Source organism: Natator depressus, chromosome 24 (genome assembly GCF_965152275.1).
Source record: "Natator depressus isolate rNatDep1 chromosome 24, rNatDep2.hap1, whole genome shotgun sequence".
NCBI classification, from domain to species: Eukaryota; Metazoa; Chordata; order Testudines; family Cheloniidae; genus Natator; species Natator depressus.
The window spans coordinates 3,592,329-3,661,344 of record NC_134257.1 but is presented as its reverse complement, the minus strand read 5'-3'; the positions used below and the strand labels follow the sequence as shown (position 1 = coordinate 3,661,344).

The 69,016-nt window shown below is 50.4% G+C and overlaps 5 protein-coding genes across 5 annotated transcripts in view; 1 reads left to right on the top strand and 4 right to left on the bottom strand.

Moving 5' to 3' along the window:
- Window positions 1-5,227, bottom strand: part of LOC141977180 (SLAM family member 9-like) — an 8,735-nt gene extending 3,508 nt beyond the window's left edge. Inside the window, exons 1-4 of the mRNA XM_074938539.1 lie at window positions 5,131-5,227; window positions 4,407-4,591; window positions 1,935-2,261; window positions 708-971 (exon numbers count right to left, since the gene is read on the bottom strand). Of these exons, the coding sequence (XP_074794640.1) occupies window positions 708-971; window positions 1,935-2,261; window positions 4,407-4,467 (652 nt within the window). The 5' untranslated portion in view covers window positions 4,468-4,591; window positions 5,131-5,227. The remainder of the gene's footprint in view (window positions 1-707; window positions 972-1,934; window positions 2,262-4,406; window positions 4,592-5,130) is intronic.
- Window positions 5,228-13,424: 8,197 nt separating this feature from the next.
- On the bottom strand, window positions 13,425-19,467 carry LOC141977308 (SLAM family member 5-like). The gene is made up of 4 exons (XM_074938719.1): window positions 19,284-19,467; window positions 16,228-16,551; window positions 15,335-15,601; window positions 13,425-14,479 (listed from the first exon to the last, which is right to left on the bottom strand). Exons 1-4 carry the CDS (start codon window positions 19,339-19,341, stop codon window positions 14,343-14,345), a joined length of 786 nt encoding a protein of 261 aa, XP_074794820.1. The 5' UTR covers window positions 19,342-19,467; the 3' UTR covers window positions 13,425-14,342.
- Window positions 19,468-20,085: 618 nt separating this feature from the next.
- LOC141977482 (SLAM family member 5-like) lies at window positions 20,086-21,868 on the bottom strand. The gene is given in 4 exon segments (XM_074939002.1): window positions 20,086-20,093; window positions 20,177-20,351; window positions 20,353-20,444; window positions 21,514-21,868. Coding segments are annotated over 4 exon segments (630 nt in total).
- A 1,008-nt stretch (window positions 21,869-22,876) lies between these two features.
- LOC141977256 (natural killer cell receptor 2B4-like) lies at window positions 22,877-36,802 on the bottom strand. The gene is made up of 4 exons (XM_074938647.1): window positions 36,584-36,802; window positions 32,916-33,236; window positions 32,530-32,826; window positions 22,877-23,741 (listed from the first exon to the last, which is right to left on the bottom strand). Exons 1-4 carry the CDS (start codon window positions 36,639-36,641, stop codon window positions 23,590-23,592), a joined length of 828 nt encoding a protein of 275 aa, XP_074794748.1. The 5' UTR covers window positions 36,642-36,802; the 3' UTR covers window positions 22,877-23,589.
- Window positions 36,803-42,600: 5,798 nt separating this feature from the next.
- On the top strand, window positions 42,601-68,422 carry LOC141977159 (natural killer cell receptor 2B4-like). Its single transcript, XM_074938491.1, is given in 10 exon segments — window positions 42,601-42,687; window positions 54,892-55,212; window positions 55,302-55,598; window positions 58,243-58,269; window positions 58,641-58,751; window positions 59,294-59,367; window positions 63,124-63,193; window positions 64,707-64,738; window positions 66,217-66,276; window positions 67,253-68,422. Coding segments are annotated over 10 exon segments (1,122 nt in total). The 5' UTR covers window positions 42,601-42,638; the 3' UTR covers window positions 67,334-68,422.
- The last annotated feature ends 594 nt before the right edge of the window (window positions 68,423-69,016 follow it).

The window sequence follows — 69,016 nt, the reverse complement described above, 5'->3', positions numbered from 1 at the left end:
ACGTAGGGACACTGAGAGCCGCCGCGCCTAACTCGGAGGGGCCTGGGACGCCACTGAGATTCACAAGCCTGAGTCTGGCGCCCGGGCGTCCCGTGCAACCAGTGGGGACCGATAGGTACAAAGGGATTCACGCTGGGCAGGGAGCCCTCCCCCTCTCATGGCCTTTGCCGCCTGTCTCTGCTGGGGACTCTCAGCTGGGAACCCTCTCTTGGGCGTGGGCTGCCGAGGCCTCCCCTTGTACTGTGTAGCCCCGTGTGAGGGCCCTCCCCCGGGTGGGAGAAGGGGTTTGAACAGGGAGCTGCCACCTCGCGAGTGAGCGATATAACTGCTGGGCTCTGGGATAGCCTGATGGGGGGCGGGGGGCTCTTTGGATCTCTGATTAATGAGTGGCTGGAGCAGGGGATCGGATCCTGGGGCTCCCTGCTGGTTCTCTTTGCGGCCCCATGACTCTGCACTGGCCCAGCCACAGGGGCGCTCCAGCCCCTTCCCTTGATATCTCCCCGGGGGGAAGGAGGGGCCGCAGCTTTCTCAGAGGGGGAGGTGGGGCAGGGGATTGCTGGGGTGACAGGGCCCCTTTAAGTGCAAAAAAGTGTTGGAGACCAGAGTGGTTTCATTGAAATAGTCGTGGGGTCAGGGCGGAGGCGGGGACCCGATGCCAGCTCTCTCCAGGACAGCCCCGGGCAGCGTTTCCCTGCGGAGGGCATTACCTGCGCAGAAGTCCTTCGGGGAGATGGTCCTGGAGCTGTTCCCGTCGGGGAGACGGGCCGTGCAGGTGACGTCCTTGTGAGCAGCCTGGTGCCGCTGAGGGATGTGCACGGTGGGGTCCGTGGACAGAACGCTGCTGGGTGCGTTATTCCAGCTGTAGGTCACGTTCTCCCTTCCGTCCCTGACGGTGCAGCGCAGGGTGTAGCTACAGGAGTCCTCCTCACAGGCCACTGAGTCACAGGTGATGGTGGGTGGCAGTTGTCCCTCTGTGGGGGGGGAGAGAAACATGGAACAGGCTGAAATCCCTGCAGCAACTTACTAGCCGCTGCCTGGATCTGCTGGGGGAGCAGCACGCAAGGAGCCCTCTGCATCTTCGCAGTGCTCTTGGGGCAGGGGCAGGGGGACATGAAGGTAATGGGACAGCTGGGAGGGGGCGGACGAAGGAGGGATCATTTGGGGGGCCCAGCTTGGGGATCGGTTGGGGGTTGGAGCTGGTTGAGATTTTCCAATGAACATCTTTTCCATCTGAAAATTTGGTTTTGTCAAAACTGCCATTTTCGGCGGGGGAAAAGTTGATGCCAAGAAAAATGAACACCTGCTTCGGAAACCTGAACAAGCAAAACCCCAACCGTTGCATTCGAACGGTCTTTCCCCTCCACCCTTTGGAGTCCACCCTCAGTGGCAAAGTCGCTGTGCAAACCGATCAGTATTTCGACACCTAGTGTTTCAGAGGGAGTGAAAATGTCGAAATCTTTAATCTCCTGATTGGGATCTTTTGCAACTTTTCATGCCACTATTTTATTCTTCACATCCCGATTGGGGACAAAAGCAGATGTCGAAATGGCCCTGTGCAATGGAAACGTTGTTCCTGACTAACTCTCTTGGGGTGACCAGCGCTGGAGTTGTGGGATGGGGAAAGCAGACCAGGAAGTGGAGCCCTGGGTTGGGTGGGGGAAACCTTGATTCCAAGAGGAGTTTGGGTTTTGGATGGGCCAGGACCGTGTGGGGCAGAGACCAGAATGGGGGAAGGAAGCTGCAGCAGAGCACAAGTGGGAAAGGGCTTCAGAAGATGGAGGAGCAGGGAGACAGGGCTAGCGAGCAGTGGAAGAGACAAGCGCGAGGCGGAGGATGAGAAGAAGCAGCCACACTAATGTTTGCAAGCGGCTGTGAGTTTCCTGAGCAAGGTGGGTTCCAGGCTCCATCAGGGTTCCCCCTGCCCCAGCACTTACTGGACACGCGCAGCGTGAATTCCCTGTAGGCGAATTGCTCTTTGTCTGTGCTGAATTCCACGGTGTAGCTGCCCATGTCCTCCATCCTCAGGTTGGTGATCTGAAGTGAGTAGCTCGCATCAGGGAATCGCAGGCGTCCCTTGTAGGATAGGTCAAACACCAGGACATGGGGAGGTTTCCCTGCGGTGACGGTGGCTAGACTGCTTGTGTTTACTGCCCAGGCCCCGTGTTTAAATTTCTGTGCTGCTGGGATCCTCAGGGGGAAAGTGACCGATCCTCCCAGAATCCCGGTCAGCTCCGACTCGTCTGCGGCTGCTCTGGAGTACTCTGGTGCATGGGAGGGAAGAACAGGGAATAGATGGACCATGGACACACCAGGCCAGTTCCCTCCGCGGTCTCTGTGCATGCTACACAGGAACCAGGGGGAGTCACAGATTACAGGAGTGGGAGGGGGAAAAATTGTTTCCCCTGGATCTGGGCTCAAACCCCAGAGATTGCAGATCTGGATGTCAAACGTCCCATGGCCGGGCAGCCTTCCCACCTGGGGTGTTGGTTTGGATATTACAGAGCGAGGGGCCATTTGTGAGGTTGAGAGCCGGATCTGGCTTTGGAACACATCCGCTCTTGGGGGACAGAGATCTGGTAGCAGTAGGGGGGTCTTACCCTTGCATGGGGTGCAGACTCTAGACAAAAGACCCTCAAAAGGGACAAAACCCCTCACTGTGCTAGAGTGGGATACAGCTTTTCCAGGGGTTTTATCCGCGTAGCCAAGGGAAGCTGGTGATCCTATTACAGCCCATTGAACGGCTGAACGAATCGGTCTGTCTCTCTCCATGCCCACCCATCTCTCTCCCCCCGCCCCTGGGTGCTGGCGAATGGTGGGTCATGCCATAACCAGCATAGCAGAGGGAATAGCTGCTGCCACAGAAATAGTCTTGCCAGCATCTCCACCTCGCAAATTATCTTCCAGATGCTTTAGCAGCCGGGCTCTGCTGGTGCCAGGGGGGAACCTCAAAGCCCTTAGAGCAGCAGGTCTCCTGGGAGAGGCAAGTTCCACCCCTTTGCAGGGCTGGTAGCTGCCTCTCAGGCCAGAAGTAGCCAACGTGACATTTCTGTTGGTATTTCTACATCCCCACTAGCGGTTCGGGGCTGGGAAGCAGACGAGCAAGGAAATGTAGGTCGAGATCCTGGGCCTGATTCTCCACCGCTCTGCATCTTGCGTAACCACCTCCCCCAGGGCAAAGCCAGGGTGAAATGCTCCTGGTGCGATCCGGGAGCATTTCACACGCAGGGCCGCGGAGGATCAGGCCCGACTGGGGGGTCCTGGAAAAGTCGTCTTGGTGTGAATGAGACGGATCAACCCAACGGGTCAGGTTGGTCCCACCCCCCCCGTGGCTCACGCTGGGCCGGGCCCAGCTGTTGTGCAGGTGCAAGGAGGGGCCGTTTCATCTCGGCCTCGTGACTGTCCTCCGGGAATCGCCCCCCCCCACACTCCCAAGCCCCTCTCTTCTCCTGAGCTGGGCTCTCGTTTGCTCCCTCTCCAGGGGCCTGTGTAGTTTGGTGGCCCTGCTGCGACTCTGTGTGCAGGTCATGCTCGCAGTGTGACTGGCCGACGGCAGGCCCTGGGCAGGGGGTGGGGAGCAGGGAGTGGGAAGCACGAATCCGTGCGGACCCCCCCCCCCCCGAGCAGCCGCTGGGAGCTGCCAGGGAAACAGTAATAACCCTGCCCTGCCCACCGCCCTGCTACCCCTAGGGACAGGAGCTCAGGGCATCCCCTGCTGCACCACGGCCACCTCGCAGGAGTCCCCCCTCCCTCCCTCCCTCCTCTCAGCCTCCAGACCCACAACCTGACCCCTCCTTCTCCCTCCCCCAAGTCCTCCCGTCTCCCTTCCCCAGGCCCCTCCTGGCAACGCTCTATGCTTTGCCCTGCCATTATGCAGGACATCCCTCCCAGCATCGTCCCTCTGCTGTGGGGAGATGGTCCCCCAAGAGCACAGGAGCGCTCTCGGGCCTGCCCAGACCCTTCCCTTGGCCACCCCAGGCTCTTCAGGGTCTGTGTAGCTTCCCACGGGTCTTGCCCCCAGCTGTTACAGAGGAGGGGACCCTGCAGGGTGAGGTGAGCTGGGAGTGCAGGGCTATTCCAGCCCCAGGTTCTACCTCTGTTCAGCTCTGCTGATGCCCCTCAATCCTGACATGCAGCCCGCCCCCCCCCCCCCCGCATTCCAGCCCTGGACTCCCCTTCCCTCCTTCAGCTCTGCTGATAACCCTCAATCCCAACATTCAGCCCCCGCCCCCCTCCCTGGTTATTCCAACCCTGGCTGAGTAGCTGTTTGCAGGGCTGCATTAACTCTACGTGGAAAAGAAGGCAAATGGATTGAATCAAACCCTAGACTCCCAGTTGCCCCAGGTGTGGGGTTTGTGGGTGACCCATGTGTCACCATTTCCTGCACCCAATTCAGACAGATCACTCACCGCCAGGCTGCAAGAGCAGAAGCAGCAAAAGAAAAGAAGGTCGAAGAAGAGCCCCTTCCATCCTGACAGCGTGGGGCAGCGGGTGTCGGAGAGCCTCACCAAATCGAGCCGGAGCCTGGAGTGGTTCGGATGGGGACGTGTGGCTGGCAGGGCGATCCTGGCTACCCTCTGTGGCTGAGGATGGACTGCAAAGAAATGAATTGCCCTGTGGCTCTGCAATTTCTCCACCGGGAGATGGGATTTGGCAAGACCACACCCCACTGGCAGTGATGTGACTCAACTCTTGGGGTGAGTCACCCAATGAGCTCAAAGCAGCCGAGATCCCTAACCCCACAGGGTGTGTCACGCTGAGCGCGAGGCTCCACTCAGCTGGGCTCAAGCCCAGGGGGCTGGGTTGGGGAAGGGTCCTCTAATTGCTCAGGGCTGAAAGGGGCGGCGGGTGGGACTGAAAGGGGCATGGTTCCTGTGATATTGGATGGTTCTATTGCATCGGAGAGCCTGCCAGAAACTGTTTAGTAAGCACATGGTAAAAAAATATAAAGGCAGGTTAAGAAAGAAACATTTAAACTATTAAATACAAGGCTAGGTTAAGAAAAGAGCATTTAAAAAGAGTTAAGTTAAAAGAGAGAACTGGACAAGAAAAGTGAAAAGAAAGCCCCTTTGCAAAGGGCAAAGATAGACAGCATGTGGTTGAGGCAGAGAGAGAGATGGAGAGAGATCTTACCCTTCCAAGTGTTTCTGTGGAAAGAGGCAACTTCCCAGGTTCACAGCCCCTCAGGCTTGTTATCACCGCCTTTGGGTTGGCCCAATCAGATCTTGTTCTACAGCAGTGTCATACGATTCATTTTCCGGAACCAATCCTATAGTCCCAAGGTTTTTAAACAAGAGCCACCCCCCCTCCCTTTAACAGCATTAATCTTATCTAAAAAAAAGACCCCAAGCATTTTTCCCACCATGTAGCCCTTTTACAGAGGGACTTTAATAAAAGTTAAAACCATAAGCCCTTAGTAACAAACAATTTTAAAAATTTCCCCCCTATGTTTTAGACTAACATTAGTTATTTTTTAATAAGGATAATTTGAATTTGCAGCAAAACCCCTGTTAGCAAAAACAGCATCTGTGAGCCAGGGGATCAGAGATAAGAAGGCTGCTTCTTCCCCAAACTTTTTAACAAATGCAAGTAAAAGTTATATTAAGTCTTGTAAAGGGATAAACACTTTAAAAGACAAACCTATATTGTCAAGGTTCCTTCCCCACTCTGAACTCTAGGGTACAGATGTGGGGACCTGCATGAAAACCCTCTAAGCTTATTTTTACCAGCTTAGGTTAAAACTTCCCCAAGGTACAAACTATTTTACCCTTTGCCCTTGGACTTTATTGCTGCCACCACCAAGCGTCTAGCAAATATATAACAGGGAAAGAGCCCTCTTGGAAATGTCTTTCCCCCCAAAATCCTCCCGAAACCTTACACCCCCTTTCCTGGGGAAGGCTTGATAAAAATCCTCACCAATTTGCATAGGTGAACACAGACCCAAACCCTTGGATCTTAAGAACAATGAAAAAGCAATCAGGTTCTTAAAAGAAAAATTTTAATAGAAGAAAAGGTAAAAAGAATCACCTGTGTAAAATCAGGATGGTAAATACCTTACAGGGTAATCAGATTCAAAACATAGAGAATCCCTCTAGGCAAAACCTTAAGTTACAAAAAGACACAAAAACAGGAATATCCATTCCATTCAGCACAGCTTATTTTATCAGCCATTTAAACAAAACAGAATCTAACGCATCTCTAGCTAGATTACTTCCTAAGTTCTAAGACTCCATTCCTTTCTGTTCCCGGCAAAAGTATCACACAGACAGAGAGAACCTTTGTTTCTCCCCCTCTCCAGCTTTGAAAGTATCTTGTCTCCTCATTGGTCATTTTGGTCAGGTGCCAGCGAGGGTATCCTAGCTTCTTAACCCTTTACAGGTGAAAGGGTTTTTCCTCTGGCCAGGAGAGATTTTAAAGGTGTTTACCCTTCCCTTTATATTTATGACATGCCCCGCAAATCACAGATAGGGTGAAACGCTGGCTGTGATTTCTTCCTGGAGCTCTAGGAGAAAACAGAGTTAATAAGACACATGCACCTCTAAACATACTACCAAGTATATAAAGACTAACAATATTTTCCACATCTCAAGGATGATTTTAACCAGTTGATTCTGGGAAACTTTCAAGGGAGAGTGCATCAGCCACTTTGTTAGAAGCTCCTGAGATGTGTTCGATGTCGAAATCAAAATCTTGGAGAGCTAAACTCCACCGAATAAGTGTTTTGTTATTTCCTGTGGCGGTATGAAGCCACTGTAGCGCAGCATGGTCGGTTTGCAGGTGGAAACGCCGTCCCCAAACGTATGGGCGTAGCTTTTCCAGAGCGTAGACAATGGCATAACATTCTTTTTCACTGACTGACCAGTTGCTTTCCCTCTCAGACAGCTTCTTGCTGAGAAACACTACAGGGTGGAATTGTTGATCTGGTTCTTCCTGCATTAAAACTGCTCCCACACCATGCTCGGATGCATCTGTGGTTACTAGCAACGGTTTGTCAAAGTCTGGGGCCCTTAGCACAGGGTCAGACATGAGTGTCGCTTTAAGCTGGTTAAAAGCCTTCTGACACTCTTCAGTCCACTGAACGGCATTTGGCTATTTCTTTTTGATTAGGTGGTGATTTGGCTGTATTGAGGTACAAATCACCTGTAATATCCGGCCAAGCCTAAGAAGGATTGGACCTGTTTCTTTGACTTTGGGACAGACCACTTTTGGATAGCATCCACTTTGGCCTGTAGGGGGTTGATTGTTCCTTGACCCACCTGGTGTCCAAGGTAAGTCACTCTGTTTAGGCCTATTTGATCCTTCTTAACCTTAACAGTTAGTCCTGTCTCCCTTATGTGCTCAAAGACTTTTTGTAGATGTTCCAGGTGTTCTGCCCAGGAATCCGAAAATATGGCCACATCGTCAAGGTAGGCGACTGCATATTCTCTTAATCCCGCTAGGAGACCATCTACAAGTCTTTGGAAGATGGCGGGTGCATTCCGCAGCCCGAAAGGGAGCACATTAAATTCATACAGCCCGACATGGGTGGTGAAGGCTGACCTTTCCTTGGCGGATTCATCTAGTGGTACCTGCCAGTACCCCTTGGTTAAGTCCAAGGTAGAGATGAACTGGGCCCATCCCAGTTTCTCTAATCGTTCATCTGTGCGTGGCATTGGATAGTTGTCGGGGCGAGTTACAGCATTTAGCTTACGGTAGTCCACGCAAAAACGTATCTCTCCATCTGGTTTGGGAACTAGAACCACTGGAGATGCCCATGCACTTTCAGAGGAGCGGATTACACCCATCTGTAACATATCCCAGATCTCCCGTTCTATAGCAGTTTTAGCTTGAGGAGACACCCGGTAAGGTTGGACTTTAATTGGGTGAGCACTACCTGTGTCAATGGAGTGGTATGCCCATTCAGTCAGTCCTGGGGTGGCTGAGAAGGTTGGTGCGTAGCTAGTGCACAGCTCCTGGATCTGCTGTCGCTGCATACACCCAAGGGTCATGGAGAGGTTCACCTCTTCCACGCCACCAGCACTTTTCCCTTCGTAGTAAACACCTTCAGGACACTCAGCGTCATCTCCTCCCTGGGCTGTAAACTGACAAACCTTTAGTTCTTTGGAATAAAAGGGCTTTAGAGAATTAATATGGTACACCTTAGGCTTTCGGTTGGAGGTGGGGAATGCTAGGAGATAATTAACAGCTCCCAGGCGCTCCTGGACTGTGAATGGCCCTTCCCACAACGCTTCCATTTTATGGGCCTGGAGCGCCTTTAAGACCATGACCTGGTCCCCTACCTTGAAGGAACGCTCTCCGGCATGTTTATCATACCAGGCTTTTTGCTCTTTTTGAGCATCCTGTAGGGTTTTTTTAGCAAGGGCTAAAGAGGTTCGGAGGGTGTTTTGTAGGTTGGTTACAAAGTCCAGAATGTTAGTTCCTGGAGAAGGTGTAAATCCCTCCCATTGCTGCTTCACCAATTGTAATGGCCCCTTAACCTCACGGCCATATAGAAGTTCAAATGGTGAAAACCCTAAACTGGGATGTGGTACAGCCCTGTAGGCAAAGAGCAACTGCTGCAACACTAGGTCCCAATCATTGGAGTGCTCATTTACGAATTTACGTATCATGGCCCCCAAAGTTCCATTAAACTTCTCCACCAGGCCATTTGTTTGATGGTGGTAAGTAGTGGCAACCAAGTGATTTACCCCATGAGCTTCCCAAAGGCTTTCCATAGTTCCTGCCAGGAAATTAGTTCCTGCATCTGTAAGGATGTCGGAGGGCCAACCTAGCCTGGCAAAAATGTCTGCTAGTGCCTGGCACACACTTTTAGCCCTGGTGTTGCTTAGAGCTACTGCTTCCGGCCACCGGGTGGCAAAATCCATGAAAGTCAGTATGTACTGCTTCCCTCTGGGTGTCTTTTTTGGAAAAGGACCCAGAATATCCACAGCTACTCGCTGAAATGGAACCTCAATGATGGGGAGTGGCTGGAGAGGGGCTTTGACCTGGTCTTGGGGTTTTCCCACTCTTTGGCATACCTCACAAGTCCGGACATAGGTAGAAACATCCTTGCCCATTCCCTCCCAGTGGAATGACCTCCCCAAATGGTCTTTGGTCCTGTTCACCCCAGCATGGCCATTAGGATGATCGTGGGCTAAGCTCAAGAGCTTGACCTGGTACTTAGTTGGAACTACCAACTGTCTCTGAGGATGCCAGTCTTTCGGTGTCCACCAGAAAGAGTTTCCTTGTATAAAATTCCTTTTTCTACAACAAACCTGGATTGATTAGAAGAGCTGAGAGGCGATGGGTTGCTCCGTGCCGCCATCCAAGCTCTCTGGAGGCTTTCATCTGCTTCTGGTTTGGTCTGGAACTGTTCCCTGGATGCTGGAGACATCAGTTCCTCATTGGATTGTGGACGTAGGCTTGGTCCCTCTGGAAGCGATGTAGGGGATGGGGCTGCTTCTGTTGACTGTGAACCGCTCTCCACTGGTGCACTATGTTGGGGTTCAGGCTCCGGATGAGCCTCTGGTGTAGGGTTATCGGCTGCTGCTGGGTCAGGTTCGGTGGGGCCCTCTGGTGTTGGGGTTGCAAGTACTGGGTTCAGTACTGGCAGTGGGTCTGGTGCTGGTTTTTCCGCTGGTTCCGGTTCTGGGACTGGTTCCGTCTGGGTCTTTGGGACTGGATCCACTACTGCTGTTGCAGACATTGGCCCAGGGTCTGGGTCCACCACCTCTGACCGGGTCCTGGTAGAAGTTTCCAGAACAGAGCTAGGTGTGACGGCTTGTTTAGCCTGGCTGCGGGTGACCGTTCCCACCCTCTTGGCCCGCTTCACATGATTGGCCAAGTCTTCCCCCAACAGCATGGGGATGGAATAATCATCGTAGACTGCAAAAGTCCACGTTCCTGACCAGCCCTTGTACTGGACAGGCAACTTGGCTGTAGGCAAATTGAAAGAGTTGCACTTGAAGGGTTGAATTGTCACTTGGATCTCTGGGTCGATTAAATTTGGGTCCACTAAGGAAGCATGGATAGCTGACACTTGTGCTCCGGTGTCCCTCCACGCAGTGACCTTCTTCCCGCCCACACTCACAGTTTCCCTCTGCTCCAAGGGTATCTGGGAGGTATCTGGGCCTGAGGACCTCTGGTGTGATTCCGGTGCAATGAACAGTAATCTGTTGGGATTCTTGGGGCAGTTGGCCTTTACATGCCCCAGCTCGTTACATTTAAAACATCATCCAGCTGACGGGTCATTGGGGCGAGGTGGGTTGCTGGAGAATGGGGTGGTGGGATGATAAGGTGTCTGCAGGGTTCCTTGAGGGGTAGTTCGGGCCTTGGGCTGCCCCTGGTAGTAGGGTGTGGTCTGAGGTTGTCCCTTCTGGTATCCACTCCAACTGCGACCAGTTTTTTTCTTTTCTGCCACCTCCACCCATTTGGCTCCAATCTCCCCCGCCTTGATTACAGTTTTGGGCTTCCCATCTAGGATGTATCTTTCTATTTCCTCAGGAACACCCTCTAAGAACTGCTCCATTTGCATTAGGAAGGGCAAATCTTCTGGAGATTTAACACGTGCTCCTGATATCCAGGCATCCCAATGTTTCACAATGTGGTAGGCATGTTGGGTAAATGACACGTCTGGTTTCCACCTTAGGGCTCTGAACCACCGATGGAAATGCTCAGGTGTTAGCCCCATTCCGACTCTCGCCTTGGTTTTAAACAGTTCATACTTGTTCATGTGTTCCTTAGGCATTTCAGCCCTCACCTCAGCTAAGGGTCCACTGAGCTGCGGCCTCAGCTCTACCATGTATTGGTCTGTAGAGATGCTGCACCCAAGGCAGGCCCTTACGAAGTTTTCTAAGAAAGCCTCGGTATCATCGCCTGCCTTGTAAGTGGGGAACTTCCTGGGATTTGAAGCGGTACCTGGAGAAGGATTGCTATTCTGCTGAGCCTTTGCCTTCTCCATCTACAGTGTATGCTTCATTTCTTTTTCTCTTGCCTCCATAGCTCTCCTGTGGGCAGCTTCCCTTTCCTCCTCAGCATGCTTCCATTCTTTTTCCTTTTCCTCCATTTCTTTTTCCCTTGCCTCCATAACTCTCCTGCGGGCAGCCTCTTGGGCTTTTTCCTTTTCCTCTGTTTCTTTTTCCTTTGCCTCCATAGCTCTCCTGTGTGCAGCCTCTTTGGCTGTTTCTGTTTTGGGCTCTGTCATGTCTGACTCTCTGTTTTTAACTAATTTTACACCCGAGAGTTAGAAATAAAACAAACAAAAAAACTTGGCTTGTAAAATTTGGCTGTGCTGTAACCGGATACCTATGTTCTCTGATAGTGATTGTCAGCCTACAGACAAATCCTTAAAAAAGAAAAAATTGATTTCAAAATGATTTCAAGTTAATCCCACCGCTCTGCCACCATGTCAAGGTTCCTTCCCCACTCTGAACTCCAGGGTACAGATGTGGGGACCTGCATTAAAACCCCCTAAGCTTATTTTTACCAGCTTAGGTTAAAACTTCCCCAAGGTACAAACTATTTTTCCTTTTGTCCTTGGACTTTATTGCTGCCACCACCAAGCGTCTAGCAAATATATAACAGGGAAAGAGCCCACTTGGAAACGTCTTTCCCCCCAAAATCCTCCCCAAACCTTACACCCCCTTTCCTGGGCAAGGCTTGATAAAAATCCTCACCAATTTGCATAGGTGAACACAGACCCAAACCCTTGGATCTTAAGAACAATGAAAAAGCAATCAGGTTCTTAAAAGAAGAATTTTAATTGAAGAAAAAGTAAAAAAAATCACCTCAGTTAAATCAGGATGGTAAATACCTTACAGGGTAATCAGATTCAAAACATAGAGAATCCCTCTAGGCAAAATCTTAAGTTACAAAAAGACACAAAACCAGGAATATCCATTCCATTCAGCACAGCTTATTTTATCAGCCATTTAAACAAAACAGAATCTAACGCATCTCTAGCAAGATTGCTTACTAAGTTCTAAGACTCCATTCCTTTCTGTTCCTGGCAAAAGTATCACACAGACAGAGAGAACCTTTGTTTCTCCCCCTCTCCTGCTTTGAAAGTATCTTGTCTCCTCATTGGTCATTTTGGTCAGGTGCCAGCAAGGTTATCCTAGCTTCTTAACCCTTTACAGGTGAAAGGGTTTTTTCTCTGGCCAGGAGGGATTTTAAAGGTGTTTACCCTTCCCTTTATATTTATGACATATATGAAGACACATCCCTTTATTTACAGGTGTGTTTCAATAAAATAGAGAATGCAGAAACCAGCTTTAAAACCACAGGTCCTTAGTAACAGACAGTTTATATTCCCCTTATTTTGTAAACCAGTGGATCAGAGAGAAGAAGTTTGTTTCTTCCCCCACTTTTTAACAGAGGTGAAAGTTATAGTATGTCTTGTAAAGGAATAAACACTGTAAAAGACAAGCCTGTATGAAGACACATCTCTTCATTTAGCACTTTTGCCTACGTTTCAATAAAAAAAAGCATGCAGAAGCACCCCAGGCCTAAACACAAACCCTGACTAGGAAAAAGTTTTTAAAAGCTTTCCCCTATGCTGTTAGTGAGAACAATTTGAAGCAGCCTTTTTAAGTTGGTGGATTAGAAAAGAAGAAGACCACTTTGAAAAACAAGTCTATGTGAAGAAACAATTTTTCATTTAGCCCTTTTGCATAGGTGTTTCAATAAAAAGTTTCAGAGTAGCAGCCGTGTTAGTCTGTATTCGCAAAAAGAAAAGGAGTACTTGTGGCACCTTAGAGACTAACCAATTTATTTGAGCATAAGCTTTCGTGAGCTACAGCTCACTTCTCACTCATGCTCAAATAAATTGGTTAGTCTCTAAGGTGCCACAAGTACTCCTTTTCTTTTTGTCAATAAAAAGTGAGCACGCAGAAACAACCCAGGGTAAAAAACACAGAAAACCTGTTTATAAAAGTAATGTATAGTGATAAAAAAGTTCCCCCCTGTGTTTTGGACTAACATGGGTCATTTTTTAGTAAGGACAATTTGAAGCAGCGTGATTTTGCAGCAAAGCCACCGTCAGCACAAACAGCCTCTGTAAGCCAGTGGATCAGAGATGAGAAGGCTGCTTCTTCGCCTGCTTTTTAACAAATACAAGTGAAAGTTATATTAAGTTTTGTAAAGGAATAAACGCTTTAAAAGACAAGCCTGTCTGAAGACAGAGCCCTTTAACATTTTTACATGTGTTTCAATTAAAAAAACAGAAAAATGAGCATGCAGAAAACACCCCAGAGTGAAAACCGCAGAACCTTAGTAACAGCTAGTTTATATTCCCCTTATTTCGTAATCCAGTGGAGCAGAGAGAAGTTTATTTTCCTCCCCACTTTTTGACAAATCCATGCAAAAGTTATATTAAGCTTTCTTTTTCTTTTTTGCTTATTAATTTACCCAGAGTAAGTAATTACTACCTGGGGGAGCAAACAGCTGTGTATATCTCTCTATCAGTTAAGTCTGCAGCTTTGGGTGCGTGGATCAGACCTGGATCTGGGTTTGCAGCAGGCTGGCGTGTCTGGCTCGACAAGGCAGAGTTCTGGAGTCCCAAGCTGGCGGGGAAAATGGGCTCAGAGGTCGTCTCAGCACATCAGGTGACAGTCCCAAGGGGGTCTCTGTGACCCAACCCGTCACAACGGAGGCTTGGCGTGAATGAGAATCTGGCCCTGCATCCCGGGGGGCTGCAGGTTCTCTGCTACATAAAGGAATGCGCAAAGGAATTGAAGGTACCTCCCCATGGCTGGCAGCTCAGAGCTGGGATAGGGACACAAATCCGGGTCGGGTGCGAGCAGGAGCAATGTGGGGAAGATGATGACTGAGCCTGGGCCCCGAGGAAACCCCGCAGTGCGTATGATGCCACGAACAGGATTACCCCAGAGATACCAAGATCATGACCCTGTGGAGTGCAGAGGCCTGGGAAGGGCCTGGGAAAAGTCTGGGAAGCCTGGAAGGGCCTGGGAAGAACCAGGCGCTGGAGCAGCCGTGAGGACTGAGCAGTGTGCTCTGGGTTGGGGGATTGGTGTGGGCTGGGCACATAGGGACTGTTTACACTCTGGGACAATAAACCAGCCCCTGGAAGGGGTATATTTAGACACTGGGGTCTTTTCAAAATGAAGGAAACTGAGGCAGGCGCACCTGTTGTGCTGTCTGCGGCTGCCAGAGGGCGCCTCTGAGCCGGGCTGATTCTCCACCACATCTCCCGCCACACAGAGGGACCCAATACTTCCCCTCCTCCCACTCAGTGACATCCACCCGTCGGAAGCTGCAAGCGAGCGTCCCACCGGAGCATCCCTTGGGCTGGCGGGCTGGGGAACACCCAGGCGGGATGAGCTGCCGCAGTGGGAGCCCCTGTGCTCTCAGTCCCGTCTCCGGTCCCTGCCGGGGAGGACGTGCACCGCGATGATCCCAGTGCTCAGGGCTCCCAGCACCAGCAGCAGAACGATCCCCTTGACGTGGCAGTAGGACAGCGAGGAGGCCGGGGCCGATGGGGAAGCTAAACAAACAAAGGTGATGGCATCAGTTCATGCAGGGGGCAACCGGCAATGCCCCAAGAGCACAGCAGGGGAAGGGGTCGGGGTGCCTGGGAACCTGCCCCCCACTCCTTATGGGGCAGGAGGAGACGCTGTGTGAACAGGGCTGAGTCTGGGCCTGGCCCCGCTGACCTCGGCGCCGGTGTCCCGTCTGGGGAATCAGAGTCAGAGGCCGCGTCCTGCCCCCAGTGCCCAGAGCGGGGCCCAGGGGGCTCTGACGCGGCTCAGACTCCTCCGGAGCAGAGTGAGGTGACGGGGCCCAAAACAGCCCCTTTGGCCCCCACTCTGAGACCCTCGCTCCACCGGCTCCACCCTACGCTCCCCCCCCCCCCCCCCGTGAGCCGCTTATCACACCTGTGCAGGGCTGGGCTGGGACCCCTCCCCTGGGCAGCCTGCGCTGATGTTTCTGCCCCTCCCCCTGCTACCTCCCAGGTAGGAGCCTTCTCAGAGCCGGGGGGGAGGGAGGGGGCTGATGCGGCCCCTTATGTGAGTCAGTGTTTGAGATCAGGAGCGTTTAATGACTAAACTTCTCGGGGTTCCCCCCCAAGCAGTATCTCAGCCTGTGCACGACTCTCCTTGGGCCCAGGCTGCTCCCCACTGACCCTGCGACGCTGCTCTGGTGACACAGATGACTCGAGTGCAAACCGCTCCCTGACGGGCAGGTTGACAGGTTAAATCTGCAGCGAGGTGGCTTCTGGGGCTGCAGGGGGCCAGGTTGCATTTGGTATCAAAGGCCTGGGACCGGTGCAAAGGCAGCGACCCGATGCCAGCTCCCCCCACGTGAGCGCTGGGCAGCGCCATCCTGCAAGGGGAGTTACCTGCACAAAGGTCCTTTGCAGAGGCCGTTGTGGAGCTGTGACTGACGGGGTTCTGTGCTGTGCAGGTGACGGCCAGGTGAGCATCACGGGGTCCATGGGAGATGGTCAGAATGGGTCCAATGGACACCACAGCGCCCCCTGCTGGGCGAGTCCAGCTGTAGGTCACATGCTCCCCTCCATCCCTGGCGGTGCAGCTCAGGATGTAGTTACAGGTTTCGGTCACACAGGTCACTGAGTCACAGAGGATAGTTGGCTCCGGTACTCGCTCTGCACGGGGGAGAGAAACATGGAATGGGCTGAAATTCCTAGAGCATCTTGCTAGCCGCTGCCTGGATGTGCTGGGGGAAGCCGAGCGCAAGGAGCTGTCTGGCTCCTCGCAGCACGGTTGGAGCAGGGGCAGGGGATTGGGGAGACCCTGCCCCAGCTGGAGGTGGGGGGAAGAAGGGAGGGATTGATTGGGGGTGCTGGAGAAGCGTTGGCCAGGAGGCCCAGCCTGGAGCTAGTTGAAATTCCTCAATGAAATGGGTTTCCACCAGAAAATGGGGTTTTGGTGGAATTGGGGAGACGGGGGTGGGGCCTGCAGAAAGCGGCCGGGCAGGTGAGCCCTGGCTTGGGTGCAGGAAACCCGCGTGCCAAGAGGAGTTTGGGTTTCTGAGGAGCCAGGGCCGTGTGGGGTGGGAGCAGTGGGGCAGCAGCCAGGGCAGGGGAAGAAAGTTGCAGAGAGGCAGAGCTGGGGGTCGGGAGTGGAGGGGACAGGAACGAGGAGGAAGAGAAGCAGCCGCACTAAGAGGCCTGCACAGACGCTGGGACCCTGCAGCCCTTGATCTCCCGGAGGAGCTTCCTGAGCAGGGCGGGTTCCAGCTTCCACCGGGGCTCATCGGCCCCACACTCACTGTACACGCGCAGCAGGAAGTGTCTGTAGATGTTGTCTGGAGCTGTGCTGATGTGAGCGCTGTAGGTGCCCGTGTCCTCCATCCTCAGGCTGGTGATTTGAAGCGAGTAGCTCTCGGCAGGGACTCTCAGGCGTCCCTCGTAGGATGGGTCTAACACAATGACTGTGGGGCGGTTTCCTGCTACGACAGTTACTACAATCCTTGTTGTGTTTACTGTCCATGCAACAGTTTTAACTTGCTCTGCTGGGATCCCCAGAGGGAAAGTGACGGAGCCCCCCAGAATCCCGCTCAGCTCCGTCGCGCCTGCCTCTGCTCTGCCGTACGCTGCCCCACGAGAGAGAACAGGAGCCTTTAGGACCAGGTCGACCACACGCCCCATCACGGGGACAGGTCCCCGCCCCAGCCCTTGTGACACGTTCCCCCGGGAACCAGGAGTGCTGCTGTTCCCGGGCCAGAGAACAGCCGGGGGAGGGGACGGTACCCTTTCTTTGGAGCTGGACCCAAACCCTCCCAGATTTCAGATCCTGGTGTCCAGAGCCCCATGGCCCCGCGCCTTCAGCCCTGGGGCTGGGATATTACAGAGCCAGGGGCCAGCTGTCAGATGTGGGTCCGGATCTGGCTTTTGAACACGTCAGAACTCAGAGGGTTGAGATCCGGTAGCAGTAGGAGGCTCTTTCCCTCTGCTGTGATTCAACCACTAGAGGGGGACGGAGAGCTGCCCTGTGCCAGAGCGGGTTACAGGCTTTCAGAGGCGTTTTTCTTGCCCAGGTTGAGTGGAGGCTGATGATCCTATTGCAGCCCATTGATGGCCAAGTCTGCCTCTCCCCTTACCCACTCGTCTCTCTCTCGGGGGTTCTGACCCTGGTGCCCAGCACCCTGGTATCTGAGCACCTCCCAAGAGTAAGGGAGACAGCTTTGCTTCCCTTCTCCCTTCCCAGCAGGCTCGGGCGGTTTCATGATCCCCACTGGACCGAGCTGAGCGGGGAGTGACTGTGCTGAGTTGGGGGCTAGTGCAGGAAGTTTGGCTGAAGAGGTGACTTTGCACCTTGCTCTGAATGTGGGGAGGTTTTAGATCCTTAGGGGGAGGGACCTGCCTAAGGTATGGTGCAGGCGTTTTAGGCTCAGAGGGGAGGGGTCTACAGTGCTCCCCAATGAGCCTTGGGGGGCAGGAGCTTGGGGCAGACCCAGCAAAGCCGCCTTTGGCTGGGGAGGGGGCATGAGTCTCCCAGGCCCATGGCAGGGGCTATTTGTGGGGCCCCCACTTCCCTCCTAACTTTGCAGAGGATTTGAGATGGTCCTCCCAATGCTCCATAAATTCCCCAGATTGCCCATCCCATCTTTGTGCACCTCCTGTGGTCAGTGGGAGATGAGGAGCCCGCAGTCTCTTTCAGGGGGTGCATTAGACGCTCTCTGTCCAAGGGCGCCGATTAGGTAGGGAATGGGGTGCTGCCATCCCCCTGAGGTTCATACAGGAGGTGTGCTCCCAGGGGGAGCTCTTCACTGGATTGTGAGTTCTGCAGAGAGCTGTTTCTCTCAGTTTGTGTCCCTGGGCAGGGGGTCAGTGTTTTCTTTCCAAACAGAGGCAGGGTGATTAAGATAGGAAATGGCTGGTAATTAAATGAAGGACCTGGAAGTGGTTAGATGAACGTGTAAAACAGGAATCCCTCTGTGGGTGGGGGGTTGAGGAGAGAAGGCAGGGGACTCAGAAGAAATACAGCCAAGCCCTCTGAGCCAAGGCTACATTCAGAACAGAGGAAGGTGTGCGGGGCATAAGTGAAAAGAAGGGGCCAAACCCCAGGGCAGGGCTTGCAGTGGTACAGAGAAGTTCCCACTCTACCTGTGGTACTTATGTGGCCCCATCACCGCAGTATCTGAGCGCCTCCCATCACAGCCCCTGGATGAGGTAGAGCGGGGCTGTTATCCCCATTGTACAGATTGGGCACTGAGGCACACACAGACTAACAGCCAGACTTTCACAGGTATTTAGGCACAGAGCGGGATTTTCAAAAGCGCCTAGAAAGTCCGGTGCTTTGTAAACCCCACTAGATGCCTGGCTGCATCCTTGGGTGCCTAAAAACCTTTGAGACACTGTCCCTAAGGCACTGACCTGAGGTCAGACGGGAAGTCTATGGGGGGTGGGGTATTGTGTTAAAGACCCTGCTGGAAAGTGACTAGCCTTTCAAGAGAAGTGAACGCTGTGTTGCCAACTCTCATGAGTTTGTCATGAGTCTCATGCTAAATATCTTTTCCCTTAAAACCCCGGCACCTGGAGTCAAGTGATATGTGATGATTTCAGCCTTCATTCTTAAAGAACAATGAAGTTTCTAGCTCCTGTGGCTGTGGAGAGAGCTTCAAAATGTGACCCCCGTGCACCTTAAAGGCTCAAAAAGCAGAATGTAAAGAAAAAACCCACCAAGTCTATTACTTTTTATATACTCAGATTATTTTAAAGCCAATCTCATGATTTTTGAACATTTGGGGTTGGCAATACTCTGAAAGTGACTTGAAAGTGTCAGTTTCACTCCTGTTTAAAGTCATTTTCTAGTCTATTCTAGTGGGGCAACACCCCTAGAGCCGGGGGCAGGTGCAATCTAAATTCACAGGGCCTTCCCCTAATAGGATGTTTCCAAAAGCTAAAGGGTCTATTCCAAGCTTGATGAACTGCAAAAAAGAGATAGAAAGTCCTCTAGGTGTTTCTACCATTGTTTTAAGAGTTGTATGCAAGAGTTAGTAACAAAGGAAGAATATACATTAACATTTTAAACCTAACCAGTGTCCCTTAAGTGACTTGACACAAGAGGTCAGAACATGTTAGTATTAGAGCTGAGTGGGCCTAATATTTATTAAATTTTCTTTCTTTATAGAGGAATTAGAAACTATTATCTGACAGGAGCACTGTACCTCAGTGTTTATCTGCAAAAAACCAAGAGTTTTCAGGTGCCCAAGTAGCCTCTGGAATCACAGTTAAAGTGCCCCCTTCTCCCCCACCGAAATCTGAAATGATGGCCCTGTCTCTGCCACCATTTCCTGCCCTGGAATTTAGACAGATCACTCACCGCCGCGCTGTAAAACCAACAGGAGCAAGAGAAGGGAAGGCCGTAGAGCCCCCTCCATCCTGACAGTGAGGGGCAGGCAGAGCGGGCGGCCGTCAGTCCATGTAATGGGTGTCCTGATTGAACAGAGCCAGAGCGGGTTGGCCGGCAGGGTTTCCTGCGTGGTCGATCCCTGATGGTGCCGAGGAGCTGCAGAGAAATGACCCACCCCACAGCTTTGCAACTTCCCCTGTGAGATGCTCTTTCTTTTTGCAGTAAGTCGTGCAATGAGCTCAAAGCTGCTGAGTTCCCTAAACCCCGCAGGGTGCGTCACTCTGAGCGCCGGGCTACACCCAGCCGGCCTCCTGGCGAGGGGTCATGTCACCTTTGGTCAATGCAAGCCCAGGGCGCCGGGTTGGGGAAGGCTCCTCTCATGGGCCTTGCTCAGGGCTGAAAGGGGTGACGGGTGGGTCTGAAAGGGACATGGCTCCTGCGACATTGGATAGTTCCGTCTATTGCATCCGAGAGCCTGCCATGCTAGGAATTGTCAGAGCTTGGGGAGGGGATAGGTGAGCTGATACAGCCCCTTAAGTGAGTCAGTGTTTGAGATCAGGAGTGTTTAAGAACTAAACCTCTCGGGGTTCCCCCCAACATCCCCCCTAATATCTCAGCCTGTGCATGGCTCTCCTTGGGCCCTGCCGGAGGCTGCTCTGGTGATACAGACAAATCAGGTGCAACCTGCTCCCTGATTGGCAGGGTTACAGGCTAAAATCTGCAGCGAGGTGGCTTCTGGGGTGGAGTGGGAGGTGGCAGATTCGGTTTGGGGTCAAAGGCCTGAGATAGGCACAAAGACCATGACACAAGGCTAGCTGTCTCTGCGTCAGCACTGGGCAGCACCTTGCTGTCAAGGGAGTTACCTGCACAAAAGTCGTTTGGTGAGACCGTTGTGGAGCTGTGGCTGACGGGGTTCTGTGCTGTGCAGGTGACGGCCAGGTGAGCATCACGGGGTCTCTGGGAGATGCTCAGAATGGGTCCAATGGACACCACAGCGCCCCCTGCTGGGCGAGTCCAGCTGTAGGTCACATTCTCCCCCCGCATCCCTGGCGGTGCAGCTCAGGATGTAGTTACAGGTTTCATTCACGCAGGTCACTGAGTCACAGTCGATAGCTGGCTCCGGTCCTTGCTCTGCGGGGGGTGCAGAGAAACGTGGAACAGGATGAAATCACAGCAGCATCTTATTAGCTGCTGCCTGGAACTGCTGGGGGAAGAAGAGCGCGGGGAGCTCTCTGCATCTTCGCAGCATGGTTGGAGCAGGGGCGGTGGGGAAGTGTGATGCTGTCACAACTAGGAAGTGGGGGGCAGAGGGAAGGAAGGGATCATTTAGGGGATTGGGGGTTGCAGGGAGGCCCAGCCTGTAGGCTTGTTGGGGGTCTGAGCTGATCAAAAGTTTCCAGTGAATTTTTTTTCTGTTGGAAAATGTGGGTTTGTTGCAATTGATATTTTCCAGGGGGAATCGTCCATTTCAGTGGAATTTTTTAATTTTCCAAAGCCACATTTGGAAACAAACCGTTTCATTTTGAACGGACATTTCCGCTCAATGCACCATTTTATTGGCACGGTAGGTTGAAACGTCTAAGTAACCAATCAAAGCTTTGAAACAAAACTTTTGCTTTGATTGAAAACGTTGAAAATTTTCCTTTCTGAATCGAACATTTTCAAACTGTTTTGTTCCATGAACATTTTTGCTCCTTCCACTTTTCCTCTTGATGCAGAAGGAAAACCGCTGTAGAAATACCGGCATGTCCTGCGGGATGGGAATTCTGTCTGACCAGCTCTGTTGGGGTGAAGATCACTCTGGAGCAGTGGGGTGAGGAGATCAGGGTGGGGCCTGGAGAAGATGGATGAACAATGAAATGCTGGGGTGGGTGAAGGAAACCTACATGCCAAGAGAAGACTGGGTTTCTGATGGACCAGGTCTGTGTGTGTTCAGGGAAGGGGCTGGAGCAATGGGGTAGCAGCCGGGATGGGGGAAGGTATCTGCAGAGGACAAGTGGGAAAGGGCTGTAGAGAAGGAGCAGAAAGGCAGGGCTGGGATGTGGGGGAGTGGCAGGGACAGGAACGAGGAGGAGGAGAAGCAGCCGCACTAAGAAGTCTGCACAGACGCTGGGACCCTGCAGCCCTTGATCTCCCAGAGGAGCTTCCTGAGCAGGGCGGGTTCCAGCTTCCACCGGCGTTTCGTTGGCCCCACACTTACTGTACACTTTATCCGTGTTTATGTCAGCTGTGTATTGTCCCGTGTCCTCCATCCGCAAGTGGGTGATCTGTAGGGAGTAGCTCTCGTCAAGGATTCTCATGCATCCGCGGTAATTTTTTTTGTCTATCAGAACGACATTGGGTGGTTGCCCTGCTGCTACGGTTAGTGAACTGTTTGTGTTTACCGTCCAGCCAGCGTTCTCGAAGTGCTCTGCCGCTGGTATCCCCAGAGGGAAAGTGACCGACCCTCCCAGAATCCCGCTCAGCTCCATTGCGCCTGCCTCTGCTCTGCCATACCCTGCCCCACGAGAGAGAAGAACAGGAGCCTTTAGGACCAGATCGACCGCACGCCCCATCACGGGGACACCAGGCCAGGTCCCCTCCCCAGCTCTTGTGACATGTTCTCTCAAACACCAGGGGGCGCTGCTGTTCCCAGGCTGGGGGAGGGGACCGTTCCTTTTCCTATGGAGCTGGGCCCAAATCCTCCCACATCATGGTGTCCAGCGCCTCGTGGCCGGGCCTTCAGCCCTGGGGCTGTGCTTGGGCTATTGCCGAGGGAGGGGCCACTTGTCAGATTTGGATCCGGGTCTGGCTTTTGAATGCATCAGCTATTGGGGGATAGAGATCTGGGAGCAGCAGGAGGCTCTGACCCTTTGATGTGGAGCAGCCGCTAGATGGGGACAAAGGCCCTCCCTGTCTGGAGTGGGTTACAGCTGTTACAGGGGTTTTTCTGCAGAGCCTCACGGGAGGCTGTTGATCTCATTACAGCCCATTGAATGGCTGATGCTGTCTATCAGATGTCCACACACACCCATCTCTTTCTCCGGGTCCTGGGGAACGGGGGTCATGCTGCCAACCATCACAAAAGTAACGATTGAAACGTACAGCTAGGCCGGGTAAGAAACCTGCTGCTTCAGAGCATATTAGAAGTTGATTGACGGCTATTTACGCTGTCAACATTGCATGTCAAAATGGACAATGACAAAGCTGGGTATGCAGTCGTCTGGTAGCCCCGTCGGTCCCGGGACATTAGAGAGATAAGGTGGGTGAGGGCACATCTTTTATTGGAGCAGAGAGACCAGCCCTGGAGCTACCCCAGAGCTTTTCGAAAGCTTGCCTCCGGCCCAATAACAACGCCCCCTCCTTCTCTCTCACGATAAAGCTTTAATGTTTTGCATCTCAAGGTCTGCCATTAAAGAATCACTTTCTGACCCCCCCCCGATGTCCTGCAACTGTGAATATATAAATTGATAAACACTGAAAAATGCTTAAAACCCATAATCCAAACACCGCAGGAAGCTCGAGGGGTCACTCGGCTGCTCTGAGCCCAGCCAGCTCTGCCCGCCGCACCTGTAGCAGGGCCAGGCTGGAAGGGAGACGCTAAGAAAGGGGAGACCCTGCCCTGCAGGGGGCTGGCTGGGAAGGAGCAGGGACCCAACAGCCCTCACGGGGAGAGGGGAGCTGGGCTAGGGATTGAAACTGGGAGACCTGACTGGGCCTCCCTGGGGGGAGGGAAGGCCCTGACAGGAGACTGCTTGGAAGTACCTGGGATGATTCCTAACGTAAGGCCCTGCAGGGGCAGGAGAGTGACTGCGAGCTGAGTCCAGGGGGTGGGCAGATGGGTAACGGGAAAGGGGCAGAGAACTAAGCTGAGCTGGGACAAAGGCTCCTATATCTTGTGTCTGGTTGGACTCTGATACCCTGGAAGGGGACTGAGCTTCCGCACTGACCCAGCCAGAGTGGTGAGCCAGGCGAACCGTCATAGCAAGTGGGGAAAGCTAGAATGGAGAAACTGAGGCAGAGCACCTGCAGCACCATGCCCAGCCAGGAGGTGGTGGCAACCGATTCTCAGCCAGGTTTAGGGGGCTCTGGAGGCTGAGTTTCTCTAGTCCCGACCTCCCCATCTGAGCCTCAGCATGGCAGGGCAAAGGAGCAGGGATGGGTCCAAACCCAGGCCCATCGACAGCTGGGCTGCTGCGGCTCCGGTTTGCAGCAGGGGAATGAAAAGACCCCGTTGCAGATGCAGACGTCGCCACAAGCCGCAAGGAAAGCTCCTTGCACTGGCCCTTCGGCTCGCTCAATCCAGCCTCTCTTTGTCCCGGGTGAGGACGTGCACCATGCAGATGGCTGTGAGCAGGGCTCCCAGCACCACCAGCAGGAGAATCCCCTTCACCTGGCAATAGGTCACTGGGCTGCTTGACCCTGCTGGGAAGCCAGTGCTGGAGAAACCTGAAGGAAGAAATGGGACAGGGTTAGTTCATGCGGGGAACGATCAGTGACGCCTTGCGGTTGCTGCACCCATAGAGTGCAACAGGGGAAGGGGTCAGGGAGCCTGAGAACTCACGCCCCATGCTGCAGAGGTCTCTGCCAACCTGACCCGGGGGCAAATTCCTTCCTGACCCCAGCTTCCTGCCACTGGGGGTGAATTGTACCCCTAAGCAAATAATGTATGATTAGCCTAAAAGGTGAAAAGAATTTTTTGTAATAGAAATCCTTGCTGTAGAATGTTACCTTCACAAACCTCCTGTGGGGAGACTGATTTTGAGCTGTTGCTGACGGGGTTCCTGGCCATGCAGGTAACAGGTGAAACCCCACTTCTGAGTCTGTGCGAGATGAGAATGGATGCCCCACTGGAGACAACAGAGCTCTCTGCTGTCTGGGTCCAGGTGTAGGTCACGTCCTCTCCACCCCCCGGGAGGGAGCAGTTCAGGGTGACGTTACACGTCCCATTCACAGTGCGCACGGAGTCCTGCCCGGGGACGATGTTGATGTCGGACTCTGTCAGTCGTTCTGTTTGGGAGGAAAACAAACCTCATCAGCGATGACAGCGATGACATCAGCGGCTGTGCAGGTGAATTTGGAAATCACGGAATTCCGAAAGGGGGGGGAGATGAGAGAGAACAAACAACCCCTGAGAGCTGTTGTCACGTCGCTCAGTGCACAACTGGAAGGTGCCCAGATGCCACGGTGATGAGGGCAGTGGAAGAACCTGCCCAGAGCGGAGTGGCTGGATGAGATCCAGAGAGGGGGCTGCAGATCAGGTCTGAGTTTGCTGTGCGGTATAGCTGCAGAAAGGCCAAGAGCGCTGCTTCCTTCTCACCTCAAGTGGCTTTGGATCAGGCCCTGCGTGGTTCTATCTAAGGTGCTTAAATGCCCCCATCACGGTACTGTCTCTCAGTCTTTATCCTTGCAGCACCCCTGTGAGGCAGGGCTTTAATCCCCATTGTACAGATGGGAAACCGAGGCACACAGTGGCTAAGTGACTTGCCCAAGGTCACGCAAGAAGCCTGTGGCAAATCAAGGATGTGAACCCACCCCCCTGGGTCCCCAGCGAGAACCCAAGCCCCTGGGCCACCCTTCCTCCCCTTCTGGCCTGAGCTCCACCGGGAAAGGGTTCAGAAAAGAGCGACAAGAAAGATCGGAGGCCTGGACAACCTGCCTTACAGCAAGGGACTGAAGAGGCTCATGGGTCTCGCTCATCAAGAGAAGGCTACTGTGCAGAGTCTCCCCAGCAGCGGCGTGAAAGCGCGCAGGGGGCAGGGTGGGGCGACCACGGCAGCGAGACGAGTATCGAGAGCCTGCCGTGCCAGAGGGCAAAGCTCACTTCATCCAGTCGCTGCCATGGAGTCTGCCCCCACAGGCCGTCCTCCCTCTGCCCCCGGCCGCATCCCCCAGCAGCTCCCCTCGTGGCAACAAACTCAACAACCAACATCCAGACCCATCCATCTGCTGTAGAGAGAAAGGGACTGACCCCTCCGCCCGGGACTTACTGTACACGTGCAGGGCGAATCTCTGGAAGATGGCCTCAGTGGTTCCTTCTGTGGCTATTTGTGCCGTGTATGTGCCCGTGTCCTCCTGGCTTAGGTCCATGATTTGCAATGAGTGGCCCCCGTCCGGGACTCTCAGTCGCTCTCTGTAACGTTGATCTATCACTTGGGTTGCGGCTTCTTTTCCTGGTTTCACAATTGCTATAATTGATTTTGCGTTCCAGGCTATACTGTCAACCCGGCTTCCTCCTGGAACCACCAGAGAGAAAGTGACCGACTCTCCCCGAATCCCGTTCAACCTCACGGGCCCCGACTCTTCTCCGGAGGCTCCTGCAGCCGGGAAGACAGAAGAAAAGGAAACTGTAAAACCCCCCTCCCCCCCACCCCTGGCACCTGGTCAAATATCTCCACTGAAAACCTGCTGCAGGGTATTTATCGCCTGTATTACCATAGGGCTGGGGAGCCCCTGTCACGGACCAGGACCATGGTGCGAGGCGCTGTAGAAACACAGGACGGTGACAGTCCCTGCCCCATAGAGCTGCCCCTTTGTGGGCCTCTGGGATATTATACTGCCCGTCAGTTTATTTTTGAGGTGTCAATTCTTCCCTGGGACAGCCGTGCAACTTTACTGAGTGCAGGGGGGGAAAGCCGGCTGCACAAGCCCTGCGCCCAGAGTCTAGCAAGAATAGAGCTGGGTGAAAATGGGGAGGGAGCTGAGGTGGGGGGAGGAGGTTTTTAGATGCAGATTAAACAAGCCCCAACCCTGGGAATAGGCCAGTCCTGCTGCCCGATCCCAGCTCATCGCAGACAGATCGAGCCAGTCCCGCTGCCCCATCCTAGTGGCTTATATCTATGGAGAACTTTTGGGGACCCAAGGAGGCAGTGGGCTGGGAACCAGACCTGCTTTTGGCCGCATGCTGCAGTTTTGGGGCTGTTCTCTGGCTCCCCTGCCTGTCCTGCTGATCTCCCTCTGGCTGGCCATGTCAGAGACTCCAACCCTGCCTGTCCTCGTCAGCCCGTCAGTGGAGCCCTCGCTGCCCGAAGCGCCTTCCTGCCCCCTGTTTTCTCTCTCTTCCTCTTCTGCTTTTTCCTCTTTTCTGCCCTTCTTTCCATCCCCACTTCCAGTCGTCTCCTCGCCCGCCAGCAGCCCTGTCCTCGCCTTGCTCAACCAGATATTACTGCAGATCCATGTGCACCTGAGGGACAGCGCTGGTCCCCATCACGATAATATCCGAACCCCTCCCTGTCTCTCATGGCGTTCTCCTCCTAACACGGGGTTGTCACCCCCACCTTCAGAGCGGGGACCTGAGGCGCAGAGAGACTAAGTGACTTACCCAAGGTCACACATGGAGTCCGCAACGGAGCAGGGACTTGACACCCAGCCCACGGAGCCGTCCTGCTACTCAGCCTTTGCTTCCAGCCCTGACCAAAAGTGGGAAGTGCAAATGCTCACATGGATCTGCATCTGAGTGCTCTGTGGCTCTGTTAATGCACCCGCTTTGTGACTTGCAAAATACCCCTGTTTTACCCCGCTCCACACAACTCAGCCAGTCCATCTCAGTCTGGACCCGCAGTACCCAATGCTGTTCCAGTCCGGAGCCCCGCCACGCAGCTCTGTCTAAGCACGTCATCCCTGCTCTCCGTGCCCCATGCTGCTGACCTCCTGAATCCCCTCCCCAGAGCTGGTGATGTGCCTGGAGCCTCATCCACATCTCCCGTAGCTGCGAGTCTCACTCAGACCGAGACCCGGTGCTTTGTGATGGGAGCAGCCGTCCGAGGACGTGTCTACCTTGCAATCAGGGGGCCGGTGTAGGCATCACTGAGCTACCTTCCATTGAGCCAGCTGGCTAAGAACAACAGTGAGGCTGGGGTGGCACAGACTAGCTGTCTGAGTATAACCAGCCCAGATCCCCGGCTACCTACTCAAGTGATTAGTCCAAGTCCCCGCCATGCTGCTGCAGCTTCACTCTATTTACAGCTGGCTAGTTTTCCCCTAGCTCGCTGGGCTATGCCTACAGGGGCTGCAATCACACCTCCCGATTGCTGTGTAGACAGACCCTCGGTGAGCCCAGATGCCAGGTTTTTTTGTTAATATTTTTTCAAATAAAACTGGGCTATTCACCCCAACTGGGCTACAAACAACCAGCTTAATCGGATCTCTAAGACTTCTAGCTACGACCCTGTGGCTGGCCTGCTGGGTTATTGCTCTTTCACCCTGCCCTTTAGTTGTTACTTACCTACAGCTTGGAAAGCCAGCAGGAGGAAGAGAAGGGAAGGTGGCAGAGGTCCAAGCATCGTGTCAGTGCAGGACAGGACAGGATAGGTTGCTGAGCCAGGAGTAATCAGTCTATATAGCGGATACCCAGACCAACTAGGCAAAGAGCTCAGAGTTGTTGGATAGGAGGATCTTGTGACTCCCCTGCTGAAAGGTCTGTAAATAATATAACCCCCAGGTGGTGTGCAAATTCCCCTCGCTCTTTTCTGCTCCTAAGAACTCTGCAGAGCAGGTGAGATTCTGCGTGTGTGTGACTGAAACCGAGCAGGGTTTACGGAGAGGGAAGGTTTTGTTGCTCAACAGAGGAAGTGGTGTAGATAACAGGATATTCATAGTTTTGAAAGCTTGTTTTTTAATGGTCTTCATAAGGCCTGGTTGAAAAACCAGGAAACAAATCAGACTGATCTCTACGGAATTTTTTGCCCTGGCTTGTTGCAATTCAACATTTCTGTGGCATTTTTAAAAATTCTGATCACTGCTGTAGCTGGTCAAGATGGGTGTGTGGTGGCGGCAGGAGATAATTCTGGCTGTTCCCAAAGTGCAGGACATGGGGGGAATTTTAAATAGAGCCGGTTGGAAAGTAGATGGTGCAAGGAAAACACCGATTAGAAGAAAATGGCTTGTGGGGATTTTCAGCAGAAAGTTTCGAAGTTTGGTTCTGAAACTTCCCACAGTGGAAAGTGGGAAGTTGTTTTGTTTGTTTGTCTTCAGCTGCCAAAACTGTTTCAGCTGCAACCTTGTTTTTGAAGATTTCAGCTTTCGGATGGAAAAATCAAACAACTGTAGCGTGAAACAACCGCTTCTTCCTGTGAACGTTTGCATTTGGCCTAACCCCCAATTTTCTATGTTAAAAGAACCCAAACCTAATCCGAGCCCATTCTGATGGGAAAAATTCAACCAGCTCCAGCTGTAACAGGTCAGGCCATTCACGACCCAGGAAAGGCACAGCACTGGTGCAATGGCAGCTTTGCGGACAGGGAGCCCGGTTTACTGCTGGGGCAAACACGTGTCATGAACTTTGCAGGGAAAATCCTGACTGAGCGCAGGGGACAGGACAGGAGTCTCCTATTGTAGAAGGGAGGCAGCATTGCCTAGTGGTTAGAGCACTGGACCAGGAGACTTGGGTTTGATTCCTGGCTTGGTGTCTAGGTGATCATGAATAAGTCACTTCCCCGCCCCCACCTCAGTTTCCCCATCTATAAAATGGGGGAAATGATACTGACCCTCTTTGTAAAGCATTTGGAGATCTACTTAGAAGGGCAGGTATTATTGTTCCTGGCAAAAAATGAAAAACATTTTTTGTAGGGGCCACGAGTGAGTGTTGAGAGTTGCATTAAGGGGACAGCGTTAGGAGAGTAGAGTAAAGGGAACCTGTTCCCATTTGTGACCCTCCCCCCTCCATACCCACTGTTTGCACTCACCCCGGGTCAATGGTTCACTGGTGTCTCTGAGCTCTGGTTTGTGCTGGTAGAAATGGCTTTTCTAAATGGCTGTTCACAGCCCCTCCCTGATCCATGAGGCAGCCTGGCTTAGGGGTAAAACACTCCCATGCGGTGCTGGATGCTCCGATTTCCCAGTCAGCCATTTTCATTTGTGGCCTGATTTCCTCTCTCACGACTGGAGTGCAAAGGAGCCACCGCAGGCATTCTGAAAAGCCATACAATCCCAAGGTGCTTTTCTAAGTTTGGTGAGTGAAATGCCAACATGGAAATGCGGCCTCCTCTGGGGTGGAATGGGCCAGCTGTTTAGCAGCTACTCTGCACCAGTAAACAGTGTTTATGGGCGAGGCAGCCTCCATTGCATCTAATTAAACTGGAGGGGAATGCAGGGCACCAGTGTAATTCACCAACACTTGGATTTAGCACCAGGCCTAACAGCTCGACTGTAGCAAAGTGCCCTGGGATCCTTAGACAGGACCGACAGCACTAAATAGCAGAACCGCGTGCTCTGCCCATTGTGACGTGCTCCGGGGTGTAATCCAGACTGTGGAACCCCTGTGCCCCCTTTAACTCTCCTGCCCAGGCTGTCTCTTACACTGCTCTGCCAGTGAACAGCAAACCCCTCCAGGCTCTGTTCACTCAGCCATCAGCGTGCAGAGACACACCCAGCAAAGTTACCTGGAGGCTCTCCCGAGCCACTCCTGAACTGCATACAGGGAGACCCCAGCAAAGTCCCCCAGCCTTGCACCCCAGAAATGTGCGTCTTACGCTGCTCAAGACCTTCTTGATCAATACAAGCTCATTAATGAGTTCGCCACTCCGTCAAAGGGTAATGGACATGCCCCAGCCTCTGTAATCTGAGCAGATCCCCCAAACACTTTAGACAAATACACTGGTTTAGATTAAACATCGAAATAAGTTTATTAATTAAAGAGAGAGAGATTTGAAGTGATTATACGTGGTAGGCGTAAAGGTCAGAGTTGGTTACATAAGAAATACAAAGTAAACAGGCATCCTAAATCCTGAACTTTATCAGGCTAAGCAAGACTGGAATCAAACACTTTTTCTCACCCTACCGAACACTGCAGGCAGGTTACAGTTCAGAGTTTGTACTAACTCTAAAGCTTTCTTGTTTGGTCCCTCCCCTCCCCCAGTTCTAGGAGATTTCTCTTTGTCTTCCCAATGAAATTTCTGCCAGATGTCAAGATGCAGGTGGAGAGACCCCGCCCGGGGTGATGTCACTGTCCCTCATTTATAGGGTTCTCCAGATCCTTGAAAAATTCATGCTGTGTCATGGGGTTAGGCTGCCCCATAGTGTACGTACCCCAGCCACTGTCTTTGTTTACAACTCCCCTGCTGTAGAATAGCCAGGGATGGTTGCTTAACGCCTGGCTGGGTGTTGGTCCCTCTTCTGATATCTCTGAGGAGCTGCTCTGTGGGCATTTCCCAGACTCACAATATATTTCAGTAACCAACCTACCGCAAAATCTCATAACTTCATACACGGCGAGGCTGCATGCATTTCAACAGGACAGTAATGCTCAACAAAACCTATCATCCTCCTATAACAGTGGTGACTATGTGGGTACAGGGGGAAACGTGGGGTATGTCACACCCTTGAAACAGAAATCCTCGGTGAGAATACGACAGATTTACCAATTGCTAAAAATGCAGCCGTGAAAGCCACAGAGCTGTGCCAGGGTCTACGTAAACCACCGAGCCTGGTGACAGCTGCTGCCGGACACTGCTAGGGAGCAACATTCATTTCCTTAGGTGAGTTGTCCTCCGCAGGGGGTGCTCTGTTCTCTGTCTAGTCCCGCACTCCCATCATCAGCACAGGGTGCCCTACAGCCAGTCACTATCTTCAGAGCCGGTGCCAAGAAGAGCCAATGCTAGGGTTTTTAAGGGTTAATGCAGCCATCCCTCAAGACTGGACTCCTCTTGTCCACCACCAGCCGCTCTCCCTTTTCATCCCATCCCTGCCCATCTCTGGTTAGGACGTGAGTCGCTGCCGTCATGGTGACCATGGCCCCCAAGGCCAGGAGCAGGAGAATCCCCTTCACGGCGCAGTAGGACAGCGAGGGGCCTGGAAATGAACAGACGCAATGGCAGGGGGTGGAGGAGGAGGCTCGGGCACAGACCCGGTCCGTCTGTCGGAATTGGGGCTGCGGGTTTATCACGGGGGCAAACGTGTCACAGATACCAGGGCTCTGTGTCCGTGACTTTCTAGGTGGGCCGCTGGCCCGGTGAGGAGGAGAAGCGTGGTGGGATGGGTGGGTGTTGGAGCCCTGCCCTCGCCCCACAGTGGGGGCTCCTGTCCTGTGGGGCTTGGCTCAAGTCCTGGGCATGGCGACTTTGTGCCCGGGCTCGCAGCACAGCTCAGGTTTGGCACAGTCATGACACAGGGGCGGCCAGACCAAATCTGACCCAGTGGCGTCGCGACCCGGCACATGGGGCTGCAACACCCAGAACAGGAAGCCGGGCCCAGTCCCACAGGACAGGAGCTGCCTCTGTGGGGTGCGTGTGGGGCAGGCTCACTCTTCCATCCTCCCTGGCCAGGGGGTGGTGATGCGGGGGGATCTGGCCCCCTCGGTGGGGTGAGGAGGAGGCAGCTGCGAAGGAGGAAGGAATGAGAAAGATACTGGGCCTCTGATTTTGGGGGACCCTCTCTGAGTTTGGGGAGACTTTACTCACCATTTCCTCCAAACCCGTGATTTGTACTAAACTTACCACGACTGCGCGATGATGTTTTGATACCATGCCACGAGAAAACTGCAGCTGTAGCCAGAGTTTCCTGGCCCCATCTCCGTAGTATCCACACCTCACTGTCTTCAATGTATCCTTCCTCCCAGCACCCCTTGTCATGGGTTTGTACAGCGCCTAGCACCAGGGGCTCTTGAGCCAGACTGGGGCTCCCAGGCCCTACGACCATGCAGAAACAACCCCCCCCACACACATTTTACAGCTAGAGAACTGAGGCGCTGAGAGATTAAGGCCCAGACCCTCAAAGGTATTTAGGCTCCTCACATCCAGTGGGAGTTAGGAGCCGAAATAGCTTTGAGGATCTGGGTCCAAGGGACTTGCCCAGGAGAACATAGCAAGTAAGATCAGGGAAGCCAACACACATCTCCCAAAGCCCAGTACCCTAACCGTTGAACCAGCCTGCCTCTCAGCCTGAGCTGGGAGCTGAGAAGGAATCGTAAGTTTCCTCGGTTGCAACAGGCTGAGAAGGTGGCAGGGTGGAGATGCTCAGAGGATCTCACTGGAAGCAGGAGACCCCATCAGGGGCTGTGTCAGACCCTGGGGTAAATTCTAGCTGTGACAAATGCAGAAATCTACAGGCTGAATCCAGAGCCTCTTCCTCCTGTATTACTCAAGCAAAAATATGACTAACAAATATATTAATAAATACATAACAACTGGAAACGGAACTGGCTCCCACTTTAAGGCCCTCTTATGCTGCTAGAGAAAAACAAAGTGGCCCCAGTATTAATGCGAATCAGGCTTCAAGTTTGTTTATACTGAGGAATATTTACCTGTGGCTGGGGAGTTGCACAATGGTTTGACATCTACAGTGTCTGCATCCCAGCTGGCTCGGTTACTAGCATTACATCGGTAGAAGACGTCACTGCTGTCTGCATTAATCACAACGTGCAGCAGGGATTGGTGCCCACGGAGCTGATGGTCCCTGTCAGACGGGATCCGGGACATGCCTCGGGACCAGGTGTAGGTGACTGTGTCAGCGCCAGGCACCGAGCAGGACAGGGTAACGTTGCACTGGCCGAGCTCCTGGTGGGCAGAGAGCACCGTGAGGTTTGGCTGCCGGACTCGGTCTGAAAGGAGAGACCCTGGTGAGAGATGCTGAGGAAGGTGGCTGCCGTCAGTGACACACACTGGGGAAAACGTGATCTTTGCTACTCACCGAACACAGAGACACGGAACTTTGTGATGTTGACTCGGCCTCCTCTAGGGTCAACTTCCAAGGTATAGACGCCACTGTCTGACTTCTTAACGGGATCGATCTGCAGTGAGAGGTTCTCAGGGTGGAAATTGACTCTTTTGATAAAATGTGGGGCTGACCCAAGGTCATGGAGTTCCTTTTTATTAAATGTTACAAGCCGATACGTCTCTGCTGAGTCTAGTGTGACCTTCCAGGTGATTTCTGCCCAAGAGTCCGGCAATTTCACTGGCTGTAACTGGACGGATTCCCTGGCAATTGCGGCCACTTCCATTTCTTTACATTCTGGGGGTTCAAAAATACAAGGAGCAGGTGAGTGAAGAAGGGTTAACTGTTTCCCGAGCTCATCAGCGAAACATGGGCTAAAACAAAACCATTCTTAGCCTGGTTTCAGGTGAAGGTAGAGTTGCTCAGAGGTGCTGGGTAGACAGTCCTGGAGAAGGCGGGCTCTGTTTATCCACAGAACAAGCGTGGCACAGGTGCTATGAGCCTCCCACAAACCTGACATGAGGCAACCCCTCTTGGGGTGAGAAGGGACATCTGTATTCAGATACCATATCACACTCTCGGAATTGTGCCATAGCTGGAATTAAATTAATAATCCCTAGTGCTTGTATATCCCCTGTTATCAGTAACTCTCAAAACAATTTACAAAGAAGCTAAAAGAGCCATCTTTCTATCTTTCAGATGTGGAAACTGAGGCACAAAATGGTCACCCAGTCAGGAATAGAACTCTAGGAAGCACTGGGCTGGCACCCAGGAGACTTACGGTACTCTATTGGCCAGCTGCAGCTGTGTATTTAAATATTATAATAATGGGCCTTAATTCTAATCTGCAATGGGTGTACCGGTAATTTGCACCCATTTTTAGGTCCTTTCACATGGTGGGCCCTTAGTGTGACTGAGCATCAGGCCCAGAAAATTCAAAGTTAAGATTTCCAGAGGGAACGTACTTTTCTTCCAAACCAAAGTGTTTTTAATGATTATATTTGTTGTTATTTACCTTATTATTCATGATGGGCCAAATCTTGCTCCCATTTACACTCTGATGTAAATCTGGAGTAACCCTTCAATGAACCATTTTATGTTTACGTTGGTGTAAATGGGAGCAGAATGTGAGCTCAATATTTGTGAGACATTGTTCTTGGGGATATTATTGATGAATTTCTTGACTTTGGGTCTGGGAATCCTCAGTTTCTTTAATAACAAGTGTTTTCCAGTCCTCATGGAAGCATGGCAGTATTTGTTAAGCATAGACTGTTTCCCCTCAGAACTATGTAAACCATCATTTCATTTTTCTCCAGTTCCATGTCTTCCAGCTCCAACGTCATCTTGACTGATCTGAAACTATTCTTATTAATATTCAGTTTCTGATTTTTTTCTTTCAATAGTCTTTTTAATTGGGAGAATATTTATTCAATGGGGACAAGAACTATAATTCGTTTAGATATTTCCCCAAAATGACAAACCAGTTCTAGCAGGAACCTTGGTCTTTTTCCAAAAAACCTGAATATTTAAAAAAAAAATACAATTTTTGGAAATTTTTACATGGAAAATATTAAGCAAAACTGTCGAGTGCATTGGTGGTTCTGTGAACTTTTTTTTTTCTCATTTTCGTTCTTTTTTCCCCCAAAATGTCAAAATGGGATTTCTCTCTGGAAAGAAAACACTTTCCAAAATTACAAAATAAAAATAAAAATAAATCATCTCTCGAGGTACAGAAATGATTTAAATTAATATAAATTCATTCATTTAATGAATTCTGTGGCCCATCCACAAAAATGTGATGGGAGAAAAATTGAATGGTCAAGTTTTCAAATTTGCTGAAATTTCTGCAAACTTTTTTTTATCAGCTCTAGTTGTAACTTAATAAACTTCTGGAATTATTGTTAATTATTATTATTTATTATCATTATTATAATGCAGCAGTTCCTTGGGGCCCCACTCAGGGCTCTGGCTGCAGATCAGACGTGGGGGAGAGAGACCAGGGAGCAGTAGGAGGCTCTTATGCTTCTTTGTGGTGTCACCACTAGATGGGGACAAAGACCCACACTGAGCGAGAGACGCTCACAAGCTTTTAAAGAAAGATCCGATGAAGTGAGCTGTAGCTCACGAAAGCTCATGCTCAAATAAATTGGTTAGTCTCTAAGGTGCCACAAGTCCTCCTTTTCTTTTTGCGAATACAGACTAACACGGCTGTTACTCTGGAAGCTTTTAAAGGTGTTTTTCTGCATAGACTCCAGGGCGACTGACGATCTTATCACAACCCCTTGAATGGCTGATTGTGTCTGACTGTCTCCAAGCACACCTTTCTCTTTCTCTCTCTCTCTCTGCCTCAGGGTCCTGGGGAACGGTGGGTCTTGCTGCCAACACTCTAGCAGGGGGAATGGCTGCAGCCACAGAAATGTTCTTGTCAATGTCTCCCCGTAGCAAGTGATCTGCTAGGCGCTTTAGCAGCCGGGTCCCTGATGTGATGGGAACCTCAAAGGGCTGAGAAATTCAACTAGCATCTCAGGATCCTGCCCAACCTCTCCGTAGCCCTTAGGTAGGCAGGAGAGGGGAGCTTGGGCCCTTCCTAGGCCTGGTAATTGCTGGCAGTAGCCGGAACAGCATTTCTGTGTTTTTTCAGCATCCCCACCTGTGATAACGTCTGGGGCCAGGGCATGCATGGGCAGAAGCGGAAATAAACAGAGGCTGAGATCCTGGGCCTGATTCTTCATCGCTCTGCACCTTGCAGGGCCGTTTCCCCTCAGTGCAAAGCGAGTGTGAAATGCCGCCATTGCGAACCGGGGACATTTCACACCCAGGGCAATGGAGGATCGGCCCTTTCTGGGGCTCCATTCCCCAGCGGGCTTGGAACATCTCAGCTGTCGCTCGTATCGACTCAGAGAATCGGGCCGTGCCATCTCAGCCCCATTACTCTCACTGGTGAGTCGCATCAGCCATTCAGCTTCCAGCCCCTCCACTCTCCCCTCCTGAGCTGGGCTCTCTCTCTCTCTGTCCTTCTCCAGGGGCCTGTGGAGTTTGGTGGCCCTGCTGCAGCTCTGTGTGCAGGTCACGCTCACAGTGTTGCTGGCCCCCGGCAGTCCCTGGGCAGGGGGTGGGGAGCAGGCATCGGGAAGCACCGTGAATCCATGCGGACCCTCCTGAGCAGCCACCTGCAGCCACCAGGAGAGCCGTGATAACCCTGCCCCGGCCCGCTGCCCTGCTACCCCTAGGGACAAGGGCTCAGGGCATCCCCTGCTGCACTGCGGCCACCTCTCAGGAGTCCCCCTTTGTCCTCCCGTCAACGCTTTGCCCCTGACTCCTCCTTTTCCCTCCCCCAAGTCCTCCTGTCTCCCTGCCCCAGAGCCCCCCATCGCTCTGTGCTTCTCCTTTTGTTATCCCAATCCCCCCTCCATCTCTTCCCCTCCCAACGTCATCTCGGCCCCCTGCTACCGGGGGATGCGCACCCCAAACCCAGGACTCTTCAGGGTCTGCCTACCCCTCTCCCAGCCACCCTGGACTCTTCAGGGTCTGGGCAGATTCCCACTGGTCTATCCCGCAGCTGCTGGAGAGGATGATGGGGACCCAAGCGCAGGGGATGCTGTCACCGGTGGTTTCCTGCCCTTGAATTCAGACAGATCACTCACCGCCAGGCTGTAAAACCAGCAGGAGCAAGAGAAGGGAAGGCCGTAGAGCCCCCTCCATGCTGACAGTGAGGGGCAGGCAGAGCGGGTGGCCACCAGTCCATACAACGGTTGTCTTGACCGAACAGACCCAGAGCCAGAGCCAGTTGGCCGTCAGGGTCTGGCTGAGTGGCCGACCCGTGATGGTGCCGAGGGCCTGCAGAGAAATGACCCGCTCCACAGCTCTGCAACTTCCCCTCGAGACGCTTTTTCCTTTTGTGGTAACCCGCGCAGTGAGCTCAAAGCAGCCCAGGGCGCTGGGCTGGGGAAGGCTCCTCTTCCTGGCCTTGCTCAGGGCTGAGGGGCGGCGGGTGGGTCTGAAACAGACACGGCTCCTTCTGCCTTTGATGGTTCTGTCTATTTCATGGCAGAACCTGTCACGCGAGGAGCTGTGTTAGGTACAAGAAATACAAAATGGAAAGGCAGCAGGGAGCCCCCTAACAATATCTGAGCTCACAGTCGTCTACTGCCACACCAGCGTGGGTCATCGGGTTGGCAGCCACCCTCCATTATGTAACCTCCCTTCCCTCCCTATGGGGGAATAATGCAAATGGAAGCAGACGTCTATAAACCAAACAAGGTGTGTTGATGTAGGGGAAACTGAGGTACATAAATGGGAGTGGGAAGATGCACAAACATGAACTGAAACTCATTTGCTTTACAGGGACAGTAATTCAGGGAATGTGTGGCCTGAAGCCAAGGCCCCAACTAGTCCCACGCGGAGTAGAAGGGATGTATAACAGACACTGTCACCCTTCTGAGGGGTGCTCAGGACCTCAGGATGAGCAGCCCCTAAGTGAGGTAACTGCCGGCCTTAGATAGGTTCTCTGGCGCCAAGCCCCGTAGGGAAGCCCCGTAGACTCCCCGGGTCAATCCGGTCCAAACTGGCCTTGTTTGCCACCACTGACCATGGAAACACTCCAATTGCCCTTCTAGTCACATGACCACATCCTCCATGTTGGGTCATGTAGTGGGGCCGCTGCCCCACTCCCGGGGAGCAGGGGGTTAAAAGAAGCCAAGCTAGGCTGATTGGGGAAGCAGCCACAGCTGCGGCCAGCTCAATTAGGGCCCAGCTGGCCCTGAGAAGAGGGCTGGGGGCCCGGAGCAGGAGAGAAGTCTCACTCTAGCCCTGGAGGGAGAAGGGCTAGCTGCCTGGGAGGAGGGCCCCTGAACTGGAGCAGGGCTGGGGAATAGGGCTGCAGAGATACAGCCTGGGAATAGGCAAAGGCAGCAGGGCCTAACCCCCTTGCCAGTGATGAGTGGCCATTACACTGCAGTCTGCCCTGGTGAGCGGGGGCTAGATGATGACGGGCAGTAGCCACTGAGGCAAGGTGGGCTTCGAGGGTTGAGGGTTCCCTGGGAGGGGAGACCCAGAGTGTGGGGGTACTGCGGGGCACAACCCCGAGGTAAAGGGCACCAGGGTCCAGGAGGGACACTGGGCCAGCGGCAGGCGAGACACCCGCCGGCAGAGGGTGCTCCGAAGGCTGGAAAGAGCTAATGCCCAAGACGACCAGCAGGAGGCAGCCCCTGGCTTCCCCTTGCAGGTCTCCCCGCTCGCTGACCGGTCCCAGCCCCGCTCCACTGATGCGATCGGCACGAGCTGCCACGGCTGCAGGTTTGAAGCTGCAGGGGCCGTTAGCAGCTGGTGCCAACCTAGCAAATCAGCCCAGCTCAGAGCAGCCCCCGGGCTGGCAGGGCGCAGCAGGCCGACCTCCACCCCAGAGCTGCTAGAGCTGTAGGGTCAGAAACCAGGAGCCGCCACACAAATGATGTAACAAGCTGATTTGCATATTTGCTGACTATGCATCATCTCCTTTGCATAACTCCCCCCACTGCCAAAGATCCCTCCTGTGCCCCTCCTCTCTCTGTGGTCCTCCCCCTCCTCGGTATCCCTACATCCTCCCATCCCTGTTCTCTTTCCTGTGTCCCCTCGCTCTCTGGCTGGCTCCTCCCCACACAGGCCCTCTCTTGCTCCTCCCCTTTCCAGTTAAGTTTCCCCAAGTCCCTGCCCCATGGTAAAAATGTGTCTCCCCAATTCCCACCCCCCCCCAGCCTGGTCAGTGAGAGTCGGTCAGCATGGAAATCTAAGCTCATCTGAACATCCACCGGCAGGGAGAGCATTTGGAGTAGCATTAAGGGGACAGCAGAGTAAAGTAAAGGGAACCAGTTCCCAATTGGCCCCTGCACCCTCACCCCCTCCCTCCACCCCCCTGGTTACACCCATCACTGGGTCAGTGGTTCGCTTGTGTCTCTGGGCTCTGGTTTGTGCTAGTGGAAATGGCTTTTCTAAATGGCTGTTCACAGCCCCTCCCTGATCCATGAGGTGGGCTGGCTAGTATCACCCCAGCTGGGTGCACACACCCTATAGCATCAGCGTAAAACACTTCCGTGGGTTGCTGGATGCTCCATTTTCCCAATCTGCCCCACTGTAGTGTTTTCATTGGTAGTCTGATTTCCTCTCTCGTGACTGGTGTGCAGAGGGGCCACTGCAGACATACGATACCAACATACTTTTCTAAGTTTGTTGGCATTTTGCTGCCCATGGAAATGGAGCCTCCTCTGGGGTGGAGTGGGCCAGTTGTTTAATGGCCATTCTGCACGAGTAAACAGTGTTTAGGGGGGAGGAAACATCCACTGCACCCAGTTAAACTGGAGGGGAATTCAGGGCATCAATGTAATTCACCCAGGACATCACCAGGCTGACACCTTGGCTGCAGCAAAGTGCCCTGGGATCCTTAGACAGGACCAACAGCACTAAATAGCAGAACCGCGCCCTCTCCCCACGAAACAGAAATCCTTGGTGAGGACACGACAGATTTACCGGTTGCTAAAAATGCAGCAGTAAACCATGGAGTTTTGCTAGCTTCAGTGTAAACCACCAAGCCCGGTGACAGCTGCTGCCTGAGGCCTTTCTTCACAGGCTGTACGCAGAGCTAGGGAGCAACGTTCACTTCCTCGGGTGAGTCGTACCCGCAGGGGGGGCTCTGTTCTCTGTCTCGTCCCCCACCCCCACCCCCAACACGGAGTGCCCCTACAGCCAGTCAGTATCTAGAGAGCCAATGTCGGCTGGTGCCAAAGACAGCCCTAGCATTTGCTCTTTACCTGAGAAGCTTGTCTACATGGTGAGTTATTCTGGAATAGCTGTTCCTGATTAACTCCATGTACGGCTGCTCTTATTCCAGAATTAGAGTGTCTTATTCCTGATTCTCTTCATCCATTTAGGAAGTGCATTAAACTAATGTGCTTTAAATTCACACCCTATCTTATTCCAGATGAACTTTCACGTGCAGACAATCCTAAAAAGGACCGTAATCCTCAACGCTCAGCAAACGCAGAGGCACAGAACTCCATAACGTCATCATGGCCTGATCCCCCGGCAATGCAGAGGAAATAGAAGGTGCTGAATGACTCCTTAAAAGGACTGATCAGCCATGAGAGAGCCTCTGGGGGAAAGCGACTCTGCTGGTAAAGCGAGGGTTTGTAAGTGCACACCTTCCCTCCTTGCGAAGGTTAGAAGCCAAAGTTCCTCTGCCGAGTCCAGTGAGAACTTCCCCATGACTTCTCCATGGGCCTGTGGCCTCTTAGCTAGTTGTAACAGGACTGAGCCCTCTGCAATTGCAGCCACTTCCATTACTTTGCGGCCTGGTGGTCCACAAATACCAGGAGCCAGGTGGTGGGTGAAGGGTTAACGGATTGCAGAGCTTGTCGGGGAAATGTGGCATAAATGGGAACATGTCAATAGCCTGGAATTTAAACCCAGGGAGAGGCATTCGGTAGCCCTGGAGAAGGAAGTCTCACTTTATCAATGGAAAAGGTAGCATGAACATCCCACAAACCTGACTTAGAGTGACCCACTGACTTCAGCGCATAAGGTTAGGCATTTGGTTAGGGGGCTTGCTGGACTGGGGCCAGAGGGCTCATCCCCTTTACAGGATGGAGCCCTTAGCCTCCCCCACATCTACTGACCCTGATCTACTGATGTGTAAGGGAGGCTAAGTGCATGTGTAACTTACATGGAGCCCTTTAAATAGCCCCCTTCCCTGATTTAACGCACGTCCTCTGTTGCCTTGTCCTGTAAGCAGAGGTGAAAGTAAGCCGGTACGGCGTACCGGTAAGAAAGTTCCCGCCGGTACACAGCCGACTGTTCCAGCAGGGCTGCTCATGGGCGGGGGCAAAAGGGGCAGCCCAGAGCCACCCCCTAACCTTGCCCGGGACCTGAGTACTGGTAAGTCTGTTAAGTTACTTTCACCCCTGCCTGTAAGTGGCAGTCCCGGACACAGGAGGAGGTGTTAAGTAAGTGCTAAATGGGGTTATGAATGTCAGCAAAGGAATGGGTCTAATTTATAGCCCCTTCAGACACAGGGCCCTACATCTTGCAATGTTTGGCCGGTAGAATACAGAGAGACACTGACGAGCAGGCATATGCTGTGGTGGGGAAAATCCCACCCATCGTGGCTTTATACTTCCTTTCTCCAGTCTATTTTCCCCTGTGGTCCAGCACACAGTGAGCAGGTGTGATCACCACAAGAAGTGTGAAACTGCATGGGGAAAAAACTCTGACTTTTTTTTTTAAGTGAGAATATTAGCTGAATAAAAATTGGGGGAGGGGTTGAGGACACTTGAATCTGCTAAAACAGGCATTGGGGGTTGATCAGGGAATAGGATGCCTGGAATAGTAACTAAGGGCCTGCTCCTGCCCTACTGAAGTGAATGGGAACTCGGTCATTGACATCAGGGGTCCGGGACCCAGCCCTGCAGAAACAGCTGCGTGGGCTTAATTGTATGCACGTGAGCAGTCCCACTGCAGTGCACTGAGCTCCGTGCAGAGGCCGGTGCAGAGTGAAATCAGTGAGCTATGACACTCCGCACCAGCTAAAACCATCCTCCCTGCCATACGTAAAGTTCAGCGTCTTTTCAGGATTGGGGCCTCTGTGGGGGTCTGAAACGATGGTGCCACTGGAGGTGAAAGGCCCCGCTCTGCCCTACACACTCTTGCTCCAAAACATTCTCCATCAGGGGCAACGGAATGAATTCTCACTTGGTCGGGGTTTGGTAGGTGGTAGCATGGGCCAGCCGAATGGGACTTGGGACTCCTGGGTTTTGTTCCTGGCTCTGCCATGGACCCGCTGAGTGTGTTTGGTCAAGTCACTGTCCTTCTCTGTGCCTCAGTTTCCCCATCTGTAAAATAGGAAAATGCTACTTACCTTGGGTCCTGAGCCTTTGGAAACTGGGTCTATAAAAGCCTGAATTTGTCAGCCTTCAAACCACGCTGGAAGACCCATCTTGCCCATAAGAGGATGAGGGATCACTAGCAGTGGTGGAGATTCTGGGCAGGTAAATTAATTTCGTGTTATCTGGGCAATGCTGTCACTGGGTTATTTCATTTGATCTTCGGTCTGTTTATAAACGATATGTGTATTTTAAGATAGTTATGGGAGCCCAGAGTATCACACCCTTCTATTACAGGGAAGTAAAAACTGAAATAAATACATAAAAGGAGCTTTCTTGGTAAAGTATTTTGGGGTTTGCAACCGAAAAACCCTGTTACAATGAGAAGTGCTTTCTTCCCCAACCCTTCGCAAGTCACATCTCCCCTCCTACTGGAACTAGTTCTTCCCCATTGCTGCTCCCGAAGATTTTTTTAGTCACTTCTCTTGCAAACTCTGCCTGGATTGGAAGCGTCGAGCAGCAAAGCACTTGCAAATAGCACGGCTCGGTTTGGTTGCTAGCGTTTGTGCTGGGGGCTTTTAAAGGAAGCCGGGAGGATATGGCGCGTAGGCTTTTATGAGCAGAGCGGTCACTGTTCTGTTGTGAAATGACAGGGCTCGCTGCAGAGAAACCACACGGAGCAGAGGAAGTCATTGACCGGCAGTCTTGAAGGAGTCTCTTTTCTGTCGCTCGCTGTCAGAAATTCGCCTCCTCTGTCATCTTGGGGTGTCAAGAGCAGGGAGGGCAACATGAAATATTCCAGCTATTAACAGCGACCGGTGCAGCTGATTCTCTCTTCTGGAACCAGATCATGAGGGTCTCCTTGTGTCTGCTGCTTTTCTGTGTGGTACATGGTGGAGGTACGCGGTGTTAATTTTTACAGCAGGTTCGAGGGAACCCTGTTAACTCACTAGTCATGTCACCAAGTCTGTGCAACAGACAGGAGGGGGGGCTACATGGCTCAAGAGCTCAGTTGTAGTCTGAAGAACTCTTCACCTTGAGGTTGCCAGCTTGGTGGCCATGCAATAAGCTTGGGGGGGGGGGTCTCAGTCCCAAACGGACAAAACAGCCACTGAAACTGGGTCTGGTTATCTCCCCTTGTTGGCACCTCAGCAGAACAGTCAAGGGCCAAAGGCACGGCTCCCCTCCCTCAGCCCCAGAGCAGGAGGGGGGAAATGGACGGTGAGGGGGAAGAGGGTCTGGTCTTTTAGCTTGATGATGGAGCAGTGCAAAGGGAACGGGAGTGCAGGCAAAAAACTGGCCCTTTGCATCTTAATTTTCTTTATAGCGCTGCAATGAACCATGGGGATAATTACACAGCAGCACCCGGGCAAAGAGCAAATTGTGGGCGTTGACTTTAATCCCATTCTCAAGGGTGATAGAAAGAGAATCTATTATACATCTATAACAATTCCAGAAGCGTGTCCTCAGGTGGGGTAAATCAGCATAGCTGTATTTACTTCAGTGGAATGGTGCCGATTTACATGCGGGGAGAATCTGGCCTCTTGGTTTAGCTAAGCTCTGCCGTGGGCTTGAAACGCACCATTTGCAAACACGTATATAGAAAAAAAGCTACCTGAATGTTTGCAAACAGCAGCTAATCCGAAGGTGCACCCAGGCTCATTCAAAACTGCGAGTTGAGTTTGGCAAGTTGTTTGCGCTTCGGGTTTCACACCATTGAAACAGCTCTGCAGTGGAATAACCGACCTGAATTGCACAGAGAGAACTTTCTTAAACTCTGGGGACAACGCTGGTGATAAAGTCACTGGCCTAAATCCTCCCAAGTGACAAGTGATTGGGATGTTTCAATTTCTAGAGGCCTTCAAGGGATCTGTCCTGAGCAAGCATCCTCTGAAACCCAGCTCCCTTTGAGGGGTCTCGAGTCGGGCACCCACAAACGGAGACGCCAGGGATAGCCCCTCACTCTTAAAATTCAGGCTGATTCGTATCATGCTGTAAGCTCACCTGGGGCTCTGCACATCATTTTGTGTCATGGCTGCTGAGGGGAACGTTTTCAAAAGCACCTAAATCCCACTGGCTTTCCATAAGACGTAAGGACCAGATTTTCAAAGCTGTTTAGGTGCCTAAAGATGCAGAGAGGTGCCTAGAAGAATTTTCAAAATCACCCTGGCGCCTAACTCACATAGGCACTTAGGTGCTTTTGAAAATCCCACTAGGGCACCTCAGCACCTATGGGAGTTAGATGCCTAGGGGGACTTTCAAAGTCATCGTGGTACATAGCTGTATCTTTAGGTGCCTAAATATTTTGGAGATATGGCCCTAAGTGCCTAAGTCACTTTTGAAAATGGGACCTAGGTTCCTAACTCACTTGAATGCTTTGGAAAATGTTACTCTGAGTCTATTTGTGTTGCAACATTTTTGGAAAATTCTGCCTTTGGTTCTAGCTCCCCCTTGAAACGAGGCTGTCTGTAGGCTCCTAGGGCCCTGTTTACCCATCTGGGATAATGCCGATTTACTTCAAGAGCGAGCTGCGGCCAGTGCTTTATACTCTGGGGTGATTTGGGTGGGTGGGCTGGCAAAAGATAGGCTGCAGGCATGGCTCCAAAGTGGGCTGATCTCTGAAGACCGGGTGGCGTAGCAGGCTGGTATGGGACCGCAGAACCTTTCCCTGGTTCAGATCTGGTGCAGGTCTGTAATGACGGACAGGTATCATCAGCTGGAAGCTGTTTGGTGGGCTGCACCGTAGGAGACGCTCTCAGCCCACTTCTCAGAGTCCACATCACAGGGTTGTGCCGCAGTCCTCGTAGAGGGACCAAAGAGAGCCTGCAAACTCCACCATCCCTCTCACTGCTTCAGGCTGATCCCATTAGGGCAGGTCTGTGGGGGAGCATGGGTCGAGCTTGCATTACCCCTGCTGAATCAGTTCTGTGGAAGCCTGTTTGATAGTCCTTCCATCGGATCAGGGCCTGGATTAGCAGAGGATTTGGCAAATGGTTCGAGTGAACAGATGTGGTTTATACAACACCCTGTCAGCCAATTCCTGCTCCCAGTAACACCAGTGTGAATGTTGCATTGGATTTACATCAGTGTAAATAGGAGCAGAATTCAGCCCAGTGTCTCTGTAATGTGTGTCTGTTACTTTTTCTGCACCAGGGTGCACGCTTGGGGCTGTGCAGGCAAATCAAAATGCCTTACGTTCTCTGAGCCAAAGAGTTTAGTTACTAAAGTGGAGAGCCTCAGCTGGGGCCAACTAAAATCACCTGAGGGATTTCCATGGAGCTGTGTCGACTGACACCCGCTGAGGATCTGGCCCTTAAAATACTAGACACAACACGAGGGAGAAGAAGAACAGGATAATCGAGGAAGGGGAGCAAGACTGCAAAGATAAGATCTTGCGGTTACAATGGTTAGTTGTGTCCAGTACATATGGTACCTAGTATACATGCTGTACGTAGTATACATACACAGGGCACGGAGGCTCAATTCTCCTCTCATTTCCACCAGTTTTGCACTAGTCCGACTTCCCAGGGGTTGCTCCCGATTCACACTGGTTTCAATGAGAAGCAAATCAGGCTGGATGTGATCCTCAGCAGCTGTTAATCCATTGCAGCCAGCGGTGCTATGCCAATTTACACCAGCTGAGGATCTGACCCACTGTCTTTAATCTGGTGTGTATGTGAGTGTGTGTGTGGCGGGGGGGGGGAGGGAGGAGAAATAAATCTAAAAAAGAACTGTTCAGTCCCAGAAACAGGACATGTTTCTAAAAAGCCATGATTGGAAAGGGTTAACTATAGCCTGGCAAGGCAGCCCTTCCTCAGGTGATGAGCCCTTAGGGAAGCAGCCAGGATTAACAGAGGATCTGGCAAAAGATTAGACCAGAACCTTACTTGAAAACTGAATTCCCACTGGCCTGGCTGTTCACACCATCACACAAGTGGCAATTAAACAGCAATGGGTTGGGTTAGGGTGGCCCCATGGGTAGGGCCCTACCAAATTCATGGTCCATTTGGGTCAATTTCACGGTCATAAGATTTTTAAAAATCGTAAATTTCATGATTTCAGCTATTTAAATCTGAAATTTCACGGTGTTGTCGGGGCCCTGACTCAGAAAGGAGTTGTGGGGGGGGGGTCACAAGGTTATTGTAGGGGGGGTCGCGGTACGGCTACCCTGACTTCTGCGCTGGTGCTGGTGGTGGCCCTGCCTTCAGAGCTGGGCGGCCGGAGAGCTGCAGTTCCTGGCCAGGAGCCCAGCTCTGAGGGCAGGGCGGCTGCCAGCAGCAGTGCAGAAGTAGGGACAGCACGGTAGGGTATGGCCCCCCTTCCTTCTGTGCGGCTCCCTTCGGAGCTGGGGCCTTGGTCAGCAGCCCTCACTCTCTGCCGAGCTTTTAAGGCAGCACAGAAGTAAGGGTGGCAATACTGTGACTCCCCCCCCCCCCAAATAATCTTGTGACCCTCCCTTGCAACTCCCTTTTGGGTCAGGACCCCCAGTTTGAGAAACCCTGGTCTCCCCTGTGAAATTTGGGCAGAAGATAAATGTTCAACCTGGAGAAATGCAACTAATATATCTAGGGTGTTAACAAGAATCCTAACCCACTAAATGTCATTAGTACTGGGTTTCCTTACGAACAAAGATCAATAGAATTGTGGACCGTACAAGAAGGTTTCTTAAAGTGGCAGCAAAGAGGGTCTCAGATTGTCGTGTCTAACAATTGGGAATATCCCTTTAAATCCAGGGGTCCAGTGGCGTTGAAGAAATTCATCTTCCCCTTCCTTCCTTTCTCAGTCATTGTGGATAGCAGCCATTTCCCCCCTGTCAATCAGGCCTGTAACCTAAGCATCATCTTCAACTCTGCAGATCGTCACATCCAGCCTGGGTCTGAATCTCACTGATTCTTCCCATCAATAGGGCCCTACCAAATTCACGGTCCATTCTGGTCAATTTCACAGACATAGGATTTTTTAAAACATAAAATTCATGATTTCAGATATTTCAATCTGAAATTTCATGGTGTTGTAACTGTAGGGATCCTGACCCAAAATGGGGTTGTGGGAGGGTCGCCAGGTTATTGTAGGGGGGGTCGCGGTACTGCCACCCTTACTTCTGCGCTGCTGGTGATGGCGCTGCCTTCAGAGCTGGGCGGTTGGAGAGCGGCGAACGCAGCCAGTGGGAGCTGCGATCGGCCGAACCCGCGGACGCTGCGGGTAAACAAACCGGCCCGGCTCGCCAGCGGTTTTCCTTGACGGGCCGCGTGCCAAAGGTTGCCGATCCCTGCTCTATATAAATCCATGGTACGCCCACATCTTAACTACTTTGTGCAGATGTGGTCGCCCCATCTCAAAAAAGATATATTGGAATTGGAAAAGGTTCAGAAAAGCACAACAAAAATGTTTAGGGGTATGGAACGGCTTCCGTACGAGGAGAGATTAATAAGACTGGGACTTTTCAGCTGGGCAAAGAGACGGCTAAGGGGAGGTACATGAAATTGCAAGCCCATTAGCAAGAATTTTTAATGAATCTGTAAACTCAGGGGTTATACCATATGAGTGGAGAATTGCTAACACAGTTCCTATTTTTAAGAAAGGGAAAAAAAGTGATCCGGTTAACTACAGGCCTGTTAGTTTGCCATCTGTAGTATGCATGGTCTTGGAAAAAAATTTGAAGGCGAAAGTAGTTAAGGAAATTGAGGTCAGTGGTAATTGGGACAAAATACAACATGGTTTTACAAAAGGTAGATCGTTCCAAACCAATCTGATCTCCTTCTTTGAGAAGGTAACAGATTTTTTAGACAAAGGAAACGCAGTGGATCTAATTTACCTTGATTTCAGCTAGGCATTTGATACGGTTCCACATGGGGAATTATTAGCTAAATTGGAAAAGATGGGGATCAATGTGAAAATTGAAAGGTGGATAAGGAACTGGTTAAAGGGGAGACTACAACAGGTCATACTGAAAGGTGAACTGTCAGGCTGGAAGGAGGTTACTAGTAGAGTTCCTCAAGGATCGGTTTTGGGACCAATCTTATTTAATCTTTTTATTACTGACCTTGGAACAAAAAGCGGGAATGTGCTAATAAAGTTTGCGGATGACACAAAGCTGGGAGGTATTGCCAACACAGAGAAGGACCGGGACATCATACAGGAAGATCTGGATGACCTAGTAAACTGGAGTAATAGTAATAGGATGAAATTTAAAAGTGAAAAGTGCAAGGTCATGCATTTAGGGATTAATAACAAGAATTCTTGTTATAAGCTGGGGCACATCACTTGGAAGTAACAGAGGAGGAGAAAGACCTCAGAGTATTGGTTGTTCACAGGATGACTATGAGCCGCCAATGTGATATGGCCGTGAAAAAAGCTAATGCGGTCTTGGGATGCATCAGGCGAGGTATTTCCAGTAGAGATAAGGAGGTGTTAGTACCGTTATACAAGGCACTGGTGAGACCTCATCTGGAATATTGTGTGCAGTTCTGGTCTCCCATGTTTAAGAAGGATGAACTCAAACTGGACAAGGTACAGAGAAGGGCTACTAGGATGATCCGGGGAATGGAAAACCTGTCTTATGAAAGGAGACTCAAGGAGCTTGGCTTGTTTAGCCTAAACAAAAGAAGGCTGAGGGGAGATACGATTGCTCTCTATAAATATATCTTAGGCGTAAATACCAGGGAGGGAGAGGAATTATTTAAGCTCAGTACCAATGTGGACACAAGAACAAATGGATATAAATTGGCCATCAGGAAGTTTAGACTTGAAATTAGATGAAGGTTTCTAACCATCGGAGGAGTGAAGTTCTGGAACAGCCTTCCAAGGGGAGCAGTGGGGGCAAAAGACATATCTTGCTTCAAGACTAAGTTTGATAAGTTTGTGGAGGAGATGTTATGATGGGATAGCCTAATTGTGGCAATTAATTGATCTTTGACTATTAGCGGTAAATATGCCCAATGGCCTGTGATGTGATATTAGATCGGGTGGGATCTGAATTACTACAGAGAATTCTTTCTTGGGTGTCTGGCTGGTGAGTCTTGCTCACATGCTCAGGGTCTAGCTGATCGCCATATTTGGGGTCGGGAAGGAATTTTTGCAGATTGGAAGAGGCCCTGGGGGGTTTTCGCCTTCCTCTGCAGCGTGGGGCACGGGTCACTTGCTGCAGGATTCTCTGCACCTTGAAGTCTTTAAACCACGATTTGAGGACTTCAATAGCTCAGACACAGGTTAGGGGTTTGTTACAGGAGTGGGTGGGTGAGATTCGGTGGCCTGTGCTGTGCAGGAGGTCAGACTAGATGATCATAATGGTCCCTTCTTACCTTAAAGTCTATGATTCTAGGTATGATTGAGGTCTATAAAATTATGGACTGGTGTAGAGAAACTAGATAAGGAAGTGTTGTTTACTCCTTCTCATAAAACAAGAACTAGGGGTCACAAAATGAAATGAATAGGCAGCAGGTTTAAAACAAATAAAGGGAAGTATTTCTTCACCCAACGCACAGTCAACCGTGGAACTCCTTGCCAGAGGATGTTGTGAAGGCCAAGACCATAACAGGGTTAAAAAAAGAACTAGATAAACTCATGGAGGCTGTTAGCCAGGATGGGCAGGGATGGTGTCCCTAGCCTCTGTTTGCCAGAAGCTGGGACTGGGCGACAGGGGATGGATCACTTGATGGTTCCCTGTTCTGTTCATTCCCTCTGGGGTATCTGGCATGGACCACTGTCAGAAGACAGGATACTGGGCTAGATGGACCTTTGGTCTGACCCAGTAGGGCCATTCTTATGTTCTTATGGGTTGATGCAAAGCAAAATATTTTTCCCCGTTGTGTTTAGTTTTTGGGTGTTTTGCTCTTTTAAAAAAAAAAAAGAAAATCAAGGTAAATTTCATTTTGAAAATGCCTCAATGAACCAGTTTGACGCTTTTAACTTTTACCCCCTTTTTTGACCAAAACTATTTGCCAAATTCGACCCACGACAAAAAGTCAAAATCTTGAAAGTTTTGCAAACAGCAAACCAAAACAAGAAAGTTGGTTTGGGTCAATCAGAATGCTTTGTTCTGATAGCTTTGAAATGTTTTATTTTCAATTTTGACCAATTTTTATACTATAATTACCTTAAGTTTTGAAACAAAAAGTTTTTTTGAACCAGGGAACCAAAATGTTTCATTTTGTCAAAATAGGGTGCAACAATGTAAAAAACTTACTTTTTCAAATTGAGAAATTTGTCAAAACCACCACTTTCCCGTGAACAGAATGGATTTGACAAAGTGACATTTTTTTAAATGGGAAAATGTCTTGTTGCAAAATTCCCAACCAACTCTGCTAGAAACTTCTATTTTTTGCAAACTGGAAGGGGGGATTCTCACCTAATCACATGATTCCGGGAGCTGGGGCTTGAACGAAAACACTAACTATCATGAGTTTCATGAAAAATTCCAAGAGCTGGCAATGCTGCAAATTACCCTGTCTTTCACTGCGAGCTACCCTGTCTTAGCACATTTGTCAAAGTATTCTAGTCCGACTCCAGGCAATGAGCTATTTAGTTCCTCTGAAACCTCCAGGATTGGGGCCCTGTTGTGCTGTATGAAAAGATTTTTAAAAAGACAGACCCTGCCCCTGAAAGCTTCCAGTCTTGTCTATCCTCTTTCTCCAGTGGGTATTTGGGTATTTTTTTCTTTGTAAGTGGCACAAATCCTGCATTGAACTCCATTAGTGTTGACTTCTGCACCTCCGGAGTGACTCCCTGCAGTCAGGAAAATGCCACCTGAGTACAGGGTTCGAGCAGAACCTGACATGGGATAGGACCCATAGGACTGAAATACATCTCTCTTCTGCAGTGGAAAGAGGACTCTGGAAAGCTGTATTGGCTGAAAGAAACCCACAGGTGATACTTGTCACGCTGTCTGGAGTGGCTCACGACTGTCAATGCTAACTTCAGGGCAGACTGTAAAGAACCAGGGCACAAACGCCAACTGGTTGTGGGTTCTATACTTAGATTTCACCAACCAAGTAACACATGTCAACTCCTCAGGCCCTAGAGCAACCTTAATAGGGAGTCCCAGACGGTCCCCTTGGGCACTCTGAACTATCTTGCCACACAGGCACACCTGCCTCTGTGATGGGTGGTCTGGTCTCTTACACTAAAAGTCACAGCAATATTCAGGTCACTTACCCTAAGTCAACCCAAAGACAACACGTGTAACCAACGCTGTAACGACCTAACTAAAGGTTTGCTAACTAGGCAAAAGAAATGAGAGTTATTGACAAGGCTAAAGCAGGTGAACATACACAAAGGGTAATAGAAGCGTCTGCAATAAGCAAACTTGTACGTCCTTTAGGGCTAACCCAAGCCAAGCAGCTCGGCGGATCTCTCACTTATGTGTAGGAATCTTTGCCGCTCAGAGTCCAGACAGCATAAAGAGATCAATTTCTTCTAAACAGGCATTTTTACTCCCTTCCCCCAGCATTCAAACTGTGATGGGACGTGTGGGCTTGCACACGTCTCCTCTTCAGGGGTGTGGGGGAAGCAAAATTAACAAAGGCTTTTATCCACAGTGGTTTGTCTGATGTCTGTAGACCTTGTGGTGGTGGGGAGGAGAGAACCCTGCCTGTGGTAAACGAGCAGTTGACATTTAATATTGTTTCTCTCCTGACTGTGGGGGATCTCCAGTCTCAGCAAACTTAGAGTTACAGAGCAAACACTGAACATCACCTTATGGCATGGGAGGCAGATATTATAAGTAGGATTAATACATGCTGCGTCCTACAGGCATTCCATAAAGTCTGGACACATTCTTCTGACTCTGCTATCGATGGTAATAACATTAACACACAGGTGAGCCAGGCGAGTTTCCTGCTCTGCATTTGTCAGCGTTCAGGGAGGCCTAGGGCATGAGCTGGCACCTGGTCTGCCAGTGTCACAAGACACTATCAGCAGTGAATGAGATAGGCGCAGCAAGGGGCAAGCAAGCTGATGTGCTTTGGGGATGCATATGCAGAAGTATCAGGTCATGGAATGGAGAGGTGATTGTGTGTTGCTCGGTTGCTAGAATATGCGGTTCATTGTTGGATCATTCAGTACAGGAGAGTTTACAAACTGAAGGGAATTCACAGATAAGCAGCACAAATTATCCAGGGGCCAGAAAAGCTCATTTGTGAGGAGAGCTTAAAAGAGCTAAATATGTAGGGCCCGAGTTTCATTTTCACGAAGGTCTCTTTATATCATGCTGGCCACGTTAAAGGGGCCGTAAGTAGATGTAAATTACAGTCGCTCCCATTTTAAGGCTGCTTTACTCTGGCAGAGGGGAGTAAAGGGGCCTTAGGGTAAATGAGCAACAGGCCCATAGCTGTGTGCTATCCATGGATAGGGCAGTGGAGTGGGAGCGAGTGAGAGCAGATCTTCATCTGGTGTAAACTGACATAGCTCCATTGCCTGCAATGGGGCTGTGTTTTCTGATTGACACCAGCTGGGGATCTGCCCCACTTCCCCCCTTCCAGGTTCTGTTCCCAGCTCCGCAACGATGCATACTGTCAGTCACTTCCCTGCTCCGTGCCTCAATTTCCCCACCTGTAAAATGAGGATAATGACGCTGACCCACTTTTGCAAAGTGCTTTGAGATCAATGGATGAAAAGCCCTGTTATGAAAAACGGGTTCTTATTTATTACAATATTCAGTTTCTTAAAGAGTAAACCTAAGTTTTGGTGTCATACTGAGCATGGGACAATACTTATTCTAGCTTCTTTCTTTTGATTGTGTTCATGTAATTCAACCTTGTCCTTGTGGCTATTTATGTAAAAGTGTGTGGGGAAGAGAGGGCAGGGGGCTGCCAATAGGATTGTCCTGGAGTCTTCAGGAATTCAAGATTAATCTTTAATTAAAGATTGTCATGTGGTGAAACCTTCAAGAAAAATGTCCAACCCCAGGAATACCTTCAACCCCAATTGGCAACTCTAGTGTTAAAGCTAACACTGACTCCGCTCTGTTTTGGAGAATGCTGTCTCAGGGAGACACTCAACCTGTGAGTTGAATGCAGCTCAGGCTGTCTGCTGAGCAGAAGACGCACAAAGGTGTTAGCACAGACCACAGTGTTATTCTAAACTCGGCCGGATCGAGGCAGTGGCTAAGTGTGTGATTCTCTGTACAGTGGCCAGCCCTGCATCCTGTGGGTTGAAGTGAGACCTCACTTCCACGTAGACCCCTTGCTAGGCTGCTGTATGGGAGGCTCAGTCCTCTATGCGACTAAGTCACCATGAGTCTGCTGGAAACGGGCAGCTGAGGTTTCTCCCTCTTTCAGGGGAAATCTTGGGTGAGTAAAGCCAGTGTAAGGAGTGTGTCAGGGAGGACTGGGAAAGGGGCATGCCAGGTGCAGGAGGGGGTGGGGCAGAGCCCACAAAGCTCCAACAGATGCTTGGTGGCACAGGGTAAGTTAGAGCAGCCCTGAAGCTGGTCTAAGTTACACCAGGGACCGTTCCAGTCTCTGGGATGCCCAAGATAAGCAGAGTGGAAGGGTCCCATGTACCCACCTGCCCCCACAGCTGAGCCAAATAGAAACTGAGCACAGCTGAGGACTGAAGACCAGAATCTTATTACGCTCTCAGGCAGCGTAAAGGGGCCTCGGTGTGAATGAGACTCAGGCCCTCTGTGTCCTGCTGTGGCTGCCTGCGCCACGGGAAGTGGGTCTAGGAGGAAAGCGTCTGTAACAACGGCGCTGTCCTCGCACCGGGCACAGCAGCTTCTGCCCTGCACCTTGGTGGGTGCTGCTGGAAGAGGGAGGCTGGGCTCGATGGGCCAATGATCTGCCCGAGTGAGGAAGCTCCAGTCCCAGGAATCCTGCTCACCCCAGCGGCTTCCTCTACTTCCCCCCTGACAGCAGCTGTGAGGGGAAAGAGGGAAGCTGTTTCACAGGCCCATTTGCACACGCCTGTCCCTCCTCTGAGGGTCTCTAGAGCAGCTTACATGCGCTGCTGGCTCGGAGACAATGGCACCTACTTAACCACACACAGGAAAAGGCAGATGAGCAGAAAATACTCACGCTCTTGGGGGTTATTTTTCAAGAGCTTTTCAGTTTGGCGCTTTGCAGAAGCTGCTAGCGTCCAGGGGCTGCTCCGGGGCTGGTGTGAAAAGAGAGCGTGGGGCTCCATGCAGCTTCTGGTGGAAAGGGGTCCAAGCTACAGTCCGTAAGGCCATCCCACTTGGCACTGTCATCTAAATGCTAATGAATGAAAGCTCATTTCCCAACCTGGGTGACCGACTGAAGAAAGAATCCAGGGCCCGGATGAGCCAGGGAGACTGAAAGTCTAGCCAGGAGTATCAGTGATGATATTCTGGTAGTCCCCAGGGGCCATCATGTGTGGCTGAGTGGATAGAACATTGGGTTGGTATTCAGCAGACCTGAGTGCTTATTTCTAGTTCTCCTGCTGAGTGATCCTGGGCAAGCCACTTCCCTTCCCCATGCCTCAGTTTCCCCAGCTGTAAAATGGGGCTAATGAAACTGACCTCCTTTGTAAAGCATGTTGAGATGTACTGATAAGAGCCAGGGGTTATTAACATGTGGGATGCTGCACATACGCAGTCCCTGCCCCATAGACCTTACACTTTAAATAGACAAGACAGAGATTGGAAGGAAAGAGTAGCCCCACTTTTAGGAGGGAAACTGAAGCACAGATACGTGAAGCGACTTGCCCCAGGTCACCCCTGGAATCTGTGGCTGAGCTGGCCACACTGAACCCAGGTGTCCTGAGGCCTGGCTCAGTGCCTTAGCCACAAGCCCATTCCACCTCTCCAAGAAGCGTGAGACAGTGGAATGGATGGGGCTTTGGATCAGCGTCCCCAGGGACGTGGTGGAAACCCCTTTGCCCACGACAGTGAAAAGTGGGGTGGAGCAAGGATTGAACTGGCCATTGGGGCTGACCCCACCCTGGTGCAGGTCAGTGCTGATGCAGCCGCTCTGTGGTTTAATAGAGGACTCCAAGCTGATCAGTTCAGCACCATTCACCAGCACTAAATTCCACCCACCTAAGCCAGGCCAGGAAGTGATCCTGTTTTAGCCCATGTTTCCCTGACAAGCTTGGGACCCAGTTAACCCTTCACTCACGTGCTCTTTGTACTTTTTAACCTCCAGGTTGCAAAGAAATGGAAGTGGCCGCAATTGACAGGGAAGCCGTCCAGTTACAGCCAGTGAAATTGCCGGACCCTTGGGCAGAAATCACCTGGAAGGTCACACTAGACTCAGCAGAGACGTATCGGCTTGTAACATTTAATAAAAAGGAACTCCATGACCTTGGGTCAGCCCCACATTTTATCAAAAGAGTCACTTTCCACCCTGAGAACCTCTCACTGCAGATCGATCCCGTTAACAAGTCGGACAGTGGCGTCTATACCTTGGAAGTTGACCCTGGAGGAGGCCGAGTCAACATCACAAAGTTCCGTGTCTCTGTGTTCGGTGAGTAGCAAAGATCACGTTTTCCCCAGTGTGTGTCACTGACGGCAGCCACCTTCCTCAGCATCTCTCACCAGGGTCTCTCCTTTCAGACCGAGTCCGGCAGCCAAACCTCACGGTGCTCTCTGCCCACCAGGAGCTCGGCCAGTGCAACATTATCTTGTCCTGCTCGGTGCCTGGCGCTGACAGAGTCACCTACAGCTGGTCCCAAGGCATGTCCCGGATCCCGTCTGACAGGGACCATCAGCTCCCTGGGCACCAATCCCTGCTGCACTTTGTGATTAATGCAGACAGCAGTGACGTCTTCTACCGATGTAATGCTAGTAACCGAGCCAGCTGGGATGCAGACACTGTAGATGTCAAACCATTGTGCAACTCCCCAGCCACAGGTAAATATATGTGTGGATTTATTGTCTTCTGCAACTTAGCATTTGAAATGCATGGGCCTCTGGGTCTGGGGGCAGCCAGAGCTCTGGTGGCTAGTCGCATAGGTTTCAGTGATCCTGGTGTGTTTCCACTAGTGCGGATCTTGCTCTCTTTGACTAATAGGTCTTATATAGCATGTTCCAGCTGTAAATCTCCAAGCACTTCACAAAAGAGGGCAGTATCATCACCCTCATCTTACAAATGGGGAAACTGAGGCACAGAGCAGTGATGTGACTTGCCCACCTTCACATGGGGCAGCTGGGAAGTGAGATAGGGATTTTGGGATCGGTAGAGCTCTCTGGGAAACATTTCTCCTCCCTCCCCGAACATGGAGAAAATTTACACAAAATAACAAAATTGTTTCAATCTAAATTTTCCACACAACATTCATCAATAAACCAAAACCCAAAAATTTTTGGCCCATATTTTTTGATTTTGGGGTTTTTTTCCACACAAAACTCAAAATTTTCCACCGGAAGCAGATGCTCTTCATGAAAATATTTTATATAACCAAAAAAAAGAAAAAAAGCAATTTTCGGTCAAAACACACGTGAAGGAAAATTTTTGACCAGCCCTTTAGCCAGGATTGGGATTTTCAAAGAAGCCTGTGTAAATCCAGCACAGAGGGGCCTGTGTTCGAAACAGTTTAGAACAGGGTAAAGCTCGTCTGCGAAGGCAACAGGTTTTTGGGGCTGGTCCAAGCCCATGGAAGTTCCTCCTGCGGGATTTAAGACCCACCACAAACCTCACACTACCTTCTGTTCCCAGTGCAAGGGGCACACGGTCTATACATGTTTGCAAGTAAAACCACTGGCTAGGGAAAAGGATCTGGGGGTTACAGTGGATCACAAATTGAATGAGTCAACAATGTGATGCCGTTACCAAAAGGGCTAATATCATTCTGGAGTGTATTAACAGGAGCGTAGTATGTAAGACACGAGAAGTAATTGTCCCACTCTTCTGATCATTGGTGAGGCCTCATCTGGAGTCCTGTGTACTGGTCTGGGCACCACATTTTAAGAAAGATGGGGACAAATTGCAGAGAGTTCAGAGGAGAGCAACAAAAATGACAAAAGATTAAAAAAACCAGACCTGTGAGGAAAGATTAAGAAACACCGGGCTCGTTTAGTCTTGAGAAAAGATGGAGGGGGAGGGGGGACTGACAGCAGTCTTTAAATATGTGAAGGGCTGTTATAAAGAGGACTGTGATCAATTGTTCTCCATAGGACAAGAAACAATGGGCTTAATCTGCAGCAGGGGAGGTTTAGGTTAGATATTAGGAGACACTTTCTAGCTCTAAGGGTAGATAAGCTCTGGAACAGGCTTCCAGGGAGGTTGTGAAATCCCCATCACTGGAGGTTTTTAAGAACAGGCTGGACAAAATCCTGTCAGGGCTGGTCTGGATTTATTTGGTCCTGCCTCAACGCAGGGGGCTGGATTTTATGACCTCTCAATGTTCCTTCCAGCCTGACATTGCTGGGATTCTAGGATTCAAATAGCTCATCCCAGTAAAGGGATAGGCAGGGATACACCTGCCATTTCAGATGTCAGCGCTCCGAGTCCCGGCGAAGGAGGGTTGAGCTGGTTAAGTAATAGGATGGCAGACCTCAGGAAAACCAGTGGTGCTGTTCAAGGGAACAGACTTGCTGTTATTCCTCTTGATTATGAGCTCTTCAGGAAGTGCCTCTTTGCTATAATGATGCTTGCAGTCGCACCTACAAAGCCTCCGTGGAACAAAACAAAACACAATTGAAAGTTTCCTCCCAAATGAAATTAAAATTTTAAAAGTTGCATTTTATGTCGATCAAAACATTTTATTTCAATCAGATGAGAACATTGTGTTCCTATTTGACCTTTTCAACTTTTAAAAAAAAATAGCAGAAATGTGTTTCAGAATGAAAAGCCAAACATTTCATTCTGAAAATGGCATGTTTTGACATCAGAGGAAAAATGAAGCCTTTTGATAAAATTTCACTGAAATCCATGGTGTTTTTTTCAAAACATGACTTTTTTTTGGTCAAACCCTTTCAATGAAACATTTGTGACCCACTCTAGTCGCAAGTATTGTAGTGGGTGATGTCCCTATAGAACTAGAAGTGAGGGAAAGAGAACTGATTGGCCAGCCAAACCGGCAATCATCCAGAGAAACAGGGGAGGGACTTCCTTTCTTTGCAATGAACTCTGGGTAGGAAAACCCTTTATAAAACTCCTGACTTCCTCTGAGCAAGAGAGTGAGAGTTGTAGGGCTGATGAAGAAATGTCACCTTACCTGGAGGAACCTGGCCTGTGTAAGACATAGTGGGGAGTATTTTGAGTGAGTAAACAGGCTGATGTCAAAAAGTCTATTTTGTTGGGTTTTGGTTTTTTTATTTAAAAATTTTGGTGGTTTTTGTTTTATTTTTTGCTAAAAGTCTCTGAATTGGGCCCCGGTGATCAGCTTGGACAGCCTTGCTGCTGCATGTGGCCAGTAGCATGCTAAGAATCTGAGTGGTATGTGTATGAGAACATCCGTAGAAGGCGTTACGGATGGTTATCTGCTGTAGCCTGGTGTTGCAAGCTCTTGTGATTTTGTTGCAAGTCTTATGACCTTAAGCATTTTCAATGAAGCCCCAACTCCTAGAGTCAGGTGACAAGGTGAGACCCTCAGCTTTCATTTTTTAAAAAAGTAAGTTTCTAGCCATCAATGGGTTTGGGAGACAAACCTGAAAATATGACCCAAGTGAACCCGAAAGGATTGGAAGCCAGAGGGCAAAATAAAAAAAACCTAACAACATGGATTTTGTAACCCAAACTCATGATTTTATTGAATATCAGCGGTTGGCAATATTTCTCAGCAGTCTGTTGGGCTCTGTGACAATTGGTCTAGCATTTACCAAAGCATCTACTGCCCATTAACTAACCCATCATAAAAATGCTATAAAGTAGGGTGGAGAATAAGGGTCAGGAAAGGCTCTGGCATTCTGCAGTGTAATGAGAACTCAGCTTTTCACCTCTCTCTCTTACAGACTTTTTTCAGAAAGTCCCACTGTGGGCAACTGTTGCTGCAGGGCTGGGGCTGCTGCTTCTGCTCACGATGCTCACCCTCATCTTCCTCTGCAAGCATCGGAAGAAGCGAAGTAAGTGGTTAAAAGGACGCTCATCCAGTAGAGGAACGTCACCTTCAGGTCATGAAAGCAGGTTAACATGAGGACCACATACGGATGGCGGAGAGCTGTCTCTGCACCGTCAGTCATCCCTGCTGACACTTGTGTTACACTGGAGGTCAGGCTAGATGGTCACACTGGTCCTCTGACTCCATTTTGGACTGAAAATCTATGAATCAGACACTGGCCCTGTAAACCCATAGTAACCCCCTGAAACTGCCTCGTGTCTATAGGTTTTTTTTTTTTTTTTTTTTAAAAACACTCGTCCTGATTTACTGCACTGCAGCCAGACCCTGGGGTAGGAGGCCAAGAGTCTTAGAGGAAATGCTAATATCACTGGGACCAGGGTGGGTGGCTCTGGGAAACATCAGGGCTGAGGGTGATCTGTTAGTGGCAAGCTGCCCACACCCTGTGCAACCCTGAGCAGAGGACTTTGCCTGGGGTAACTTTCACCCTGTGAGAATGGGATGTGATGGGGTCTCTTGCACAAGTCGCTTTGTTCTGTCTCTTCAAAGGTTCCTGCAAAGACGGTGACCCACCCCTCACCCTCTACGAGGAAGTGGAGGACTCCCGCACCAGAAGACACGCTGTGAGTCCCGAGGGAATACCTTTGTTTTCCGCCTTTGTAGGCAAGGCCAGAGCAGTGCTGTTACAGCTCACCTGGCTTAATGATGGCAAAGGCTGAAATCTTTCACAGAGAGTGAGTCTCATGGAGCGCCACCCTGCTTTGGCAGAAAGAAGGAATATCGCTGACAGCCTTCCCACCTAGATCAGATAGAAAACCGTCCCTAGGAACATGGGAATTGCCAGACTGGATCAGACCCAGGCCTGTCTGGTCCAGTATCACCTCTGCGAAAGTGGCCAGCACCAGATGCCTCTGGAAGAGGAAAGAACCCTTCTCTAGGCAGGTGTGGGATAACTTGCTATCAAGGAAGGCCTCATTTTCATCACTAATAGTCCGAGATTGGTTTAAGCCCTGAAGAGTGAGGTTTTTATCCCTTCCAAAGTTCTGTTTGCATTAATTTTTATAACTCTGAATATCCTTGTTCTCCATATAAATGTCTGCCAACCCTCTTTGACTCTTACCAGCTTCTTGGCCTCAATGACATACTGTGGCAGTGAGTTCCACAGTATAATTATGCATTAATTGAAAAACTAGTTCCTTTTATTGGCTTTGAATGTGTCACCTTTTGCTGTCATTGAGCATCCCCGTCTCAACACAAGCACAAGGAGAACAGAGACTTCTGAGCGAATGCCCTAGAAAGCCCCACGTAATAATACGTGTGGCAGGTTGGATCCCCCGTCCAGGATGCCACCTGATGTACTGGGATCTCACTGAGCCTGCCTGCTCCACTAGCCTGGGCTCCCTCTCTCTGTTTTGCTGAGTTAGGCTCTCCGGCCTCTGGCAGCGCCATACACAGGTAGGGGTGCATGAGCTGTAGAATTGCACCGTCTGCAAACAGCTCTCTATGAGAAGACTCAGCTAGGAAATTGCCCAGGACTCAAGTGCAGCTCCCCCCTGGAAAGTACACCCAGAATAATATTGTCTTTCTCTCTAGAGAAATCTAGACAATGTAAGCTCATAAATTCACCCCCTCCCTCAATGTGGAGAAAGATATGCACAGCTTTCCTCCCTCCCCCCAGATATGAATTGCACAAACTGGATTTTTTGAATAAGTTCCAAAATCCAGTTTCTGCAATTCATATCTGGGGGGAGGGAAGCTGTGCATATCTTCCTCCACATTGAGGGAGGGGGTGAATTTGAGCTTACAATTTACCTGTTATAGTTTATACACCGTAAGTGATTATAAGAAGCTCACTTCTTGTGTTTTTGTTTGCTCAGTAATCTAAGATCTTAAAGAGACAGGTTTCAAGAAGTAATTTCTCACCCTAAATGTCCTTTTAGGAAAGTTGCAGAGTTCCTGGAGCTTAGAGTTGCGGTTATTTCTCTTTACAGACTGGACCCCTGTCTTAGTCTGGACTCAGCCCTTGCCTTTCCCTCAGCTCAGTTCCTTGGTCTCTTCAGATACTTTCACCAGTCTTTCTTCTTGGGCAGGAAGGCAATGGAGAAGAGTCCTGTTTGCCTTAATTCCCAGCCGTAAATAGAATTTACATAAGGCGGGAAGCCTTTGTTTCCAGTGGAAAAGTACCAGCAGTATCCAAGGTGGCACTTTACCAGATGACATTATCACCTGATCTTGCAGTGTCAAAGCAACCATGAAACCAGGTTTATTTGCAATGTCCAAAGGAAGGAACTCCTGGAAGATGGGGATCCACATCTTTGAAGACTCAGTGTCTTTTTCCTAATAGCCCATTAAGGCTGATTGCTTATTGTCTGGGTGTCTCCAAGTATAACCACAGTTATAATTGTTACATAGTTAATATTCCTAGCTCCATATAGAGAAATGTTACATGCATACAAATTGTATAATCACATTCAGTAAATTATAACCTTTCCAATGATATCTTACATGAGCCATCTTGCAAAAACAACGAGGAGTCTTGTGCCACAAGACAATGTCAATGGGACAATCCACCCTGATTGAATCATTGGCCCTCCCACTTGGTAAGGCAACTCCCATCTTTTCTTGTGCTGTATATTTATGCCTGCCTAATGTAATTTTCACTCCATACATCTGAAGAAGTGGGTCATAACCCACGAAAGCTTATGCTCTAATAAATTTGTTAGTTTTTTAAGGTGCCACAAGACTCCTCATTGTTTTTGCTGAAACAGACTAACACGGCTACCCCTCTGAAACTTGCATAAAATTTATCTTAATTATGTCATTCATATCCTAAGCATATTTTTCTGTAAAGAATATGGAGCATCCTGGCACCATACGTAACTTAGCACTTCTGTTGCTGCCTTTTACCTGTGGATTACAAAGCACTTTTATGAAGTCAGGTCAACATAATCACCCCCATTTTATGTATGGGGAAACTGAGGCACAGAGTGGGGGAAGTGACTTGTTCAGGGTCAAAGCTGAGCATGAAACCTGGGTCTCCTGATTCCCACTCCAGTGCCATTTTCACTGGACTGTGTATCCAGTTGGGGTGACTATAATTTACCTGAAGTTTTGAATGCCATGCTCCACCCCAGAGGGGGCTGCCTTGCAGTGGTGTGGGAAGTAAACCCTGTGTATAGTGTAAACATAGCTTTGCAGTCCTGCATGATAGAAGTGCTATAGAAATACGCTTGTAAGATTTGAAATAAGAAATATATTTTCCAGATAGGTCAATGGAACGTCTATCAACATGCAGGATTCATTCATAACCACCTGCTGCCACCTTCTGGCCAGTTTAGAGCATAGCTGCTCCCTTTCTGATCCTCTGCTGCCCCCTGGAACTCATTTCATCTCACTCTTTTGGAGCCTGCCGCAGACTTAAAATACTTTCCCTGTATTCGTCTCGTCTTTCCTGTTTTGTTACATTTCACTTCTGTGCATTTCTTGGATAAGTGGAGCTACTGTCAGATGAGCAATGGGGGTTTTTCAAAATAAAAGTACAGGTATTTAATGTATAAAAGCAGCATAAAAACAGAGGTAACATTGTTGGTTAATGTGTATATGCACCGCTGTCCTCTACTGACTGGAATCAGAACTCACCTGTGTCATAGGCCCTGTACTGCTATTTGCTAATGGGGATTTCCCTTTAGCTCAGGTTTCAACGACGAGGACTCTGAGCTCTATCCCTGCTGTCACTGAGACGTTCTGGGTGACCACAGATTTGTAAGAGTGATCGCTGAAGGCCTGACCAAATAAGTAAATGTGCTGCTTTGTTCCAAACAAGCTGTAGGTGATGAAGCTGCCCCTCCCCAGGGGGAATGGCCAGACTGAACCTTGTGGTCTGGAGGGCATGTTTGTCTGTGGAAAGGTTCTCATGACTTGAGGCCACAGAGGGGACTCTTCACACTGTATGTCTTAGCTTTGTGAGTTTAGCTTTAAGGAGAGATGGGATCCAATGCTTTATGAAACCCCAAAGAGATTAATTCTGCCACATTCTCGCCATCCACTTCTCTTGTATCTGTTTTTAAAAAAAGCTGATCAAGTTTTTTTGGCGTGACTTCTTCTTTGCAGTCCCCCAGCGCTGGTTGTCATTCATGGGTCCATCATCCTCTAGCAACCTGAGTCAGAGCTCATTGAAGTGGGTGGAATGGTTCCTGTTAATTTCATTGCACCTTGGATCTGGCCCCAAAGGATGGTTGAATTTTATTCTCTCAGCAGTTGAGCCAGTGATCCTGATTGAAGAGACAGGAAGGCAATTAAGTCCCTTATTTTTTTTCCCGTGACTAAGATATTTAAACCAACCTGGTTGTTTGTTTTTTTTTTTTTTTTCTCCTGTACAGAATGGAAATGCACAGGGAAGAACTGTAGGAAACACCATCTACGCTGAGATCAACTGCAACCTGAAAGTAAGCGCCCAGTGGTCCTCCCAACCCAAGTTCACTCTACTGCTTTCAAACCATAGGTTTTGTTTTACATCAAGCTACTCCCTGTGCAGATGTATGGATGAAAGGAGACACCTCTTAGGCCTGTGGGACCAGATCCTCTATTGGTGTAAACTGACATCGCTCCATTAACAATTTACACTAGCCGAGGATCTGGCCAATGGTTCTTGAAGAATCATAGCAATGCCATGCTGGAAGGGCCCTTGAGAAGTCATCAAGTCCAGCCTCCTGCACTGAGCCAGGACCAAGTAACCTGAGACCATCCCTTGTCCAACCTCTTCTGAAAAACCTCCAGTGACAGTGGATTCCACAACCTCCTTCGGAAACCTATTCCAGAGCTCAATTCCCCTGAGAGTTCAGAAAGTTTTTCCTACTAGCTAACCTGTTGTCTGATTTGTTGAGTGGTTACTGATGATATTGACTTAAGAATTTCCAGCTGATCACTGATTAGATTTGAGGTTTGAAAGGTTCCAGTCCTGGTATCAACACAAGAGAATGAAGTTCAGTGTCTGGCTGGGAACCTGGACATGCACAATGATCGCGCTCACCTGAATGTTCCTACCCTCAAACATCCACAGCTGGTTTCTGTTCCTATTCCTCGGGTTCCCTGATCTCACTTTACACCCCAAATCCCCTAAACACAACGTTATCAGTTCCCCAATAACTCATGCTCAGGCTCAGAGGCCTCCAAGCCTTACGCTAACTACTTAAGGGAAATATCTCACAGGTGTAGACCTGTAGGTTCCTCATATCACTGTTCCATAAAATACCTTCAGGATAGTTCTATGAGCTAGAGACTGGAATCTCCCTTGCTGCCGATTAAGCCTGTTACTACTTGGCCTACCTTCAGTGGACATGGAGAACCATTGACCCTGTCCTCTCTATAACAGCCCTTAACAGATTTGAAGACTTATCAGGTCCCTTCTTTTCTCAAGACTAATCCTGCCTAGCTTTTTAACCTTTCATAGGCTCCTCCCTGCTTGGTCATCTGCAGATTTTATAAGCACGCTCTCCACTCCCTTATCCAAATCACTAAGGAAAATATTGAATAGTACTAGGCCCAGGACTGGCCCCTGTGGGCCCCCCGTCCAATTTTGACAGTAAACCATTGATAACCATTGATTACCTTCAATCCATAACATTTTTGCTCTGTTCAAGTTCTAATTTAACTGTACTTTCTTTCCTTGAACAGCCCTTGATAAAGGGCTGTATTCTAGTGGTTTGTGCTAGTCACTGGGATACCTAGTCTTGAATCTCAGCTCTCCAGCTGACTCACTGGGTGAATGAAGTGTTCTGAGACCTAACGACCAGAAGCACTACATTATTATTAGTACAGGGATCATTGGGTCAGGTCCTCGGCAGGTGTACATTTTGCATAGCTCCACTGAAATCAATAGTACTATGCTGACCTACGCCAGCTGGGCCCTTTGTCCATCATTTGCTCTTCACTGATGTTGATTGTCTTGACTTTCCCCAGCCAGCAGACTTTACGGTGTATGCTGCTGTCCAGAGGGTGAGTATGTCTTGCTATGGTGGTAGCCATATCTGGGCAAGCCACAGTGAATAGCCGTATTGGGTTCTGAAAAGGTTTTCATCCTACGTAGCTGGGCCCGCTAATGTGTGAAGGGTAAACTTTCAAGGGGCTTGGCAGGATTTCCCATCCATGTTAATGGGAGTTGGCAGCGTTGTTGTAACCCCGTCGGTCCCAGGATATATGAGATGGGGTGGGGGAGGCCATCTCTTTTATTGGACCAACCTCCACTGGTGGAAGAGATGAGCTTCCGAGCTCCTCTTCAGGAGCAGGTCTGGGGATGCCCATCAGTGTGCAAGCTAAATACAGTTTGGGGCGGATTGTTAAGCATAAGGGGTCAGGCATGTTGTAGGAGGCCCCCTGAAATGGAGCGGGCAAATAGGGTGAGTTCGTTATACAAAAGGGGTTCGAAGGGTCAGCAGGCAGGTGTGTGTTACACATTGTTGACCTGGACTGGAGCATTGCATGATTTGCACCTTTATGCTGTGGTTTACAAAGGGCCCTAAGGGAGTTAGACACCTGTGGTGAGATTTTTCAAAAGGTATTTAGGTACCTAATGATACAGATAGGTGGCTAGTAGGTGTCTAAGCTTTTGAAAATCCCATCTGCATTTTTAGGCTCCTAAATACCTTTGAAAATCCGGCCCAAACTTCCATTGACTTAGGCCCATTTGAAAATCCAAGTTGTAAAGGTTGGAGGGCAACATTTTCAAAGGCACCTAATGACTTTGATGGTCCCCATTGGGACTTGTGCTACTGACGTTAATGGTGAAGTCCTGCCCCTTCTGAAGTCAATGGAGCCAGGATTTCACCCCATCCTCTCACCTTGACGGCTTGGCTAGGTCCCACTGCCAGTCGATGGGAGTCCTGCTCCTACGTTAGGTAGGTGCTTTTGAAAATCCCAGAGTCTAACACACAACGCCCAGCTCAGGGTCTGCCCGTCGGTGGTGGAGGGATCGTTTTGTCCACATGCAATCCCCGGATGGCCCCACAGCAGCAGCTACGTAGCTATTGATAACATGGCCCCTTAGCCAGTCCTGTGCATGGAGGTGGCAGAACAGGAGTCGGGTCTGAGGTGAGCACGCAGCTGTTTGGTGGACTTGGCCTACAGATCTCCACCAGCCTGGAAGGGGTCCCAGGGGAAGCACTCAGCACTTGGCAGGATCTGGCCCTTTGCATGTCTGGCTTTGCTTTGCCATTCTGCACCCTGCAGCCCCATCCAACAGGGGCATGAACTGTGCTATTTAGGCTCCTGTCCCTTTGGAGTGTTACCCTTCCTGGTGGAATAAGGGTCAAAGCCCTTTGCAGCCCTCGTTCCCTGATGGCTTGACGAATAGCAAGGCAGATTGATTGCCGAGTAACAAATGTTCGCACGTGTCCTTGCCAGAGCATCTCAGGGAAGCTGGGATTTATTGCCTGGCTTATGGATGCCATAACCAACCATGTCACTCTGCTTCACAGCCTTCTTCTGTTAAGAAGAAGAAAATCAATCGGTCCTTGATCTCGACCATCTACATGGAGGTAACGGGTGTGCTGCTCCGATCCTGCCACATTGAATCCCTGTGGTGCTCGAGGGACAATGAGCCCTACCAGCAGCTGAATGTTCCCTCCCCCACCAGAGCTAAGAGTGGCCACTAACCTCACGGCAAAATGCCGGATTCGTCCCTGTGACCTCATTCCCTGTGGTGGTGAGGGAGGGAGTGTTTACCCCTCCTCCAGCTCTTCAAAGGGAAAGAAAGAGGAAAATTCCACATAGGTGTGGGCCAAATTCCCTGCTGGTGTAAACGAGCTGTAATTCCATTACATCTGCTGTCACCCTGGTTTCAGTGGGCTCAGATTCTTACCTGGTAAAAATAGATGCAGTCCATGTTGACTTATGCCAGCTGAAGAGCTGGCCCCATATGTATGTTTCTCCTGTTTGGGGCCTGATTCTTCCACTGCTGGGCATGAGCAGCTTCCACTCGCTCCGCTGACAGCGACTCCCCTCCGGCTGCTGCTCCATTTCAAAGCAGCGCGAGGCGGGCCTGCTCGCGCAGAGCCGGCGCAGTCTGACCCTGTTCTGTCGAAGGAACCTCGGAAGCTGCTATTCCCTGCAGCCTGTTCTCCAGGGCTCTGTCCCTTCCTCCAAGCAAGCCAGCTAATGTAGGCTAACGCTCGCAGCAAGGGTCTGTCTTTGGCTTCAAAAGCATTGCTGAACAGCCTGCTAATTATATAGTGAGTGGCACGAGAACAGAATCACCTGCTTGCCGCTAGATAGCAATGAACATCTTTGTTAAAATTCAGGGCCAGGGTCCCCACCTGCTGCACCTCAGCTCCAGTTTCCTTTTCACAGATCTGCTGGGCTCATCTCCCATCCAAACACTGTCCTGGTCGTTCCCCATCAGTGTTTGATTTTCGATGTGGCTAATTTCCTTATGAAAATTCTTATCCCGGTTTGTGTATGTAATGTGATTTTCCTGTTGTTGACGTACATTCAAGGTGGTTGGCTTTCTTGTAGGTTCAAGAAGCCCCTTCCAGACCCAGGCGTCCTCAAATGCTGCGCTCATCTTCACCTAATCCTGGGCATCTGTATTCCTAGCTTCCGCAGCCCCTCGCGGCAGGACACCATCTTCCTTTCCTTAAAGGCCTTTTCCTCTTGGAGCGAGCTCCTTGCTGATGGACAGACCTCGACCTGTGCAGATGAGCACAGCTTTGATCCGAGCTGCTTGGATGCACAAGACTTGGGGGGTTTCCTCCTTGCGCTCAGAGCAGAAGTATCACAATAACAGTGTCTTAGAATCATAGAATAACAGAGTTGGAAGGGACCTCTGGAGGCCATCTAGTCCAACCCCCTGCCCAGAGCAGGACCAATCCCAACTAAATCATCCCAGCCAGGGCTTTGTCAAGCCTGACCTTAAAAACCCCTAAGGAAGGGGACTGCACCACCTCCCTAGGTAACGCATTCCAGTGTTTCACCACCCTCCTTCATTCGTATCATGCAGTCCCAGGCCAAACCGTGAAGGCTCATGGAAAACAAATATACAGAGGGAGCAGAGATCAGATACCGGAACTTTTCTTTCATTGGGAAAGGTTGTTTGAGAAGGTTTGATGTGGAAAGATGGTTGGTTTGGGGGTATTTTATTTTATTTCGTTAATTTCAACGGGTTCAACACTCCTGTGCAGTTTGCACGCAGAGATGTGTAGAGATTTAACTGTATAAGCAATGGGTATTGTGGGTTAATTTGCTTAATAGCTTATTTATAGCTTTAAAATATAGCTAAGCAGGAGAGATGTAGGGTGTAACTCACCCTAATGCTAGTGTAAATCAGGAGTAACTCCACTGAAGTCAACTGGACCAAATACTCTGTTGGTGTAAATCAACTGAGCTCCAAGTTACTTATCCTGGTTTGACACAGCTGTGAGAGGAGATTCAGCCCCTACTCTTCGGGGAGGTATCTAAGGGGCAGGGAATGGCACTGGAATTTGATGTTCTAAGTTTTGGTGACTGAGTTGTATAAGAGCCCAGACCCAGGTCTCGCGTCATCCTGAGGAAGATGATGACTATTACCAATTGTTTTATTTTATAGCGGGGAGCCCAGTGTCTTGTTAGAGTGAGCAAGAGTCAAAGTGACTAGAAACAAAAGTGAAAATGACCAGCCAAGTTTGTCCTGGCTGAGGGAAATGCAAACCGGCAGAATAGAGAGAATCAAGAAGAAGTTTTGAACCTTCCAGTGACTTCCCACACTTGCAGAGGTAGTGGCTTTGGTGGGCTGCTCTTAATGATCTGAATCCTGGGTCAGGATATTCCCCTCCAGTTGCACCCTGTGAAGCATGAATTGGAATCACTAACAGGAAGCTGTATTGAGAGCCCTTGCCATGCCTGCTACAAGAAATAAGTTCAGCGAGGCTGGGGAAATTGTAATGTCCTGGTGCTCTGCAGAGTGTGTGTGTGGGATTTCCAGCCCAGATCCTCAACTGGTATCACCTGGGGCAGCTCTATTGAAGTTAATGGAGCTATACCGTTTAGGCCAGATCTTTAGCTTGTATAATGTATTTAAAGAGATGTAGCTGTGGGAAGAATACCTTTTTGTATTATATTGTAGGTGAGGCCAAATGCTCAGGAAAAATAAATATTACTTTCTGACAAGTAGATGTGAGTACGAATATGTATTGTGAGTACAAATACTTAGCTTTTGTACAGCATTTTTCATCGGGTCTCAAAGCACCTGACAAATATACCCTTTTTTCTGACTGCAAATGGTTCATGAGGTTTAAGTGGGAT

Excerpts from the sequence above, each read along its gene's own strand:
- LOC141977308 (XM_074938719.1), bottom strand. The coding sequence starts at position 19,341 with ATGGAGGGGGCTCTACGGCCTTCCCTTCTCTTGCTCCTGTTGGTTTTA. Across the intron at positions 16,552-19,283 it reads GTTGGTTTTACAGCGCGGCG|CGTACGGCAGAGCAGAGGCA; the intron begins GTGAGTGATCTG and ends CTCGTGGGGCAG. Across the intron at positions 14,480-15,334 it reads TGCAAAGGACCTTTGTGCAG|CTTCCCCATCGGCCCCGGCC; the intron begins GTAACTCCCCTT and ends TTGTTTGTTTAG.
- LOC141977256 (XM_074938647.1), bottom strand. The coding sequence starts at position 36,641 with ATGGAGGGGGCTCTACGGCCTTCCCTTCTCTTGCTCCTGCTGGTTTTA. Across the intron at positions 33,237-36,583 it reads GCTGGTTTTACAGCCTGGCG|AATGTAAAGAAATGGAAGTG; the intron begins GTGAGTGATCTG and ends TTGAACCCCCAG. Across the intron at positions 23,742-32,529 it reads GTGCAACTCCCCAGCCACAG|GTTTCTCCAGCACTGGCTTC; the intron begins GTAAATATTCCT and ends TTCTTCCTTCAG.